We start from the raw sequence: 60,948 nt of genomic DNA, 5'->3' as shown, positions 1-60,948 counted from the left end.
AGGGTCCCTCTGGAGAGAGGGGTCAGGGATTGGGGTCCTGAGTTCCCCTCGAGGGATCAGGGGTTGGGGTCAGGGGTTGGGGTTTTGGGATTTTGAAGACCCCAGTTCCTGGAGCTCACACTCACCCTCAGCAGGAGGAGCAGTGAAGGACAGAGCTCTGGTGTGGCAGGGAATTGTCCCCACAGCAGCAGCGGCAGCAGCCCGGCCCCAAACCCAGCCCCAAACCCAGCCCTGATCCCCAAAGGGCAGCCCTGAGCCCAGCCAAGCCCCCAATCCCTGCACTGCCCTGGAAAACCCCCAGGCACTGAGATCAGCCCTGGATAAAACCCCAACAAATCCTCATCCCCATCCCAAACAAGAATAAAACCCCAACAAATCCTCATCCCCATCCCCAGCAAAATAAAACCCAACAAATCCTCATCCCCATCCCAAACAAAAAAACCCAACAAATCCTCATCCCCATTGCAAGGAAAAAAATAAAACCAAACAAATCCTCATCCCCATCCCAAGCCCAAAAAACCCCCAACAAATCCCAACCCCCATCCCAGGCAAAACAAAACCCCAACAAACCTTCATCCCCATCCCAAGCAAAAAAACCAACCCAACAAATCCTCATTCTCATTGCAAGGAAAAAATTAAAACCCAACAAATCCTCATCCCCATCCCAAACAAAAAAACCCCAACAAATCCCCATCCCAAGCAAAATAAACCCCCAACAAATCCTGATCCCCATCCCAAGACAAAAAAATACCCCAACAAATCCTCATGCTCATCCCAAGGAAAAAACACCAACCTAACAAATCCTCATCCCCATCCCAAACAAGAATAAAACCCAACAAACCCTGATCCCCACCCCAAGCTCACCTTGTGTCCCCTGAGCAGCTTCATTCCTTCTCTGAGGAGCAAAAGGGAGCAAAAGTTCCTGGGAGAAAGAAATAAAAAAAAAAGCAAAAAAAGGTAAAAAACATAACCTTGCACACCTGTGGGGGTTTGCACAGCTGGGATCTGGTTCTGGCTCCCCTGGGCATGGAGGGAAGGGCAGCACCAAAAATGAGCACAAAAAAAAGGAGAGCAAGGACTGAAGAAGCCACAGAAATGTCCTTTGATACAGGAATTAATTTGTTAATTAACTTTTGTTTTGTACCAGAAATGCAGCACCAAAGGACAGCAGCACCTCATTTAAGATTTAAAAATATTGAAGAAGCCACCCAAATGTCCTTTGATACAGGAATTAATCTATTATTTACCAGTGCTTTTGAACCATCCCTGGTGGTGTTGCCCAGCACCAGCCCCTTTTAATGCAGAATAAAATGTTTATTTTGAAATAAACCTTCCATGAAAATCCTGGCAATCTTTGGTATAAGCCCAGGTTTCCTCTGCTTTGGTGTCTGTGGGCTGTGAATTTCAAAGCCAGATCATTTTCCTGCCCTGGCTCTCACAGGGTTTTTGTCCTCTGTGGCTTTGGGGGGGGTTTGATGTCATTGTGGATTTTATCAAACCCCACAAGCGCTGATTCCATCTCTGCTTTGGCCTCAATGATCCAGGCTTGGCAGGCCAGGCTGCTGGGGAGAGGATAACACAGTTCTCAGAATGGAAATAATCACCAAATAATCATAAAATAATGTCAAATAATCACCAAATAATCACTAAATAATCACTAAATAACACCAAATAATCAACAAATAATCACTAAATAGCACCAAATAATCAACAAATAATCACCAAACAACACCAAATCATCACTAAATAACACCAAATCATCACCAAATAACATCAAATAATCACTAAATAATACCAAATAATCACTAAATAACACCAAATAATTACCAAATAATCATTAAATAACACCAAATCATCACCAAATAATAACCAAATAACTCCAAATAATAACCAAATAATCACCAAATAATACCAAATAATCACCAAACAATAACTAAATAACACCAAATAAACACTAAATAACACCAAACAATAGCCAAATAATCACCAAATAACATCAAACAATCACCAAACAATAACCAAATGATCACCAAATGAACACCAAATCATCACCAAATAATAACAAATAATCACCAAACAATAACTAAATAACACCAAATAATCACCAAATAAACCCCAAATAATCACCAAACAATCAAATCATCATCAAATAACACCAAATAGCACCAAATAGCACCAAATAATCACCAAATAACACCAAACAATAACCAAATCATCACCAAATAACACCAAATAATCACCAAAGCGCAGGCAGGACTCCATCAGGGAGCAGTGTTTGCACTGGGAAAGGGCAGATCCCTCACTGGGATTAGTGGAGCTGGTAGAAAATCAGGAATTCCCTGGATAATGTGCCAGTGGTTCATTTTAAGCTGGGTTTACCTGTCCAATGTGCCAATGGTTCATTTTAAGCTGGGTTTAACTGCCCAATGTGCCAATGGTTCATTTTAAGCTGGGTTTACCTGTCCAATGTGCCAATGGTTCATTTTAAGCCGGGATTTTTGGGATGTGGATTTACAGGAGCAGAGCTGGGAGCAGCTCCATGGCCACACTGGCTCCTGTCTGCCCAGAATTTCATTTTTTGGATACTGGGAAGGCAAAACTCAGCATTTCAGAATAAACCTGGGGTCTGGGACTTTAGTGGGGCTTTGGGGTCCCTGGGCTGGAAGGGATCCACAAGAATCCAGTGCAGGATCTGCCATGGGAAGTGCCCCAGGAATGCAGGAAAATCCCCCCATTCCATATTTTTGGGATTTTCCATCCCTGAGTCCTGTCCTGAATTCCTGAAGGGATTCCCCCAGATCCCAGCCAGGCTCATCCATCAGTGATAATTCCCAATTTTCCTTTGTTTAGACTGATGCAATCTCTGGAATGTTATAAATCAGGAGAGAGCGTTTATCTCAGTCCCCAGGCACCGCTCATGACTAATTAAATCCCTTAATTAACTGGAGCAGGCCCCTGAGGAACAGCAGGAACGCCATTCCCAGACAATGGAAGAGCATTTCCCACTGGATTTGCATCCCCAGGGCTGAGCAGGAGTAAAATAACTCTATTCTTTTACTATTTGCTCTCCAACATAAAGATTTCATATTTAAATACGATGATTAATGTTTCTAGATGAATTCTGGTTGGATAAAGATTTCATATTTAAATAGGATGTTTAATTTTTCTAGATGAATTCTGATTGGATAAAGATTTCATATTTAAACACAATGATTAATGTTTCTAGATGAATTCTGGTTGGATAAAGATTTCATATTTAAACACGATGATTAATGTTTCTAGATGAATTCTGGTTGGATAAAGATTTCATATTTAAATATGATATTTAATGTTTCTAGATGAATTCTGGTTGGTTTTCCTAAAGCACCAGAGCCAATGGATACACTCAATTTTCCCAGGGATTTTTTCCTCTCAGCAGCACCAAAACCCCTCAAATATTTTCTGAGTGAACCATGACCATTCCCTGCAGATAATCCCTCACATTGCCTCGCAAATCTTTGGAGTTTCAGCTCCTGAAATCCCTCTGCTCCGGGAGGAAAAGGCTGGGAAGGGCATTTGACCCAACCTAAGCCATGTCCATGGGGAGCAGGATGGGATTTGGGAGATTTCCCATTCATTCCTCCCCAGGCTGATGGATGCAAGGCCTGGATTTGATTTAAGCCCTGTGACAGTCGGGGTTGGGTTTTAAGGGAGCAAGGGCAGCTCCCCCTGGAAAGAAAAATGGATTTTCCAAGAGTTCCATTCATCCTGCACAGCACAAGGACACTCAGAATAAACATTTGGGAGGGATTCGAGGAGCTGAGATCCATAATTCACTGTGAGAGCTCTTGGTTCTTGCTCTGGGATGGAAAAAAAAAAAAACACTGGGAAGATTTAAATGGAACAAAATCCATAATAAAGCTGTTAAGAGAATGAACAGACACAAGAGGTGCTGGGCAGGGCAATTAATTAGGGATAATAAAGGGGCAATGACAGCATCCAATTGAAGGAGGAATTAATGGGAATCTGCACCATCCCTGCTGCTTTTCCTGGGAAAGAGATTCTGCTTGGACTGGGATTGGGGTTTGTGCCTTAAATGTTTGGGGTTTGGAACAGAGCCATTGAAAATCCATCATTGTTGCAAAAAATGTGGAATTTATGGTTGGACCAATAAATATCTCACAGCCTGAACCAGGAACAGTATCCAGGGAAATGTCTCTAAATTGGCCATGGAAGTGGAATAACAATTAAGAAATATTTACTTACAATTATATCCAATTCCCTTTTTTTATAATGCTGTGATTAATTAAACTCCCAGATTTCCTCCTAGTCTCTCAGTATATTACACATGGAAATTAATTTTCTCCAACAGCTCATTAAGGGCCCCAAGTGCTGCAGATCCCACTTGAATCAGTTATTCCTTACTTTGCATTGGAAATCCTTCCCTGCACATCCCAAAGGCATTTCCTGTGAATGGCAGGGAATTTATAGCAGAGAAAGTTCTTTTTGTGACATTGGGTTTCATTCAGTAACCAGGTAGGACTGAAGGGGGAATTTCCCAGCACGAAAACTGAGTTCTCAGGAAGCATCCAAAGCCATCTCCAGGTGTTTCCAGGGATAAATCCAGTGTTTTCCAAGTGTTTCAAAGATTTCTGCAGAAATCTTTGCACAAGTTTAGGCTCAGGACACTGACAATGCACCACCTCCAATGAAATTACCTCCAGAAAATGGATTTTTGGCAATGTTAGGGAAAGATCCCTTAAGGAATTTGTGCCTGAAGAGCATCGTAAACCCCAGTGAAGCCACCTGGATGCAGATTTGGGGTTGGAATTGTGTATAATAAAATTCCCATTGAGGAGCTGATGGAATGAGCTCTTTGGAGTTGGTGCTGGCAGCTGGGTTTATTTATATAAAATATAAACCAGAATGTAGAATATAGAATCTATAAAATAAAATATATAAAATAGAATCTATGAAATAGAAATATAAAATGAATATATAATATGTAATATATAACATATAACGTATAGCGTATAGCATATAATCTATAATCTAGAATATAGAATATATAATCTAGAATATAGAATATATAATATATATTATATATTACATATTACATATTACATATTATATAATGTATTATATATTATTTATTATGTAGTATATATAATATAATATGGAATATAGAGTATAGAAAATAGACTATATGAGATAAAATACATAAAATCAAATCTATTAAACGGATTATGTAAAGTAGAATATGGCATTGCTGTATTTCCGTGCTGCACACATCCACCCCGCCATTCCCTCTCGGTCCAGCCGCGCTGATTCCCCGCCAAACGCTCCTTGCAGGGGTCAGAGCGGCTCCGAAGCGCCCGTAAATCCGAGTTTCCCCATTGCATGGCTGCAGGCTGGGGATGACAGCGGATCCATCCCTGCGCTGGAGCCGTGCCAGCAGTTGCTGCTCTCGCTGGCTGTCACTGCTCGCTCCCGCTCTGGCTCTTCCCATTTTTTCCCCCCTCCCTCTCTTTGAGGTTTTTCTGGTGCCCAACTCCGAGGTTCGCAGCTTCTCTGTCTCCTGCTGTTCCACGGGAGGCAGCGCCGGGAGGAGCCGCGTTCCTGCCTCCTTCTCCTGGGAAACTTCACCATGCGGCTGGTAAGGGATGGGATTCCCAAAGGAACGGCCCGGGATGGAGCGGCTCCGGGATGGAGCTCCGGGATGGAGCTCCGGGATGGAGCAGCTCTCCGGGATGGAGCTCTGGGATGGAGCAGCTCCCCGGGATGGAGCTCCGACATGGAGCAGCTTCCCGGGATGGAGCTCCGACATGGAGCAGCTCCCGGGATGGAGCTCCGGGATGGAGCTCCGGGATGGAGCTCCGGGATGGAGCAGCTCCCGGGATGGAGCTCCGGGATGGAGCAGCTCCCCGGGAATAACCGAGGAGAGGATGGCAGGGTGTAGGGTGCCCAGCGGGACAGGGATGTGACACACCAGGGATGCGCAGGCACATTCCCTTAAGGAATTTGGGATCCAGAGGCACTTCTGCCTGGGGAGAAAGCGGCTGGAGCGTTCGCGATGCGATTCCTGACGTGCTGTAAGTTTATTACGGGAATTTAGGGCTGGGCTCTGTGGTCGGGAAGGAGGGAACCATCTCCGGGTGATAACAATTCCGAACAGCGCTTGGAAAACATACCCGAGGATTCTCAGGGCTCTGCCGAGCCGTGGCCGGTGCTGTGGCAGAATTTCCCCGGATTTCACAGCCCTTTTTCTCTTGGTTGTGCCATTACTGGGGCTGTGCTTCCCGGGGGAGCAGCCCGCGGCTCTGAGCCCCGGGATCCCGCAGGGATTTCAGCTCCCAGCGCTGCCAGAGCCGGCGGATCGATGCAGGGCTCCTGAGCCGGGAGTTCGGCTGTTGTTCAGCACGGAAAAGCTCCGGGCTGGGGGCTGGATCCCGGTGAGATCATCCCGGGAACGCTGCGGGACCAACCCCGCTCTGGCGCTGCGCAGAGCACTGCGATGATCCCGGTCCCGGATTGATCGTGGGGTTTTGCCGGAGCAGCTGCAGCGGGGCTGGCTGGGTTGGGCACCCAGGATCTTCCCAGCACGTTGGGGCAGAGATTCCCTCAGGAGCGGCTTCCACAGGGTGGTTCCTTCCATCCCAAACTCCATCCCTGAGTTTGGGCACAGGCAGCGCAGGAGGCTTTCCCAAACCTCATTCCCTGGGCTCAGACATCCCACGAGGCATTCCCAAACCTCACTCCAAGGCATTCCATAGGGATGTGATGGATGGGAGTGATACAAACACCAGAGGATGGAAATAAAGCAGGCAGAGACTCTGAGAGGCAAGGCAGGGAGCTGGGGATGGTTCCTCAGGAATTCCAAGGGCAGGGAGCTGGGGATGGTTCCTCAAGAATTCCAAGGGCAGGGAGCTGGGGATGGTTCCTCAGGAATTCCAAGGGCAGGGAGATGGGGATGGTTCCTCAGGAATTCCAAGGGCAGGGAGCCGACCCTCGGGTGAGGATCCATCCTGCACATCCCATTCCTCACGGCAGGAGGAGGAGGTTGGGATTGATGGATCCTCCACAGCTCTGAGCTCCAGAGTGGGTGGCTGGAAATCAGCAAATATTGAATTCTCATTTCTCCCAAACTGGAATTAATCTGAGCTTCTCTATTTTCCCAGACAACTTGTCAGACGCTGGAAACTCATTTGTTAAATTGCACAGGGAAAAAAAGGCTGCATTAGGAATATCCCGCTTACCTGGAGCTGAATTTATTTGGATTCCCTTTGCAGGTTCAAGTTTTTCAGCTTCCCAAAGGGCTGGAGAAGCTCTAGAGGAGTCTTATAAATAAAATAAACCCATAAGAGTTTCCCTGAGCTGTAGGTGCTGGGATTTTCTTCATGTTCCCAGTGCAGCACTGCCTAACCTTTGGAATTGTGTCCAATAATTTTGTCCCCTGCTTTCCCCGAGTATTCCAAGGCACAGACAGAATTGGAGTCCTTTCCCTGCTTTAAATATCTTAAAACTTGGATTTTCTGTCATAGACTCCTGCAGGTCCTTGCTGTGGCAGTTTGGGGATTCCTGGAATCCCAATAAAACCAGGGATTGTGTGTGCCCCAGGACTAAAGCCTGGCTTTGTGTGTGAAATCTTGTGCGGACCTGAAATAAAGGGAAGAGATCAAATGCCAGGGAAGGTTTGTACTTCCAGCAATCCCCTGGATGCCAAAGAAAACACAGGAATAAATGACAAACTGGTTGGGATGAGCTCTCTGAAGGGGAAATTTTCATGTTTCAGGGGCCTTCAGTGGCTCTCAGTGCCCCGATTGCAGCTGGGAAAGCACAGCAAAGCCAATATTCCGCATTTTCTGCAGCTGGAAATCCTGATTGCAGCACCCTGGCTCCAGGTGGGCAGAGGGGTGAGGCACCTGCAGGTGCTGTCCCAGATTTCTGTGCTGTCCCTCAGACCAGGGGCTGGGGCCTGAGCTCCAACTCACTCCTCTACAACAGGCCGGATGAGTAACTACAGGGTGTAAACACAGAGAGTAAATACAGAGAGTAAAATCACCCAGAGAAAACATGGACATGTCTCCTGAAACAAGGATCTTAATCCAGGTTTAGCTGGAGTTTGGGCAGCTCTGCTCACCCCAGGTTTTGAGCGGGACCTTGCTGTGGGGACATTCCCATTCAGCGAGGTCAGAGCCTTTGAAGGGTCTAAAGAGGGAGTTTGGGGAGAAACAGAGCTGGGAAAATATCCATGGGGAAAAGGAATTGTCAGCTCTCCTCCTTGTCTGAGAGCTGGAGATTGAACTGGGACAATCCCTCATTTAAAGGGAGTGGAAACAGGAGAACTGTGGGAAAGTGGGGATTTGAGAGCCCATCTGACACTGAACTGAGCCAGAGAACCCCCCTGAGTAATCCAGGCTGGGAACAAGGCAGAGGGGATCTCCCAGTCCCTTAGGAATGATGATTTCCAGGCAGTTCTGTTGGATTTAGGAACACCCTCGAGGCCTTTCCCAGCTTCAATAATTCCATCATTCCTGGGATCTGCTCTCCCAGCTGCAGGAATGCTGCCATTACTTTTGTGTGTAAATCCAATTACATCCCCCAGTGTTTTTTTGCATTTCCCTTGTTCATGATTAATTTATTTGCCCTCAATTTCACCAAAATTCAGCATTTTCTGTCAGGTTTCACTGACTCCTGGTGTCACCTGCAACTCTTCCCCCTTGCTGCTCCTCTGCTTTTCCCACATAAATAATAAAAGGGATTTTGGGGAGCCCTGGGAAGCTCTTTACAAGCTGCGCAAGTTGGGCTCATTTAATTCCTGAAGGCTGCACATCCACATCCTGATATCCAGGCAGGGAATTCATTTACATGCCATGGATGGCTCAGCCACCCCTCAACTGCTGGCATTTCGTCCCTGCTTTGGAATATGATTTACATTTATTAAAAAGCAGTTGGAGAAGGTTCAACTTGGTGCCTTTTAAAACAATGTGGAGCGGCTGCTTTCAGAAAGACTCAGAGAGGGTCCTTTATTCATTAATTTCCTGTTAATCCTTTAAATTCCTTCCATTATCAAGTATTTAATGTGGTTTTTACGTGCTAATAACTGAATGGGAAGTGCGGAAAATTCAGGGTGATTTTAGCTCATCTCCTGTCTTGGTTTCCCTCTCCACAAAACATCCCAAGCTTTTATCCCATCCTTTCCTCCTCTCCCTGAGGAATCCAACGAGGCCAGCAGTGCCTGAAGGGAATTTTCCATCCAGTGACGTGGCTGTGTGGTCATTGATTGGAATCCTGATGGAAAATGTCCTCTTGCAAAGGGAGGGATGCCAAAGGAATCTGGGGATGCTGGTGGGGTTTAGGCTCAACCTAAAAAATGGGGGAATGGGTCTGTGTAAACCCCTCTCAGAATTGTTTCAGGCCAGCATTTCAGCAGCTGATTTGTGCCAAACTCCTCATCCCAAAGTTCTGCCTACACCTAGAAATAAAGACCCAAATTGGGTATAATTAAAATTAAACCAGTGGTCAAACTGCAATGCACCCCAGGCAAAACAAACCTGAATTATCCATTTACAATCACGGCTGCTGATGGAAAATGATCCTTACAATTCAGTGTGGGCACAAAGCACAACTGATGTTAAAGTGATTGTGGCCTTGGGCAAACTCATCTTCTATGGCAAAAGGGAAAAGAGGGAATCTCTCCCTCAGTCCAGGAACCAGCAGCACATGGGGGTCGCTGGAGCAGGGAATTTCATGGATGCTGTGCAAAGGAAAAGCTCCTTTTCCTCGGGTTTAGGATCTGAAGGAAGGATCCTGAGTGTTGTAATTAAAAGTGCAGCAGAGGCCTGAGGGTGAGGGATGTGGTCGCCACTGAGCAGCCCCTGGGGTTTTTCCCTGGGAATTCACCACCAGGACAGAGCAAACACACCCACACCAGGCTGGGGGGAAGGAATTGCACTGGGAGCAGCCTGGGAATGTTCCAAGGTGGATTTTAATTGAAAATATGGCCCTGATTGTGTGGAATTTCATGGTCACTCCATGGGGGGATGGAGGTGTTCCCTGATTGGGGATGAAGTGGCCTCAGCTTTGTGGGGCCTGTCACAACCTCACAAATAATGGAATTAAGGAATAAAGGAATTGAGGAATTTGGCATCTGACATTTGCAAACACGAGTTCTGACAGTGGAAATGGGGCCAGGGAGCCCAAACTCAGAACTCAGAGAGTGGCAGAATTAATGCTCATTTAACAGGGAGAGAAGGCTGCAAACATTGGTGCAGAAATGAAGATGCATTAATTGAGGCATAAGACACAGAAATGTTCGAAGACATCGGCTTGCTCGGGGTGCTAACAGATCAAACCAGCACTTTTGGGGTTTATGGCTGTTTTCAGCACCCCAGAGGGCTGCAGACTGCAGGGTTTGGGCCCATTGTGTCTGTCCTGGTGCCAAATGGACAGAGGAATGGTCAGTGCTGGCCAGCCTCAGGGCAGTGCACGTGCCAAGGCTGGAATGGCTCCATGTGCCCCCAGACTGAGGGGAGCAGGGCAGGCTCTGGGCAGTGTGTGTGTTTTGTGGGGTTATTTTGGGATTCAGGCTCCTGCTGGGGGCTCTCTGGAAGAGGAACTGTCTGTGTTCCATGTTTGCCAGCACACTGGGTGTGTTTTGGGACAGAAAGTTGTGTTTGGTGTAACCTGGAGCCCCTGGAAAGTGAATAATCCATTTTTGGCAGGAGGGGTTGCATCCCAAGTGACCCCACACGTTTGGGATCAGTGTGTGTGCTGTGAATCCCAAAGAGGTGATTCCAGCTCTCAGCCCGGCTTCTGGGGACTGGAAATTCGGGACAAAGAGATTCACTGACCGTGGATTTGTCTCAGCCTTCCTGGAACACCCCAAAGTTGTGTTTGTCCTTGTGGCAAAACCCAATTTTGTCACCAGGAGCTCTCCTTGACCTTCTCAGTGCAGAGCAGCCACCGAGCTCCTGGATTCCACTGGGATGCTGCTGTCTGGAGCACATTCCCCTGGGAATTCCCATTCCCATGAGGAAACATTTCTGATTTCAGCTCTTGCCCATGCCAGGGTTTTCCAGAGTCACCTGCAATTCCTGGGCACTGCCCAGCCCTGGCTGTGAGGAGCTGGAAACCAAAGCCTGAGCTGTGTTGTGCTATAATTTATGCCAGGAAGCAGATTTAAATTATGCAAATTGCTGTCTGCACTGAAGCTGCCATCTGGAAAAAGTTCTGCATGCAAAAATCTGTCGGGGCAAGGCAAGGGACGCGGGATCATTGGGAAGGGAGAGCTGATGGAATAAAAACAAGCTGCTCCTGGAAAAATGATTCCCTGCTCCAGTGCAGTGGCAAAGTTGCTGTTCTGGAGGAGCCAGATTAATATAGTAGGGGTAAAATAATTGTTTAAAGCTGCTTTGGAGCTGGAAGAGTTCCTTGTTATCCAGGAGGGATAAAAAGCAGGTTAGGAGGGAAAGGAGGAGCCCAAGGGAAGGGTGGCACATCCAGAGCTGGAGGTGGGCAAGGATCAGCAGGGAAAGGGTGAAGCTGAGAGAGGAGATGTGGCCTGGAAATTCTGGGGCACAGGATAAGTCCTGGAGCCATCCAACATGGAATATTTCTGTAATAAATGGGAATTGGAGAGGTTAAAGGATGCAGGATTTGCTGCCTCTCTAGTGCTGGAAATCAGGGAAGGTTCTTGCCCCAGAGGGTGCTGGCACATTCCCAAAGCTGCCAGAGCTCCAGGAGCGTTGGACACCACTGCCAGGGATGCCCAGGCTGGGATTTTAGGGTGTCTGAGCAGGGCCAGGGGCTGGGCTGGGTGATCCTGTGGTCCCTTCCAGCCGAGGATATTCCAGGATTCTGTATTTTCCATCAGAGCAGACTTGTGTGACTCCTTTCCCAAAGCCAGAGCTCCTGTGGCAGGAGGAATGTGCACCTTGGGGTTACAGCACCTCCTGGGGTGAATTTCTGGGGCAATCCACCCCTTCATGAGCAGGAATTGCCTTTCCTTGTTCCCCCAGGATGTCCTCAGGTAAAACCCTGCAGAACCCTCTCAGAAATCAGTGGGGTCAAGGACTTGTGGAACTCCCTGGAAGGGCAGAGGTGGGTTCTCCACACCCTCACAAATGTGAAACCTCTGGGCTTTCCAAGCCCCCTCCAGGTGCCCACTCTGTGTGCCTCAGTTTGGGGAGCAGCAGTGGCACCGTGTCCTTTGTCACAGAGCAGCACGGGCAGCCTGTGGTGACACCCCCTGAAGCAGAGCAGTAATTACAGAAAGCTTTGTCAGATTTTATTCTCTGCCCCTGCACAGGATGCTGAGCACGAGGCCAGGCTGTGGAGAGACCCCTCGCTGCCTGCACTGCCATTAACTCCATAGGCACGGCGTTAATTTGGAAAAATAACAGTTGGAGGCTGTCAGGGATGCTCCATAAAAACCCTGCCAGCTCTGCTGCAATGCAGACAGAAAACAAATGGTTCCTATTTCAGCTTGGCACGCTGTAACCCCACTGAGCTGACTTCCCAGGATAAACTATTGCTGTGGAATTGTATTCCCACAAGCAGCACCAGATCCTATTTAAAAAGCATCACACAGCCCTGTGTATTCCTAATTATTCGTGTGATGAAGGAAGAAACGCCTCAGTGCTGGTTTATTCTTGCTCACCATCCTCAGAACTATGCTGGGAGTGCTTTTCCTCTTTCCATGGAGCTGCTCTGGTAGATGGGATGTTGGGAAGGATGGATTCCCAGAGCAGCTGTGGCTGCCCCTGCATCCCTGGCAGTGCCCAAGGCCAGGCTGGACAGGGCTTGGAGCACCTGGGACAGTGGGAGGTGTCTCAGGTGGAATTGGATGGGCTTTAAGGTCCCTTCCAACCCAAACCATCCTGGGATTCTCCAGCAGGAGAGGTTGGCTCCAATCAGTTCCTCAGATTGGGATGGCACAGCTCTGCAGTCCTGGTGCTTTGGTGTTTTTTGTTGGTTTCTTCTGGCCATAAAAACGGATTTTCCAACAAGGAAGTGGTCACTGAACCAGGGACCCAGATTATACTCCTGGGCTTAATCCCTAAATTTACAGCTCCTGTTTTATGGCGGATTTAATGCTTTGCATGACACGGTGTGCCCTGTGCCTCAAACTCCCCCATGGCAGCTCTGTCCTACCAGAGAGCCCAGCACAGGGATGGAGGGATGGAATTCCTTCCTGTGCCAGGAATGCCCCACACAGCCCAGCAGCCAGAGCATCCCTGCAGCATTCCCAGCTCTGAGCACGGAGCATCACCCAGCTGCCCTTTCCTGCCCAGCCAGAGCTGCTCTCCCTGGGAAGCCTCTCCTGTGGGAGCCGTGATCTGACCTTTCCCAGCTCCAGCAAGCCCTGACAGAGGCAGCAGGAGAACACCCAGCACCAGCATTTGGGTTTGTTTTGAGCCAGACTGCGACAGATCCCTCCCCTGAATGCTGCAGCTGCCAGAGGTCCAAGATCAGCATTAAAGCAGCAGCTCCAATGTAACATTTCCAGAACATTTCCTTCCAGCCTCCCCTCACCCTGCACACACAGGACCCACAGGGATGGACTCCTCGTGCCCGTTTGACCTTTTCTGCTGCTTTTCACTTGATGAAGTTCACTCCTGTGACCCCAGTGCGGCTTGGCAGGGCTTGTGTGTTGTTTCTGTGGTGTTCCTGACATTCCTGTAGCATTAAACCTGGAAAATTGGGATGTTTCACTCTCAGGCTCAGCTGGGAAAGGTCTTTAGTGTCACTGTGAACTTTGAGGATTAAAAGTGTTCTGAAAGCAGCTGGAAAAGAAGAGATTTAATCAGTGAGGGCTGCCATGGGGGAGCCCCAGGGCTCTGCCTTGCTTTGGGATGGCAGAGTTCAAAGCTCTGGTGGATTGAGTTTCTGTCCTTTCTGTCCCTTGGATAAAGGCAGGAAGGAGACATTTCAAAGGAAGGGTTTTGTCATTACTCTGTCTGACATCTGAATTCAGTTTGATCCTGGAAAGCCAAAGCAGAGGTTCCTTCCTGGCAGAGACTGCAGGGAGAGCAGGCAGTGAGGGAGGGGGGTTTGGTCACTTTTGGGGGTTCTTTTACTCTGAACAATTATGCAGCATTTTGGTTTAGTCTGGAGAAAGGTCCTGGAAGGGCAACAAAGCTGATGTAATTCCACCTCCTCCCCGTGGCCAGGCCTCCTTTCATTATCCCAGGTTTTGTTTGTGAACACTGGAATTTGATTTGGGTTTTGATCTGATCTTGTGATGTCTGGGAGCTGAGACCTTTAATTTCCTGTCCTGGTGGATGTGTCTGAAATCCTCCCAGGGATGTGTGTTTGCAGGAAACTGGGGCTGGCAAAATTCCCCTTCCCTCTGTGAAAATGCACTAAAAACCTCAGCCAGGGAGGGCAGAATTAACCCAATCAAGGCAAGATTGTTTAATTCAGTTCATTACAAGCTGAGCCCACCTGACTGAACTGAGGATGCTGCAGGTCCTGGGGTCACCTTCACATTTCCCAGCACAGAAATTCAGTGGAGCAGGACCAGCTGCTGCAGAAAACTGGGATTTGGGCTCTGGGATTGAAGAATTGAACTTCCCTGGAAAGGCTCAGCTGGGATTATTCACTCTCAGGCACCAGGAGCAGTTTTATCTCTCAGGAACTCATTAAAAAGCTAGAAATAGGTATAGTTTGGTCATAATGGGGACTCCCACAAAGCCAGGTGGAGTTTCAATCATTATTTTATTATTATTTTGTACATTTTTATATAAATGAGTGGCAGGTTTCATTTGGAGAGTATTTCAGAAAAATCAGGGTTGAGCCTGGGATTTGTGTGGCTGCCTGGTAGAAAAGCTGGGAGGAATCAAAGCTTTTCCAGCTTTTCAGGACGGAGCAGCCACTGACATTTGACAGAAGAAAAATTGGATGAGGTGTTGGACGAGCTCTCCTGGCAGCTCCTGTGAGCTGAGCAGCAGGATTAGGGAGAGATTCGGGAGGCTGAGCTCAGGTTTAGTCTGGCTCCAGCATTTGTGATTAACTTGTCCTGCCTCTGGCTCTTCAGGGCAGTGAGGCTGCAAAATCCCAACCAAGCTGTTCCTGAGACAATTCCATTCCCACTGCCCATTAAATACCAGGAAATTTCTTTGTTGCAATGAGGTTGATGGGAATGTTGGGTGTTTGTAGCTGAGCTCAGGGAGATTAATTCATGAGATCCCCATTAATGCCATGGCTGGAGTGATATCTGGAAATAAAGCCCCATCTGACTAATTTTTTTACAAAGTGCTGTGGAAAAATATCCAAAAGCTTCTCTGGAATTCCAAAATCCAGCTCTGCCCCAACACCTCAGCCCTGGAGTCACATTCCCATGGATTTTCCACAGAAGTAGCCTCAGCAATGCTGATTTGGGAGTTGTCTGGGGAGCAAACTCGGAGTGCCAGAACAAGACTAATCCCCCTCTGTGGTTCCTCTAATAAAAGGGAAGAACACTAAATAATTAACGTCAACAAATGAAAACTAATTTGCCAATTTTTAATTTTTTCCCCATTGCGTGATTCCTGTTAATGAATAATTCACCAGTCAGAGATGAAAATAAAATGAAAGGATTTCTCTGGGGTCTGCTGTGTTCTCTGAACATCCAACCCAACTGTTTAGATATCCATATATATATTTCTTTTTCTAAAGACTAAAAAATAACCCCAGAGAAAACAGCTTTCAGCAGGAACCAGGCAGGAATAAAAAGAACTGCAGCCTCCAGAGGTTTTCCCATTTCCTTCCAGACCTGAGATCATTTGTCTGAGGCTGTTTGTGAATTATTCATACCAGAGGAGCTCTTTGCTTTTCCAGACTGAATGTGACCAGTTTCCATCTCAGGGCTTCCCGTGCTGCTTTTTTTGTTTGCATTTCAGGTTTTCCTGGGATGCCCTTTACCCCAAGGCCCTGCTGGATGCTGGGGGACTCTGTCAGTCAAACACCCAGAGCTGCTCTGTGCTCAATGCCCAGCACTTCCCACAGCACACGAGGGAATGGGAATGGGATAACTGTGGAGCTGGGAAACCCTGGCAATGATTCCTGGTTCTGCTTTGGCTTTGGAGTGGGACCTCTGAGGGAAAAATGTTGGTTATTTTAGCTCTGGGCTGATTTTAAGGGTCCTGTGCATCCCAGTCCCTGTGTCAGATTAGCAGGAGCATCCCAGGCTGTGGAAGTGTGGCAGGTGATGGGATGAGATGGGGTTTAAAATCCCAGTTCAAACCCTTCTGCTTCAGCTGCCACTTGAAACCTGCTTAGGTTTGGGTGTGCTAAATAGGACTGGGGAAACAGATCCAGGATTGGGGAAACAGATCCAGGACTGGGAAAACAGATCCAGGACTGGGAAAACAGATCCAGGACCAGGATGATCATCAGTGTGTGCTCCAAGGCTTCCTTGGAGTTCCATGCCCCACCAGCCTCCAACATGAGCAGCATTTCCACATCCCATGGACACTGGAGGCAGCCTCATGCCATGGAATTCCAGACTGGTTTGGTGGGGAGGAGGAGGGAGGAGTTCCACCTGCAGCTGAGTTTCCTTGGCTTTTCCTGCTGCTGGGCACCAGAGGCACAACTTGAGGAGGAGCGTTTGTGGCTGTTGCTGTCACTGTCTCCTGGTCCTGCTCAGGTTTGGGAGGAGCCATCCCCAATGTTGCTGTGGAGCCATCCTGATGTTCCTGAAGAGCCATCCCAATATTTGTGAGGAGCCATCCTGGTGTTCCTGAGGAGCCATCCCAATGTTTGTTTGTGTGGAACCATCCTGATGTTTGTTCCTAAGGAACCATCCCAGTATTTGTGAGGAGCCGTCCCGGTGTTCCTGAGGACCATCCTGGTGTGTCTGAGAAGCCATCTCAGTGTTTGTTCCTGAGGAGCCATCCCGGTGTTCCTGAGGAGCCATCTCAGGGTTCCTGAGGAGCCATCCCAATGTTCCTGAGGAGCCATCCCGGTGTTCCTGAGGAGCCATCTCAGTGTTCCTGAGGGGCCATCCCGGTGTTTGTTCCTGAGGACCATCCCAATGTTCCTGAGGACCATCCCAGTGTTCCTGAGGAGCCATCCATTGTTCCTGAGGAGCCATTCCCGTGTTCCTGAGGACCATCCCAATGTTCCTGAGGACCATCCGGTGTTTCCCTGCTCCAGGTGAAGAGCAGCGCTGCCGCACGTGGATGCAGTTGCCGAGCAACCACCGGAATTAAAACCATCTTCGGAGCCATCAGAGGAGAGAGAGATGTCTGAGAGCAGAGATGTCACTGCTCAGCAGCTCCAGAGCCTCCTCCTCCCCTCTGTGCTCACTTGGCAGGGGATTTCTCTTTTCCAGTGCTGTGATTTGTGCACATGGCCGGAATCCCGGGATCACCAAGGCTGGAAAAGCCTCCAGGATCCAACCAGTGCCCGATCCCCCCCTGGGCACCGAGTGCCACTGCCAGGAATTCCTTGGACACCTCCAGGGATGGGAACTCCAAACCTCCCTGGGCGGTTCCAAGGCCTGAGCCCCCTTTCCATGGGGAAATTCCTGCTGATTTCCACCCTGAGCTGCCCTGGCCCAGCCTGAGGCCATTCCCTCTCCTCCTGTCCCTTTCCCTGGTGGCAGATCCCAATCCCATCCTGGCTGTCCCCTCCTGTCAGGAGCTGTGCAGAGCCACAAGGGCCCCCTGAGCCTCCTCCACCCCCCAGACTCCTCAGGTTTCCTCCTAAAACCCCAGGAAGAAAACACTGTAGAAATAATATTTTTTTATAGATGGGATTGTTACTTTTTACAGGAACTTTCTGATTCCCAAAGTAGTTCATCCCTCTTTTGTGAGGATTACAGACATTCCCCCACACTGAAAAGCTGAAAATTGGATTAATAGATTTCCTTTCAGTTTTCAAACACTCCTCTGTTGTTGTCACTAGAATTAACAGGCTCAGGAGCTATAAAAAGAGCTCCCTGCTTTTTCTGGGGAAAGCCCCTCCCCTGGGAATTCAGAAATGGATCTGTCATGTGAGATTTCCCCCTGCCTTCCCCTCCCTGCCATGCTGGAATTCACTCTGCCTGCTTTCCAACCTCCTCGTATCCCTCTCCAAAATAATCCAGACTCAAGTGTGTCGTGCAATTAAAGCAATAAAAAAATGAAAAAATATAAAATTAACAAACCCCAGGATGCTGGGTAGAATCAGGCTGAATAATAATTAATGGATAAATGGAATGAGCACATTAAGGACTAGGAAATGACACTTCGGGTTGCTCTGAGTGTGCTCCTCAAGCTTTCCTGGATATTTTCCCCTCAGTGTCTCTGTGCCCTGTCCAGGTATGCAGCTGAAGGTGGGAAAAGGAAAGCCCAGGGAGTTTCACAATATTTTTGTTTTATCCGGGCTCAGAGAGGCCCCGTAACTCATCCTGGGTTCCAGCAGAGCATGGATCCCTTCCAATGGAATTCCTGGAGCTGGGTGGCTCTGGGCAGGGTGCGGGGCTGGGGTGGCACCATCCTGGCTGTCCCTGTGTCCCCCGGTGTCCCTGCAGCATCCCGGCCCTTTCCCCGGGCTCAGCACCACGGGCAGCTCCATCAATCCCGCAGCTCCATCAATCCCTCGATACCCGCGGTTACTGATGCCCGACTGAAATTAGGATCGATTTCCTGTCTCCTCCTCTTCCCAATTATGCAAACCTGGCTGTGCCCCCTCCAGAGCTGCCTTTTATCCCAGCTTTTAGAGGCACTGCCCAGTGAGGTTTCATTCGGAATTGTCAAAAACATCACAACCAATTCTGCCTTCTGCTTTTTTTGTTCTGTGCTCAGTCTTCACCCCGGGGTTAATGGAAAATGATGTCAAACACCAGGAGTGATTTATGGAAGTCAGGCAGCTCTTGGCACCCTGAGCTATGGATAAAGTCAACTGCAAATTGTTTTCACATTCTAAATTACTGTACCCAGCTCTGGAGGAGGCTGCAAAAACTGCCAGAGGGAAAATGTGGGGGAAGGAGAGGTTGTGTGGTTATCTCTGAACTGAGCTGTGCCTCAGAAGAATTCCAGTTTTTAAGCCAAACTTCTGTGCAGAATGCCAGGGATGGATTTTTCCTGGGAATTACCACGGATGTGGGGATTCCCAGCTCCACATCTGCCACATAAAACTGCTGGAACAGGAACTGGTGCAGGCTGGAAATCTCTTCATTAAGGGCCTGAATAGGTTTTGATTGCAGAACAAAGATTCCCAGGAGCATCTCTGGAATCAAAGACATCCAAGATGGGAAAGAAAATCTCTCTCTTTTACTTTGTGTACTATTTTTGTAGCTCTGATATTTCCTTTCAAACTTGTGCTGGATTATCAACAAGATATTGGTTTCTTTGTCATTGTTACGGATTTTTGAGTTTAAAATCTTGTAGGAGGCACTTGAGGGATTGGTTTTTTTTCAGGGTTGACTCAAAACTTGGTTTGTCTTGAGACTGAGAGGGAATCTCCAAGGGCTTCTCATAAAAATAATTATTTTTTCTCTCTCTGTCCTTGCAGGAAGAACTCAGGAGGCTCCAGCACACCCTGGAACAGGTCAATGATGGCAAAGACTCACTCCAAAGGTAAATGTGCCTTTTCCAAAATATCTCACCCATGAGAAAGGGAAATGGATTTTCCAAGGTGTGAACCCTTTGCTGAGGGATCCTCTTTGTGACAGACATTGTCCCAAATTTTGCTTTTCTCCCATTAACAACCCCTATTTTTAGTTACAAGAGGACAATTTCTGACAATGATATCATTGAGTGCCCAGCTAGTCTCAAAATAACTCCCCAGGTCGGGGTCTGACTTCCCAAATTTCCCTGCTGAGAGCTGCATTCAATCCATGCTGCTGCTCCATCCAGGGCAGTGTTCCCAGATGCTGGATTTGGATATTCCAGCATTTTCACATTGCTTTCTTCGAGCCATCAGTTCCCAGCAACAGCTCCTTGGCCATCATTTATTACAAAGAATTTACTCCTCACCCCCTCCATGTGGCTTTTGCTGCTGTAACTCATTTGCTGCCAGGATTCCCATTGTTCCTTTCCATTTCCCTCTTCAGCTTTTCCAGCGTGGCCATGGGGATGGAAGTTAATTTAGCAGGAATATCTGTTAGATCTGCCAGGGTTTGTTTTTTTATTTAATTTACAGCAACTCTTTTGCTGGCTGTGCCTGTCCCTGAAGCTGTGGCAGCTGGGAGATTTGAAACAGGGATTCAGGCAGGTTCCCACTGGAAAACTGGATCCAAATTCCCATTTTTTATTGGTAGCTGGACACAGAGATCCAGATAACTTCCTCCAAAGACAGCAACACCCCCTGATCAGCAGCTCTTGTTAGTTCTTGTCCAGATTAGGGAATTCATTACAGGATTGCAGGAATGTCAGGCTGGACCACGTTAAACTCATTTCCTTTTCTTTCCTGTAGCCATCAACTCACCATGGATGAAGAAAATAATATCCAGGAATATCCTATCAACCTCCAGCCCCTGGAATCCAAAGTGAAAATGTAAGTAAGGAAAAGTGTTGGATCTGCCTTGGAATGCAGCAAGGGGTGTCCAATTCCTGAGCTGCAGGATCCACCCTGGATCCATCCTGGATTGCTGTGTAACTGGATAAAAGAGCTTCCAATTAGCAAATTGGAAAAGTTCTCTAGGTTTAAGAATGTGGAGCTGGGAAAATTTGGGCTGTTCAGCCTAGAAAAAAGAGAAGGTTCTAAAGTGACCAAATTGTGGCCTTCCAGTGCCTAAAGGAGCTCCAGAAGAGCTGGGGAGGGCCTGGGGACAAGGGACAGAGGGACAGGACACAGGGAATGGCTCCCACTGCCAGAGGGCAGGGATGGATGGGAGATTGGGAATTGGGAATTCCTGGCTGGGATGGGATTCCCAGAGCAGCTGGGGCTGCCCCTGGATCCCTGGCAGTGCCCCAGGCCAGCTTTGATGGGGCTTGGAGCAGCCTGGGACACTGGGAGGTGTCCCTGCCCTGGATGGGATTTCCATTCCTTTCCCACCCAAACCATCCTGGGCTGAATTACAGAATCACACAGATTCCCTTTGCACCAAGTTTTAAATATTACACATCAGTTCTGCACTCTTTTTGTCATTTCCTCAGCGTAACTCATGAATATTTGGGAATCTCTTGGATTTTTCCCTGTGTGCAGAGAAGCCTGAGAAGGGAAGGGCAGCACAGAGCCTTTTCCGTGGCGATTTTCCCATTTAACATCAGTTCCCCAGGAATTCTGTGTCAGGAGCAGCCCTGGAAGTGCAGAATTCTGCGCTGGGGAGGAGCAGAATTTGCTTAGGAGGAGTGGGATTTCCCAGGGAAGCCGACTCAGCCAAGCACACGCTGACACCTAGGGCAAGGCAAGGGAGGGATGAACAGCCAGAGGCTCTGGGAATGAGCTCCGAACTTCCAAACGCCACCGAATCACGGAATCCTGGAATGGTCCGGGTAGGAAGGGACCTTCAAAGAATTTTTAGTCCAGCCCTGAGCAGAGATGGCATGAATAAGGGCACATTATCAGCCTGATCTGGGGTGTTTTTAGGGGTGGGGAATCTCCCCCTTGCCACCCTAATGGGAAACAAATCCTTCCTCATATCCTAAATCAATCCTCTCTTTGAATTCTAGAATAACTTTAATTTTTGCTGTACATGATACAGAGTTTCCCCTGGGGTTAGTTATTCTAGAAGTCTTGATTTTGAATAACTCAACTTCCCCACATATATATCAGAGTCGAGGATTCCTTCTGGAGCCTCTCCCATCATGGATCCTCCAGCCCTGGCACAGGAATCGCCTCCATCCAGAAAACTGCCTCACTTACAGCCCATTCAAATATTAATGCATATTAAAATATTAAAAGGACATGAAGTTTCAAATTAAAACCCAGTGTCTTTTAAGCTTTTAGTCATGCAGATAAAAGCTGGATAAAAATAATCCATTTTCAGGGAACTATCTAAGAGGGCAATTATGACTTAAGCTCAGTTCTATTCTCTGGCTTTAAAATAGAAACACATGTAGATATAAATATGTAAATATAAATATGTAACTATAAATATGTAAATACTGCTCATCCCAGTGAATAAACCTCAATTGCTTAAAAATCCTACAAGGAGCTAATCCTGTAGAGAAGTGGATGCTGGAATTGTTCTAGGCCAGGTTGGAGGGAGTTTGGAGCAACTTGGGATAGTGGAAATTGTCCCTGCCCATGGCAGAGGATGGAATGAGAGGACATTTTCCAATCTAAACCATTCTGGAATTCCATAATTCCATGATACTGCTCTGGGTCTCAAATTCCAGTTGTGTCTGAATTATAATCTGAAATGTGTTATAAAAATAAGATGTAGAAGCTTGTTAATTACTTAAATGGACAAATGGATATTTAAATTTTGATGGTGGAATGTAGGAGAAATTCTGAGTTCTGGATGGCCTCAACTGAAATCACTTCCATGGGTTTTGGGCTTGGGTTGGACTCTGAGTAATGTGGTAAGAGTTTGGAACTGGATCATCTTTAAGGTCCTTTCCAACCCGAACCACTCCAGAATTCCCTGATTCTCCTTCAAAAATATCCTGAATTCTCCCAGTGGTGCCTTATACAAACCCCACAGTGATATTTCCACGTGATCCTTACCCAGACAGGAAAACAAAACACCGGAAACCCCAACCCCAATGTTTTGAAACCCTTTGTTCCCTCAGCATCCAGCGAGCGTGGCGTGAGCACCTGCAGCGCCAGGACCTGTCCCCATCCCCGGAGCTACGGGACAAGGGCAGCCCGTCCTCGATGTCCCCAACGTACCCAATGTCCCCAGTGTCCCCAAGGTCGCTGGCCTCGGGCAAGATGAGCAGGTCTGTCAGCATGAACACCTTCTCCGACAGCAGCACCCCCGTGAGTCCGGCTGGAATTCCTCCTTTTCCTTCCCTGGCTTCCTTTCTGGGGTTTGGGATGAGTGAAAGCTCAGTTGTGCATTCACGGGGTTGGTAATGGGTTCAAAATGGGTTTTTAAGTGTCTCAAATGAGCTCCAGGCAGAGATTCCTCTTGTGGGCTCATCAGGATGTGTGACTGTGGGTATCAGACCTGGAATTCAGCAGATTTGGGAGGTGTTCATGCTGGTTAAAAGGGGCTTCCCAGTGGTCCTGTGTCCGGTGTGTTTAGGATATTGTATTCCCAAAAAACCTCAAATTGTGGTGCTTTTCATGCAAAGAAATGTGGTTTGATATTTGGTTTTGTTTTGTTGGTTGATTTTTGAGACTAAAATATACTAAAAGAGGCTAAAAGGGACTTTGAAATTTTGATTTAGGAGATCAAAATTAAATTTGATTTTGGAATAAATATTCCACCTTAACCAGTGGCTGGAGGCTGCATTTCTCTTTTTAAGGTGACCCTAAGTAAACCCCAAATACAGATCCCATTTCTGGAATACAGACAGCTCTGTGACTGTCTCTGAATTGGGATTTTTAGGTCAATAAATAAATAAATACAGAGTCTGGAGATGCTGCCTTCAGCTTTGTGACAGAAGACAGGGTTTGAGGGAATTGCAGACTGGAGCTCATGGGATAATTCAGGAATTACAGAAGCAGAAATTGCCCTGGTGTGTGGTGCTGAAATGTCTCCCTGCTCCTGAGGAGGGAACAGCTTGGTTGGATCCTCACTGCCAGTGGCTGTTGTCACTCCCAGGACAGCATTTGGTGGCTTCTGAATCCCTACAAAAATCTGGGAATCATTGTTAGTGATGTTCTTCAAGCTGAATAAATTTAATTCTGCCTTGAGTTGCAAAGTTGGAGTGATTTTTAATCTCGTGAAGCCCAAGACACTGATCAAACAGAGCTTTTCCACACTAAAAACTCTGATCTTGGAATTTTGGAGGTAATTTGACTCTTTCCAGGGTTGATCCAAGTGTTGATCCAGGCCCAAAGCGAAGCTGTTTCCAGCAGGTTTATTTTGGTTTATTTCTGTCTGGGCGCTTAACAGATTTTAATAAAATATTCCTGAGGGCACTGCTTTATTTTCAGTTGGGAGCTGGAGAGCAGGAGGATAAAGTGGGCTGGAATATTGGGTTAGACACTGACGTTTCATGGATTCAAGGGGTTTGGTTCCTTTAATTAGAGGAATAAATGAGGATATAAATGTTTCTCTGACACTGGAATCTCCTTCCACCAGAGGTCCCTCGTACCCTGCGCAGGGACACTCCCGGCTGCTCCAGAGTTTCCCCAGCACTGATCTCGTTTGGACAATGACACTTTGGGATGTTTGGGAGCTCAGGAAGGGCAGTTGGGAGTTTTGTATTTGTGGGGACAAAGTGATGGCTCCATCTCCGAGTGTTTGCGGGGTACCACACGGGTTTCCCATGGAGAGAATTGATGGAATGGGTGCAGTGTCAGAGCTTGAGGGGTGAGATGGGAAATGGAGAGTTCTTGTTTGTCTGCTGCTCTGTAGCAAAGAAAGGTTTGTGTGTGTATTGTACAAACAGCTTTTCAACTGTTGGAAAAGATCTGCTATTGATCACTGATCATATTGTGGTATGAGGGCACACAGGCTGGAGCTGTGTTCTCTTCACTTGCTTTTGTTTTCCTTTTGCATATTAATTTTTGCTAAAAAGAAATTAGAAGACAGATGTATGACAGATTTGCAATAATGTTCTTCCCTGTAAATATTCTATTTTTTGCTACTGTGTAGAAAAGTGCCAAAACCTCCCTTCCTAGATGGGTTTCTGCTTTTTCCTCCAAAATCACGGAATGCTTTGGGTTGAAAGGGACCTTCAAGCTCATCCCATCCCACCCCAGCCATGGCAGGGACACTTTCCACTGTCCCAGACTGCTGCAAGCCCCAGTGTCCAGCCTGGCTTTGGGGCTGCCAGGGCTCCAGGGGCAGCCCCAGCTGCTCTGGGCACCCTGTGCCAGGGCCTCACCTCCCTCACAGGCAGGAATTCCTTCCCCATATCCCATCTCAGTATCCCCTCCTTCAGCTTGAAGCCATCCCCTTGTTCTGTCACTCAGGCCCCAGTGAAGTCTCTCTACATTTCCTTGTATCCCCATTCTGATCCTGGGAGCAGCTCTGAGCTCTGCACAAGTTTCCTCTTCTCCAGGCTGACAAATCCCAACTTTCCCAGCCCGTCTCCACAGGGAAAGATCTCCAGTCCCTTATCAACATCATGGCCAGTTCTGGGCTTGCTCCAGCAGCTGCACGTCCTTCTTACTGTGGGGACAGCAGATCTGGGTGCAGCATTGCAGGAAACATTCCATGTCCAGGGGATGTGCCAGCCCTGCTCCCAGGAACCATTCCGTGTCCAGGGGATGTGTCAGCCTGATTCCATGTCCAGGGGATGTGTCAGCCCCACTCCCAGGAACTATTCCGTGTCCAGGGGATGTGTCAGCCCGGTTCCATGTCCAGGGGATGTGTCAGCCCTGCTCCCAGGAACCATTCTGTGTCCAGGGGATGTGTCAGCCCCACTCCCAGGAACCATTCCGTGTCCAGGGGATGTGTCAGCCTGGTTCCATGTCCAGGGGATGTGTCAGCCCCACTCCCAGGAACCATTCTATGTCCAAGGGGATGTGTCAGCCCCACTCCCAGGAACCATTCCGTGTCCAGGGGATGTGTCAGCCCGGTTCCATGTCCAGGGGATGTGTCAGCCCCACTCCCAGGAACCATTCCGTGTCCAGGGGATGTGTCAGGCTGGTTCCATGTCCAGGGGATGTGTCAGCCCCACTCCCAGGAACTATTCCGTGTCCAGGGGATGTGTCAGCCCCACTCCCAGGAACCATTCCATGCCCAGGGGGATGTGCCAGCCCGGTTCCCGCCCCGCTCGGGCGCTCAGCACCGCGGACAGCGGCAGGCTCTCCCGCTCAGCACCGCGGACAGCGGCCGGGCTCTCCCGCTCCTCGCCCGGGACTCGGGGCTCGCTGCCCTTTAGTGCGGATCTTACCCCAGCCCTGTCACTCCTGACCTCCCGTCCTGGCAAAGCACCTCTGTTCCTCTCCTAAAAATCACTGGGATGCTCACGAGAATGGCAGGAACTGATTCCGTAAAATTCCCATTTTTTCGCTTGAGCCCAGCACTCCAATAGGCAACTTCCTACCAAGAAATGGGGTTTTTTAGAGGTGTAACCACACAAAACCTACTTTTCCAAACAAGAATGAGTATTTCCCCACCATTTCTCCCTCGGTTGATGCCACAGAAATATCCTATGGGGAAAGAGCCAGCATGGAACTCCTCTGGCCCAATCCCCAGTTTGTTTGTCCTTCCTGCCCCGTGGGTACCTTCAAAGCTGGGACTTTCCTCAGTGATTTGTTAAGGTTTAGTTCTAAAACAGAACAAAATCTCTCTGCAGCCTTTGTGTGTTCCTAGGTCTCCCAGCAGAACCCATTTTCCCACTGGTGTCTGTGACATTCCCAGGTGGGTTTTGCACCTTCAGGAGCGATGGGAAGTTGAGGGAGAGGGAAAATCAATGTATGGGAGGCAGTAAAATCCTAACAAGCAGTGGGGTGTTAATATGGGAACATTCCTTCTTTCCTGTGAGCCTGAATTCCCAAATCTGTGAGCAGCAGAAAAACCATCTGATAAATATTTACAATGTGATTTCTATATAATGTAAAAATGCAAATCCTCGCTCTTGAGCAGCGTGGATGGAAACATAATTAAAGATGAGGAGACAAATCCAACTGAGATGAAAAGGCCTTAATTAGAAATCAAATATTTGATGGGCTGGGGAGAAACATTAACGCTGATGTGGCTGTCAGATAACACTTGCAATGAAGAGAACATGGAAAAAAATGTTGTTTTCAATCCCTCCCATTGGCTTTGGATAATCTCAGTTCTAAATGTGAGCAGGGAATTCAAAGTGCTGCGGCCTAACATGGAATTTGTCTTTGAAGTGGTTTTTATGGAGAAATAGTTGTTGAGTTTGTGTTTATTTGTGTACATAATCATCCCCAGTGATTATCCAAGCTTAAATCTCTTACAAATCTTATCCCGTGGGATTTGAGCTGCTGGGATACAAAAGGATCCTCTTGATCCTTTCTGTGGTGGGAGCAGAACACCAACAATTTCTTCTTTTTCATCTTGTGTGCATTGAGGGTTGGGTATTGATGTGATTATTGATGTCAACTTGAGTCTTGTGGTTCAGCAGCAGCAAAATCAATCCAGGAATGCTCTTGGGGTTGATGATAAAACCTCTGATAAGACATTTCTGGTGATCTTTCTGGGGGAATATTCGGCTGCTCAAGACACTTGAGAGCAGTTTTCTCTGAGTTCTGGTGTGGGTTTAGCTCTGTGAAGGTTCACAGTGAGATGGCTCTGGTGGGTGTTGATGAGATGTCTCAAAAATAGTTTTATTTATGTCCCACTTCAGGAAATTTGGCTGAATCCTTTATAAATCCTTTCTAAACTAATTCTAATTGCAATATCTCATTTATTCCCACAGCAGGGAAATTACACTGCCTGCCTTTTACAAAGCCAGGCGCCCCAAAAAATAATATTAAAGAGGATTTTAGCGCTTAATTAAGCAGGGGATGCAGAGCAGATTTGCACCATCACAGAAAGTTCTTGGGGGGTTTCTCTCCAGCCCTGTGACAGCACAGTGAAAATCCAAAATTTCCTTTGTCTGAGGAACTTCCAGAGGGCAGGGATGGATTTTCAGAATTCTATTTTCATGGGACCACAAAAGAGGGGAAAATGTAAGAAATTTAAGTAATGGACAATAAAGTCATGATTAGACCAGGAGGAATTAGATGTATAAAATATATTTAATAGAAGCTTACTGGGATGGAGAGAAAATCCAATGGAAATTGCCCCATCCTGAGCCATTAAATTATTTTAGTGGCTCTATCACCACTGAAATGTGGCAGCAGCACTTTAATGGGGTCTATTACAGAACAGTGGATCTTTCCAAATATATCCGGATTATCTCCTTCCAAAGGGCAGAGTATTGATTTCTGCTCGTAAAATGAATTTTCAAAGTAAATACACCAGAAAAGTACATTTTTGTGGGAATAAATGTGATTTGAGCTATTTTACTGCTTGGAATTTAGGCAAATAATAATCATTATACTGGCTTTTGGGCGTTTCTGACTCTGTTTCAATAACTCCATTTTTTGAGGCAATTTTCCACCTGTGAAATTACTTCTTAGGGTCAGCTAAAGGTCATTAGGAAGACATAAATGGCATTTTAGGGAGGCATTTAAGGAAAAAGCTATATTTTCTTTAGGAATGTTTTCAAGGGAGTGAAAATTTCACTGGGGGTGAAAAAAGCCATTTTAATTTTAACAAAGAACCCAAAGTGAGCAGCAGGGAGGTGCCCTGGTGGTGGTGGTGGTTCATGTCCCACCTGCTCTGCCCATCCTGGAGCTGGGCCCAATCATAGGTGATGCTTTTGGGAGGAAGGTTGGGCAGCTTTGCTCCTCAACAAGCACCTCCCTAAACCCAGTTTAAATGGACATTCCCACACTGGAGTTATTCAGGATTTCAACAGAACCTGATTAAACCCTGTGTTAATGGAGATTCCCATGCTGGAGTTATTCAGGATTTCAACAGAACCTGATTAAACCCTGTGTTAATGGAGATTCCCAAGCTGGAGTTATTCAGGTCTCCAGATTTTCTCCCAAGCCCATCTCTCATACCAATAATTTTTGGCAAAGCCACCCTTCAGCAAAGTCTTTAACAGATCTAAGTCCAAAGGGGACTTTGGAGTTTATTCTGAATTGTTTATTGCTTCCATGATTTGTTTGATTGCATCACTTGGTTCTCCCTGTTTTAACTTCTCCTGCTCTTTCACCCTTTCCTTTAAAGTGTCAGCCTTTATGAACCCCAAAACTCCCAAAGTTCCTCTGTCCTACCCATGTAACAGTGAATTTTGGAGGGGTTCCCATTTCCCAGGCTCTTCTCTCCATTTAGATTTTGTTCAGCAGTGCCAGGACCACCTCAGACCCCACTTGTGTTCTCATCCTGTGCTTTAAACTTTCCTTCCCTGGTGACTCCTGAAATTTTGCCCTTATTTTGCCCTTCTTTGCTGACACTGAATTAAATATTTTCCCTCCCATTGTCCAGGGCAGGAAAATGCTGGAAGCTGAGCAGTTCCCACGTGGGAACACCAGGGCCAGAGGTGAACTGTGGAATATTCCTGTGGTTTATTTTATTGGACATTTCCCCGCTGTTCTGATAACACATTCCCACACTGTGTGTACGCCAGTCCTTCATTATTTGAAAATTTAGCAGCTCTTGTTTTTCCAACTAAGCCCTTGTTTCCAGCAGCTAATTAAGGCACTGTTTAATTGCATTAATTCCTCTCACTCCGAGCCTGAACATGGAGCTCCAATCGCGTCAGCAGCCAGGCTTTGGCTTTTCCAAGGTGTTTAAAATTCCATCACTGTTCCAATAAACCTCAGCCAGTGGATTATTTCTCATGGACAGACAGTCCATCCTTCTCCTGGGGGTTTTATGGACAGAGTGTGTAAAATGATAACACAATGAATGGGCCACTTGCCATCCTCTATCAGCTGCTTAAATCAGCTGCTCCAGACAGGAATTCAATACAGGAGAAGCTGTTCCAAATGGATTTTTCAGGTACAAGGCACAACAAGGAATTTCAGGAGTATTCTTGATCCATTGGCACTGAGATAGCTTTAAAGACATTTATGGGCCTTCAATAAAGATGCTTTCAAACCATCTTCAGAATAATAAAATCACTTTGGTGCTCTGAGGAGCTCAGAAGAAAATCAAATTATTGTTAGATTTGATTATGTCAGTGTCCAGAAATCCCAGATATTGGATAAAATCCACTGGGAAGCAAAAAGAAAATCTCATTCAGGGAGGGAAAGGAAGAGATGGTTTTGCATGCAGGAATTTAATATTCCCCTGTAATTTTATTTTTATGTAAATTATGTAAATTAGATGAAGATGTCATAATATTTCCCATGCTGAATTCATGCTATTTATGAACACTGCAGTGCCTGTTTCCCCCTCTCCTGTAAAAACCTGCTGTGCTTCCCAGAATGCCAGGGATTTATCTCGTCTCCTGTGTTCAATTTTGCAAAATTGGGATGCAAACTTAAATATGAAATCTTGAAGCCAAATTTCAGGATCAGATTTCTTACCTCGAAGGAAATGGAAAGGAAATATGCAGATTCCGTGGAGAGTCCAGTATTTTTAGTCCAGAGCTGTGTTTTTTGGGATATAGAGAAATGAAAATAGGCTGCCCAGGCAAGTGGTGGATTCATGGATTCACCATCCCTGGAAGGGTTCCAAAAATGTGTGGAGGTGGCACTTGAGAACATTATTTAGTGGTGAATAAGGGTTGATCTTGTGAATCTTTTCCAACCTTAAGGACTCTGTGATTCCATGAAATTCTGGCCTTGATGTCCCTCCCAAGACTGGGAATCCTGCTGTGGCTTCCTGCCCACTTGGGGCCCATTTTGATGTTTCTCTTCCTGGCCAAATATTTCCTGGATTTTCTTCCAAAATCATTCTAAATTCACTTCTTGGGGGGCAGTTCCATGGGTGGCCGTAGGGCAGGGCTGGATTTTTGTCTGTCCCTTTCCATTTCTGGGGGAAGAAAAGCCCCAAACCATTGACTGAGCCCTGAATCTCCTCTAGGACAACCCTGAGGCTCAGAAGAGTTTGGAATCTGCATGACCAAACCCCAGTCTGGCTTTTCCATGTCCCAGTTCCCCTTCCATGCCTTTAATCCTGATACACTTCTTTGTTAAGGCCATCTGCAGGAACTCCTTCATTCCCTTTGAATGAACAGATCCTTTGCTGCTCTTTGTCCCAAAAGAAAGGGAATTGGACAACTTTGTGCCTGGACTGTGACCTTTCCCTGAGGATTCTTGCTCTTTCTTGGAGAAATCTTTGGGAGGGCACTGATTCAGGCAAACCTGAGCCTGACTCATCACACCATCAGAAATCCCCAAACCCTCGATGCTGTAAAAATATCCCAGAGTTCCTTAACTCGTTTTCCAGAAGGAGTTTAATGATCCAGAAAATTAAGAATATTCACATTTTTTTTCCCAGCGAGGAGATATTTTAATTCTAAATGTTCCCACTTAATTTCCCTCAGAGCATAAACTCAGACCTTCCGTGGCAATGTCCTTTCAGCTGTCCTTGTTTGGGGGATTTATCTTCTCCATGCTTTCATTTTAAACCCTGCTCTTTGACACAAGAAAAGAATTATTTCATTTATTAAAGGCTGTGCCCACCATGAGATAATCATGGCAAAGAAATGAGAGGCTGTCACTGGCTCCTCTCTCCATGGAAAAGGAATTGCAGAGCTCCTGGCTGTCAATGGATGCATTTTCCAGCAGCACTGAAGGGCTTTATTTGCCTTTTTACAGCACCACTGTCCTTTGTTTGCAGCCTTTGCCACACAGTGGAACTTTGTCTGCTGGAAGGGTTGATGTCAGTGGTAGAAAAGGTCCTAAAAACTCCTGGAATTTCTTTTGGGATACATGAGCCTCAGTAAATGTTTTATTGCAGCAATAGGAGCATAAAGAGAGGGAAGGTTGGAGAAGGGTTTTGCTTAGAGTGTGACAGAACAAATCAGGTTGGGGCAGGTTTAATTCAGGTAAATCTGGGTTTACTCCCAAACTGGGGCACTTCCAAGAGGGATTTTTTTAAAAAAAATGTGTAAGTATAAACTTTATTAAAGAGATTTTTTGAAAAGTTGAATTAAAAGTCATTTTTAGCATAACCTGATATTGGGGTTTTCCCACTTAATTAGGGCTGAGCAGAAACTTGAGTATGAGGTTGGTTGATGGTGTGCTTTCCCTTAAGAGTTAATTTTAGTGCCCTCTCCATGGAGCAGCCAAACCAGAGGGAATGAGCTGTGTTTTTAATTCCACCACTGCTTTGGCTGCAGGGCTGGACATCCTGGATTGATCCGTGTCAGAAACTTGGATGTCTAAAAGTGAACTCCCAGTGCTTGGAGATTTTGCTCCTCCTGTGTTTTACTGGAATTCCAGAATGATTTGGGTGGGAAGGGACCTTAAACCCATCCCACCCCATGCCCTGGGCAGGGACACCTCCCTCTGTCCCAGGGTGCTCCCAGCCCTGCCCAGCCTGGCCTTGGGCACTGCCAGGGATGGGGAAGGTGTCCCAAAATGTTGTTTATTTCTTTGGTTAAATCAGTGCTGGAGATCAACTGAATTCCTGTGGAATTCCATTTAAAACACAGAAATTACCTGAGGTTTGGGAAATTCACCTGGATGTAAATGGGAAACGTAGCTGCATCCTAATATAAATATTTCCATATATGAAGTAATTTATAATTGCATGATCCAGATGTTTTCCTGTTCTATAACACCTGGATGGACAAGTGCAAAACACAAATATCCAGAATCCATCTGGTATCCATCTGCATCCCAGCTCCTGGATCCCTTGGCACAGGGTGCTGTGGCATCAGTCCCTAAATGAGTCTCTCCCTGCCTCCAGAATTTGGGGATTTATCAGAGCAGTCTGACTTTTCCCACTGATAACTCACCTTCCTCCCCTCAGCACCTCCATTAAAGGTGGGAAAGCTTTGCTTGGTCATTAGGACAAAAAATCCAGGATTGGAAATCATTGCTTATTAAATATTCCAAAAGAAAAAAGCTGGATTTTAAAATGAGGCTGGTTTGGGAGATCAGCAGATGGAGAAGGAGCAGAGAACCTCTCCTGATCACAGCCTGGAAAAATGTTTCCACAGTGACACTAAAATCTTAATAACCTGTCAAAGGCTCTGCTCAGGAGAGGTTTGGGATGAAAAACTGCTCCAAGATTTCCAGTTGAACAATGCTGGCTTCATTAAGCATCCATCAAAACACAAAGTGAAAGTTAATTTACCTCAAGTCTTGCTCCTGGGCAAAGCCAGGGCCTACTTTTTAATTTTCCAGGAGAAAATTGGGCATTTCAGCCACGGCTTTCTGAGAGCCCAGATTTGTGAGGAGCAAAATCCCAGTGGGGAAAGATTGGGAGTGATCAAATGCTTGAAGGTGCTGCTAAATCTCAAATAATTGTTACCTCAACACAAGATCTGGGAAAAAATTAAAGAAGCAAAACCAGAGCCTAATTGACCTGACAGATTAATTACACCCTCGGGGAAATTTGGACAATTGGATCAGGAAAAACTGAATTGGTTTGGAACAATCTGATCAAGAGAAATTGAAATTTCCTGGTGCTCAGGAGAGCCTGGACACCCAAAATGTTCAATTTTGGGTGGCCTTCAAACAACCAGACAGATAGGAGCTGCCCAAGGCATTTTCACCCAAAACATGAAAATTTTCTTCTCACAGATGCTATCCCAAACTTTGCATTTTCCCCACCACTGCGGGTTGCTGTTGCTTTGTTTTGGGGGAGCTGACATGGTTACAGAAATAGTTTTGGGTTTTTAAAGAGGTTTTTTTTGTTAGCTTTGTCTAAAACGGGGTGGAAGGAAAGGGGAATGCGAGTTCTGCCTTCCACACAATCCGTGCTACCTTTAAGGGCAGAACTGTTATGGAGACAGGCAGGACAATATTTCCTCCTGCTTTAAAGGCCTGTGAGCTATGCAGAGTTTTCTGGGGAGCCATGTCAGCATAAGGAATGTGGGGACACCCTTTAAGGAGTTTACTGGAGCTGTTATGCATTTAAATTGTCCCATTAGGGGGCCATGCTCCCCTGGCTGCCAATACAGATCAGCCTCAGGAGAGCTATGCGGGCTCTTCCAGGAATTATTCCTGCTATTTCCCACTGTAATGGGTTGCTTATTTTAGGAAAACAATGATTTTCCCCAAATGAGGCAGCCTGAAGTTTAACCTTTGTGGGCATAGGTTTATTTGCTGTGATGTTCTTATCTCTTATCACAGATTTATTCAATAAATGAGTTTGTAATAATCTAATCAGGCCCTGCATGGACCCAGATTCCGGCATTCCTCCTCAATTTCTCCATTCCCTGCTCCTTCCAAACCAACAGGAATCCCAAAGAGACTAAAGTTAAAAACCAGAGGTGGGGACAGAACAATTCCCTGCAGTGGCTTTTGTCCATAATGAATCATAAAAGCTAAAATAGAAATCTTAATGAATGCCTGTAATACTCAGTTGTGCTTCACTCCTAAAGGAATGAGAGAATTTAAATAGAAAATTGAATATTTAAAATAACCTTAAAAATATTAATACTTGGATCAACTTTTTTTTTTAAATACAAACAAAAATGGGTTGATAAATCTATTTTAACCTATTTATTTTTAAAATAAACCTACAAAAAAAAAAGAGGGGAGAAAGAGTGAAAATATTTATATGAAGGGTTAAGACATTTCCATTGACATTTACCTTAATTTCCAGATTCATTTTCTTCCCAGGGTTGTGATTTCACTGGCATGGAAGTTGGGTGTTAAATCAGGATCCTCCTTTCAATCCTTCCCCCTCCAATTATCCAGCAGTTGTCTGCCAGGGAGCTGATGGAATTAATGAGGGATTATTACAATTTTCTACATTTGAGACATCAGACAACAGCCCCACCCTCTGCCCCCAGGAGCTCTGACTTTTATTAACAATTCCTAGAAAAGATTGGCACTGGGAAGCTGCAAATCCAGCTGCAAATCCTCTTCCCAGGAACAGCATCAAGGAAAAAGTGTGGAACTCAAAGAAATTTATCTTCCCACCAATCTGCCAGATCTCATTTGAAAAGTTTCTGTGCCTCTCACTATTTTGGCTGACAGGAGTTGCAGAAATGGAAACCAGCAAAGAAAATTGGCAGTTTTCCCCTCTCCAGTGATAAAAAGCTGCTCTAAAAGCTGCTCAGCAATGCTGCTCTAAAAAGTTCTTTATTCTTCATTAAATTCTCTGCTGCTGCCACCTCCTAGTTTGGGATGCAGGAGATCCTGGCCAGAGTTTGTGCTGCCATTGGATTTTTTACTGTTTCCTGGGAGGGGAATTTACCATGGTGCTGCTGTTCCTGGGATGAGAGGAGCCTTGAAATCCTTGATTTTTATTGATCCCAACCCAGCTGTGTCCAGATGTGGGATTGGAGCATGGATAGATTTGTTCCTGTGACCAGCAGTTAGCAATGTTTTTGTGGTGGAAAATAAAACAGAGTTTTAAAAAAAGTTAAAAATTAAAAAGAAAATTCAAAACAATTAATTTTTTACAAATTTAAATAAATCTTTTAAAAACTAAAATTTAAAAAAAATTAAAATAAAAAGAAATAGGAATTTCAAAAGTGTCATCCCAGTTAAGAACTTTTGGGACCAATTTGCAGTTTTAATGCTGAGGGTTGGCCTCAGATCAAAGCTGGGGGGTCTTTTTGGTTCTGGTCTCCACCAATTTCACTCAGCCCTTCAATTCCCTGACCTGAAATGCAGCAAATGACACAAAGGAATTATTGGTGCTAAATTCCTCATTTTCAAAGCCAGGAATTGCTTCTTCCCAGCTGGATTTGTCCTTAGGGAGCAGAATTTGGGACCCGAGGTGCCCCTGTGGCACAGAGCAAAGGGAATTTGGGGTGCAGCTGTGAGACCCTGCAGGAAATCCTGCAGGGATGTGCTTTGGAGATGGGTTCTGAGGGGTGATTTATTTTCCACCCCAATTCCTGCTTTGGGAAAGGCTCCACAGCACCTGTGGTCCCTGAGCAATTCCCAGTGTTGGTTTTCCTCCTGCCCCCGGGAAAATCCCGGCCGGGGTGGATCCCAAACCTTCCCTTTGCTCCGGGGTTCGGCTCCATCATTCCCATCCCGCTCATCCATAAAACCGCCCTCCAGGAGTGAAGAGTTCTCCCAAATCCATGAATAAATCCCTAATTTTGCTGTGTCACCGCTGTCGAGTGATGTCACCGCAAAAATGCAAATTAACTCCTGCAATTAAAGCTGACTCCGCTTTTCTGAGCTCACCTGAGCCCCCCCAGCCCAAATTTATCCCTTTGCCGGAGCCCAAAATCCCAAAATCCCATTGTTTTCCCAGCCAGAATTTGCATTTCCAGGAGGGATTTCTTTTGTCTCCCAGCGCTGATTTTATTGTCCTCGCTGATAATCTCTTGATTAGCCTCCCATCAGCACTAATCACTTGTTTCCCCCTGATCAGGGAGCCTGAGAAATAAATACGGGACGGGGAATAAATTAGGAGCAGGAGTTTGGGAATAGCTCACGTTCATTCCAGAGGCACCAGGAAAGCACAGCCCTGTGGCTCCAGGAATAAATTGATTATTGAGAGCTGATTTCAACCACCTCATGGATTTAAGTGGAGATAAAATCCCATTTTTGGTGTCAAATTGGGATTGAAACGTGTGCTGAAAGGTTGGAATTACAGGAGAGGGAAAGAAGCAACTGTGCTGGGCTCTCCTCATTCCCTGTGCTCCCACACCTCCAAAACAGGGAGAGCCTGGAGCCCTTCCTAACCCATCACTCCAGGATATCCCAGAGTGAGGAACCTGGAGCAGGAGGGTGGGAATGCCCAGTGCTCATTCCAGAGACACCAGAGAGGAACATCCTGTGCCTGCAGGAGTGAATTAATTACTGAGGGCAGATTTCTTACACTTCATGGAGATCAATGGATATAAAATCCCATTTTTAATGTGAAATAGGGACTGAAATGTGTCCTGAAACACTGGGATTGCAGGGCAGGGATTGCTGGGCTCTCCTCATTCCCTCCTCTCCTTTCTGAGCCACTCATCCCCATCCTTCTCTCCCTCCCTCCTCTCCTTTCTGAGCCACTCATCCCCATCCTTCTCTCCCTCCCTCCCTCCCTGGAACATTAGGAAAGTAAAGAAAGCTGAATAAATGAAAAGCCCTGTGAATTATTTATCCCTCTGGAGCAGCTCTTCCCAGCTTTTCCAGAGCCCTCCCTCCCCCTCTGCAGCTCAGCTCTGCTTTAGGTTTATTTTAAATCAACCAAGGTTTCGTTCCAATTTGAATTCTCCCCTGCTAATTAATAATTAATGGCCTCACTTGCTCTGGAATCTCTTTTTTTTCCAAGCAGGGATTCAGGGAAAGGGAACCAGGCTGATCCTGCCCTGCTCAGGCTCCACCACTGCCCAAGTGGGAAATAAATTCAGATTTTAACTGAAAGTTGTAATTTTTAAACTTCTTGGAGTATTTTTTCCCTTTTGGCTGTATTTTCTCAACTTTTTGGTGCATATTTCCCCTTTTTGCTGTATTTTTCCTGTCACTGTGCTCTTATGTGGACCTTTCCTGTGCTTTTTTTCCTGTCTGCTCTATTTCCCTTTAATCTCATTTTTTTGGGGGGGCTTTTTCCCCCAATTTTTGCCTTCTGTGCCACTATCCCCACTGATTTTATGTTTTTTTTTTTCCTTTTTTAATAATTTTCACCCCATTTTTTGCCCTTTCCTCCATTCTCTCTGGGTGTTTTTCACTCCAGCTTTGCTCAGGAGGCTTTCCCCCAATCTGCCCCTGCTGGAGGTATTTTACAGCCAAAATATCTTGATGATCTTTCCATATTTCCAACAGCAGATGGACCTAGAATGCCAAATTCTGGGATTTATTCCCTTTTTTATCTGGGATTTGTTTTCCTTGGTTTTGTTTAAAATGGGCATAATTTAATCCTTGAAAATGAAAAATTCTCTCTTGAACATTCCTCACCTTTTTTTCTTTAAACCTTGAATGAATTTTTTGCCTTGTGGCTCTTCCTAGGAGGAATCCCCTGAGGATTAACACATCCCCGAGGACATGCAATGGGAAAAATAGATGGAAAAGAAATATATTTTAATTAAAATTTTTTTTTTTCCTGGGGGAAACTTGCAGGGAGTACTTTGTGTCGATTTTCCAGCTGTGCTGATCCGTGAAAAAAATTTACCTAAAGAAAGTCTCCAGGAGGGCACTGAGGACACCTCTCCTGGGCTTCTCCTGCTCCAAGTGTCAGCCTGCATTTCCTGTCAGGATGCAGAACATCCCAACAGCTGCTGCTGGAACCTTCACAGCTCCTTTTAGTCTGTTAAGAAAAGGAAGTTTAAAAGTCAGGTCAGGTTATTTAAGGGAATAACCTCTGATGGGGGTGAGGTTTCCAAGATTTATTGTGGAAAAGTGAATTATGACAAGTCGGAATTTAAAAGGCAGAATGGAATTAAGGCTTGGAAGGGTTGGAATTTTGGTTTGGGGTTGCTTTATTTGTGGTTTGACATGGAAAAAAGGGGAATTTTTCTGCCTTTTTCCACCATCCATAGAGCCTGTGGAAAGGAGAAGTTCACAGACAGATTTCAAGGGTTGGTGCTTGGAAATGAATCCCCATTTTTGAGTTTCCTGCAATTTTCTTGCTGCTAGAAACATTCCCATTTTTTTCTTGGATGACCTATAAATTTCTGTGACAATGAAATGTAAAACTCTCCCACTGTCCCAGGGTGCTCCAGCCTGGCCTTGGACACTCCCAGCTATGGGCCATCTTTGGAAAATCCATTCCAGCCTCCCAGGAGAAATTCCTTCCCAATGTCCCATCCATCCCTCTGTCCTTGTGAAGGGAGGAATTCCTTCCCAATGTCCCATCCATCCCTCTGTCCTTGTGAAGCCATTCCCCTTTCCCTGTCCTTTTCCAAGGCATGTGTTCACGGCGTGGGAATGGCAATGGAACCAGGGATGTGTTTGTGCTCCAATCTCATAAGGAATTAGCAGAAACCCATTAGGGAAAACCCTAATCCCGTATTGGAAAGGGAGGATTAAGGGACCCAGGGAACAGTCCATGCCTGGAGTTGTAGCACATCATTAACAGTTCATTAATCAATTAATTCTGAGGGAGGTGGGGACAAACTGGTCCTGGCTAAAGGGGGGAAGGTCTGAGAGAAGAGAAGCAGATTTGTATGGACAGAACACAAGGTCGCACTCCCACAGCCCCCTTTAATCCCCTTGTGAGAAGCCAATTTCCTTTTATTTTCCGGTTTTGTCCCTTTCACCCCGAGCCCAGCCCGTGTTTTATCCCTTTTGCCCTGGCCCGTGTTTTGTCCCTTTTACCCCGGGCCCAGCCCGTGCTTTGTCCCTTGTGCCCTGGCCCAGGCCCTGGCCCGTTTTGTCCTTTTTGCCTCAGGCCCAGCCCGTGTTTTATCCCTTTTGTCCTTGCCTGTGTTTTGTCCCTTTTACCCTGGCCCCGGCCCGTGTTTTGTCCTTTTTGCCCGGCCTGCGTTTCAGCTCTCCGCCCCTCATGGCCGCCCCGGCCGCCCCGCTCTCCCTCACGGCTGTCCCGTCTCTCCCTCATTTCTGTCCTCCCTCCCCGTGTCCCTCTTGCTTCTTTCCTGCTCCCTGCCCGTCCCCGATCCAGAGCACTGCCCACACCCTGTGCTGGCTCTGTCCCTCCTGTGTCCCTCGAGTGTCCCCTCACCTGTGTCCGCCGCCTCAGGAGCCATGCCGGGGGACGTGGCCGGCACCCCTCGAGCGCCGCTGCTATCGCCCTCTTTTCTCTCTGTCTCCTGTTTCTATCTCCCTCCCATCTTTCTCCCCCTTGCTCTGCCTTTTCTACCCCTTTTTAGTAAGGTAACTCCTTTTTATTTTGGTTTTTTCACACCTTGTTTCCCCTCTGTCTCCTCTTTCCCTCTCACTCCCACCTTCCTCCCCCTCGCTCTGCCTTTCCTACCCCTCTTTAGGAGGGTAACTCCTTTTTATTTTGGTTTTATTTCGTTACCAATAAACGGTTCTCTGACGCGATGTTTGCCTCCTTCAGGTTAATTTCGGTGCTATTTTTAAAAGAGTTCCTCGCAGTTCCCATGTTCCACTGCAGCACCCTCCAGGTGGATCAGGAGGCAGCTCCCAGCAATGCTGGATTTAGAGATTTCTATTTTTTTCCCCAGGTGGAATCAGGGATTTTCGAATCCCACTAAATTCTGAGAGCTCCCAATCCCAGAGCTGACTCCTGCTCCAGCCAAGGACAGCCCATCCCAAAGTGCAGCTTCATGTTCTCATCCATAGGGGAAATATTTCCAATATTCCCTTCTTTCCAAAATCCGTGAAAAGGGGGATTTTGTTGAAATCTGTCTGTTCCCATTTTGGATAAACTAGAGCTGCAGGAGCCTGGGAATTCCATGCTGGGATGTCTTGGGACACCCTTCACCCTTCCCCTCTCAGACACAGCCCAGGGTAGCAATGAACCCATCTTAAATATGAAAAATAATCCAGGGGATAACAAACGCAATGAAATGAGGCTGGGAATTCATTGGCTGGAGTTCCCTGCTTGCTGCTGGAATGTCATTTATTCAGCTAACAGGGCAGGAATTCCAACTTTTTCTGCCCTTCCAAGGGGAAGTGTTAGTGACGAGCTAATTGCTCATCCCACTTCCAATGGAAAGGGGTTTTCCATGGGAATGAGTGGATTTTGGGGTTTGGCCACGGTGGAGCAGCTTAATTTCCATTCCGACTGGAATCTGGATTCCATGAGGAAGGAAAAAGGATCCTCTGGACACTTTAATCCATTTCCAGACCTTGGAGCAGGTCTGGGATTGCCACAAAGAGTGAAATTCCAGGTGGGAGGCACAGGGACGCAGCCAGCAGAAACCACGGGGAGCAGAGCCCGGCCTGGCCACCACCTCAACACCAGCATTCCTTAAAAAGGATAATCCCACGGTTTTCCCTGGAATTCCCAGCACGGATTTTCCTTGCTCCGGGTTTTTCCTTGCATTGCTGGATGCCTCCCCTGCATTCCATGGCCAGGCAGGCTGGGAAGCGCTGCCAGGAGCAGGAGCTCCGGCTGCATCCAGCCCTGCTATCCCTGTTCCCGGAGCTGCTCCTGGGCTCATTCCCACCGGGAAGGGCGAGCCGGGGGCTGCAAACGCCGAATCCACCTGGGAAATCCCAGGAATGCTCTGAACACCTCCAGGATGGCGTGAGCTTGGAAGCAGGGGGGGAAACAACCCCAAAAGGATAAAAAGTCATGGCATATTAATGCTGGGAATTGTCTGCTGGAGCAGCACGGGAAGAGGATGAATAATTCAGGGCAGACAGGATTTCCCTGGCAAGGTCGAGCCTTGTGAAGGGGAGGATTTTTGGGGAGAGCAGCATCCCGTTTTCCTCGGGAAGGGATCTCCCTCCATCCCGGGGTCACGGCGGCCCCAGGAGCCGTGGGGATTTTGGGAGATCCTTTGGGAAGCGGCGGGACGCGGAGCTCAGCTGGATGCCGGAGGAATTCAAAGTGGATTTTTCAACTCCGCGGGCGAATCCCAGAGGAATGGGCAGCGGGAAGGGGAACGGGGGAGCGCGGCCGTAGCGGGGATCCCGACATCCCAACCCCCGGGATCGCCCCAAAATGCCCTGAAAGGAGCCGGAGTGGAAGATGAATGTGAGTACCCTGAAATCGCTGCTCTGCGGCTCGATTGCACCTCTGTCCCCTCTGAGAGGCACAGACTGGGCACAGATCCTTCAAATAATTCCCAAAAAACCCTCCTGGGCCTCGCTGGAAGGAGGAGGAATTTATAGGCACCGGGAAGGAGCTGAAGGATAGGGGAGAACTCCAGGGTTTCTGGTTCCAGAGCCCAGCTCAGCCTGGACCCCCTCAGCAGCTCACAAATACATTGCTTATTAAAGCATTTATTTATTTGGTCATTCATTTGTTTTTAAAGACATTTGTTTATTTATTAAAATGCTTATTTGTTTGTTTAGATATTTAATTGGACACTTATTTACTTGGGCTTTATTTATTTATTTACTTATTTACTTATTTATTTATTTAAGACATTTATTGTTATTTAGGGACACTCAGCACTTAGTAATAGTAATAATAATAATAATAATAATAATAATAATAATAATAATACTACAAAATGTCTTGGCTCATTCTCCACATCCCCAAAATGCACCCCAGGCTCCATTCCGAGCTCAGCAGCCAAAAATATCCATGGATTTTATTCTTCTGCAGGAGCAACAACTCCACTAGCAAATCTTGGATCCTTGGGAGGGATCTTAATGGATCTTAGGTCATTATTTTTAACCTTAATTGATTGATTTGATGAATTTTACATTTTTATTTCTCATAAAGGGCATCAAGGACAGGGGACAAATTTCTTGGAGTGACCTAAAGGGAGTTTGTGAGGCTGGGGATTTTATAGGGAATTATTCTAGGAGGGTTTTTAACTGTGAGACTCTGCCAGCCGAGCTGTGGATTTCCTGGAATTTGGGATGTTGGGCTGTGGATTTCCTGAGAATTTGGGATGTTGGGCTGTGGATTTCCTGGGAATTTGGGATGTTGGGCTGTGGATTTCCTGAGAATTTGGGATGTTGGGCTGTGGATTTCCTGGGAATTTGGGATTGTGACTCAGCATCTTCAGGGATGGATGTGCTGGGGGCAGGGAGGGACAGGCAGGAGTTGTGTCCTGGAATTCTGGGATCCGCTGGGATGTGCAGCCCCTCTGCAGCACCCCTGGGTCCCTTGGGATCCCTCCCTGGATCCCTTGGGATGATCCCTGGTGCCAGGGGCTGCTCCAGCCCTGGATTCCCACCCTGGGAGGGAGGAAAGGAAGGGAAGGAGCTGCTCCATGGATGTGCTGCCCCTCACAGCCGCAATCCATCCATAGGGATGGGAATTGGGGATACAGAACCTGGGAAAGGGGTGTCCACCCCATAAACCCCCCAGTCCTCTGGGTATGTCTGGGGTCTGTTCCTCAAAGCTTTGGACAAGGTGTGTTTGGATAATTTCCTGGAATTCCCTGGGTTTCAGACTCCTCTTGGCTGGAGTTAAAATCCCTGTCTAGGCTGGGTTTTGTGGAGGGATTTGGTTTGGGAGCAGAGCAAAGTTAAACTCCAGCACCCTCCCAGGGGAAAAGCAACACCTTGGATATCCCCAGGTCTTCTGGCTCCAGGGAAAAGCAGCTTTGGGATTTCAGGGGTGCCCCAGGCCTGGGAGGTGTCTGGGAATTTGTTCTGAGCACTGGGGTGGCTCCATCCTCCGTCCCTGATCCAGTGCTGTTCCCCAGGAATTCCTTCTCCCCTCCCTGGCAGCTACTTGGGGCCATCTCCTTTCCCCCAGCTCTAACATCCCCCATTTTCCCTCATTCCCATAATTAATAACGAACCCTCTGGTGTTAATTGGAGCCTGGCACAGCCGCCCCAGCCCTGCTAAGAGGATTTTCCATTTTCTGTTCTCCAGCTTCCCATTGCAGGGGGAAATCCGGCAGCACGAGGCCATTCCCAAAGCCCTGGCTGCAATATGAGCTGTAAATCAGAGTCGTGGGAAGAACCGTGGAATGGTTGGGGCTGGAAGTGACTTTACATCTCATATAATATATTTATAATGTGGTCTGCATTGGTTTGGGGAGTTGGCTTTGGGTTTTTCCTTCCATATAATGTGGGATCAGGGGTGGCACTGTGTGACGGTGTTCACAGGAGTTCTTGGATGAGGGAAGAGATGAAGATCTGACTCCATGTTTTAGAAGCTTGATTTATTATTTTGTGATATATATTACATTAAAACTATACTAAAAGAATAGAAGAAAGAATTTCATCAGAAGGCTGGCTAAGGATAGAATAGAAAAAGAAAGAATGATAACAAAGGCTTCTGTCTCGGCTCTCTGTCCGAGCCAGCTGGGCTGAGATTGGTCATTAATTACAAACATCCAACATGAGACCAATCCCAGATGCACCTGTTGCATTCCACAGCAGCAGATAACCATTGTTTACATTTTGTTCCTGAGGCCTCCCAGCTTCTCAGGAGGAAAAATCCTAATGGAAAGGATTTTTCATAAAAGATGTCTGCGACACCAACTGGATGGGATTTCAGGTGCCTCCAACCCAAACCATTCCTGGATTCTCTGAAGTTGCAGCACAAGCTCCATGTCCTGACACAATTCCCATGTCCCACAGCCATTCCCATCCCCAGCTCCCACCCTGCAGGCACGGCACCCACTCCAGCTGCTCCCTCCCTGTTCCAAGGGGTGCTGCAGGCCCTGAGGGCTCTGCCCATGCCTGGGGCTGGGATGGACCATCCCTGCTGGCAGGAATTGATAACCATGGACAAAGGAACATCTGAACTCCACCAGGCCTGCAGCGAAGTTGGGATCTGGGGCTGGAAAAGCCCAAACTGGAGCTGTTTGTGTGAGGCTGAAAAGAGCAGTGAGGGATGGAACAGAGCAAGACAAAGCCTGAGCAGTTGCTTTCAGCCTAAAATGTAGATTTATGCAGAAAACAAATATCAAGAGCTGCATCTGTTGTGGGTGAAGCACAATTCCTCATCAGGGAGCAGAGCTCCTTCCTCGCTGCTCCATTTGCTGCAGTCACAGATTTTATTTTCCCTGGATCTGCGTGTCATAAAGGGGTTTGGGGTTTTTCTGAAGTTGTATTTCTTTTTTTGAATAGAAATGAGTATAAAAATACTTCCCTGAGCCGGGTGGCCACGTTCCTGATGAGGCACATGAGGAATCTCTGGCCATTTGTGTATTTGGGAAAACCGAGCAGGGAAAAGGCAGGAAAGAGCCTTTGGATGGTGCAGAGTGTTTGGGGTGATAAAGGGATGGCTTTCCAGCCTTTCCCTGTTTTCAGGCTGCATCCCAAGGGAGGGGGGAGGGAAAGCTCCCCACAGCAATTCCCCCTGCCAGGTGGCTGCTCCACACTCAGCTATTTTGGAGAGCAGCTCTGCAGTGCCTGACAGGAATCTGTGCCCGTGCAGCTGCACTTCTGCCTCCCTGCGCTGCCTCTCTGCTCCTGGGCTGCTCCTCTGGCTTCCTCAGACAGCAAATCCTGGGGGGAGCAGCTGGGATGGAAATCAGCCTGGAGAAAAGGGGGATCGGGGGGGACCTTGTGGCTCTGCACAGCTCCTGACAGGAGGGGACAGCCGGGGGGGATTTGGGATCTTACCCCAGGGAACAGGGACAGGAGCAGAGGGAACGGCCTCAGGCTGGGCCAGGGGAGGACATCAGCAGGAATTTCTCCATGGAAAGGTTGTTAAACACTGGCAGGGGCTGCCCAGGGAGGTTTGGAGTGCCCACCCCTGGAGGTGTCCAAGGAATTCCTGGATGTGGCACTCAGAGCTCTGGGCTGGGGACAAGGTGGGGGATCAGACTCAGGTTGGATGATCATGGAGATCTTTTCTAACCTGTATAATTCCATGATTCTGTGACTTTGGGGCTGCCCCATGGACGCAGCACCCCAGGTTTGGGGGATAACTGCAGGGAAATGCTCAAGGGGGACACCAGAAATGGGTCAGGGGTCTCAGTGGTACCTTCCCAAAACCAGCTCTTGGAATCCCAGAATCATTAACAAAAAAGGAATCCCTGAATAATTAACCAAAAGGAATCCCAGAATCATTAACCAAAAGGAATCCCAGAATCATTAATAAAGAGCAATCCCAGAAGAATTTAGGTTGGAAAAGCCCTCCCAGCCCATCAAATCCAACCTTTTCATCCCCCAAAGCAGGAGGGGAGCCAAGGAAGCACACACACACATCCAGGGAATGCTGTGAGCATCCCAGGGACCGTCCCACACACCTGCACCACCTCTGGCAAAGAAAGGAGAGGAAAACCGGGGAGGAGAAGGCAGCACAGGGAGTTTGGGCCTGGCCCTGGGATTTAGAATAAACCCCAAAAGTTAAACCCAGCACAGTTTGCTCTGAGCCTGGTTATTGAGCTGTGCTGGTCCGGTGGCTCCTTGGAAGGGCTGATTGAGGATCTCAGGAGTCTCCAGGGAAAAGCAAAGCTGAAGCACACCCCGATGGGAGCGGGGTCTGCAGGGCAGAAACAGCCAAGGAGAATTGTCCAGTTGTCCCTGGCTGGAACGGAGATTCGGCAGCAGCTGTTGGCTCAAAATCCCCTGGAAATGGAGCAGATTTCGGGATTTGATCCCCCCTTTGAAGCAGGAATTCCTTTTGCAGCCGGAATTGCACCTTCCCCTCTCCCGGTTTGCTGCAGGCTTTGGCTGCTTTAGGCTGGGATTAATTATCTGTAACCTGACTCAATTAATTATCTGTAACCTGACTCAACCCTGAGCCGGGCTCAGACGGTGCTGGCAGCGAGGGGCGTCCTGGTGGCAGGAATAGCCAAAATTTATCCTTCCAAAGCATTTTCTGTGCCTCTCCTTCAGCTGACTTGGACAAAAATGATTCACTGTAAAATTTCTGCAGTCCCAGAAAATGTACAATTGTCAGCCCCAAGTCAGGCAGCGAGCTGGATTGTCCAGGATGCAACAAAAACTTGGGAGAAATTCCTGAATTTTGGCTTTTGCTGCAAACATTCCCAGATTTGGGCAGGTGAGATGAATCCTCCCGCATTCTCCTCTCGCTCCTCCCGGCTCCTGTTGGACTCCAGCCCCTCCCAGTGACAACCGGAGGCCCCCAAGGTGATTAACGCACTCCTTAATTAAGCTGAGACTTCCTTCAGGGGCTGATTCCTCTCTGCCCAAAGGATCAGGAGGAATTTTGGGGGAGAAATGCTGCAAATCTTCTGTGCACACGCTGGGATTCGGGAGTTAATGCATTTAGAGGAGGCAACATAAATATTAAGATTCAGCAGGGCTCTGTGGATTCATGCATTTGAAATATTCCAGCTATTTCCCTGCTCGCATTCCTTACCCACGTGCCTTCCACAGCACTTTATTAAAGGGCAATTCTTTTTTTTTCCCCCTGGCCTTGATGATTGCAAGGCATTCCAGAGGCTGTTGGACAGATAAGGAGATTCCTTTTGTTTACTCCAAGGATTTTCCTGGCACTCCTGAGCTTCCGGGCTGGGGCAGGCACAGGGGAAGCAAAACCATCCCTGGGATTGTTTCAGCACAGGGGAAGAAAATCCATCCTTGGGATTGTTTCAGCACAGGGGAAGAAAATCCATCCCTGGGATTGTTTCAGTGTAGGGGAAGAAAATCCATCCTTGGGATTGTTTCAGTGTAGGGGAAGCAAATCCATCCCTGGGATTGTTTCAGTGTAGGAGAAGCAAAACCATCCCTGGGATTGTTTCAGTGTAGGGGAAGCAGCTCCATCCCTGGAGTTGTTTCAGCACAGCTTGGACAGGGCTGGGATCACTCTGGGATAGGGGAAAGTGTCCCTGCCCATGGATAGGGAATGGGATGAGCTTTAAGGTCCTTTCCAACCCATTCCATGATTTCAGGATTCACCCCAGGGCAGATAATTTAGAGGAAAACCAGTCTGGGCAGGAGCAGCTCCTTCATCCTCCAGTTTTTCCAAAGGAAAAGAGACCACGAGGACTTTGGGGGTGGTTTAGGATTTGGGGGAATATTCTGGGAGCGAGGGAAGCCCTGGCATGGGTGGAGCCATCCCAGCAAGCATCAAATCCCAGTTTGGAGAACAGGATCTGCCACAGCCCAAATGCTGAGCCTGGCCTAAAGGGATTATTTTGGGATGCTGTCCTTGTCCCCTCCTGTGCCACCAGAAGGGCTTTGGTGGCAGTGCCACCGCTGAGTCCTGCTGTGATTTCCCTCCCCCTCTAAATTAAGCAAAGGATTAATTGGCTAAATTTAATTTGCTAAATTTAAAGAGTTAAACCTGCAAATCCCAGCAGTAGGAGAACAATGCCCCAAGGGCAGGAATGCTGTGCCATGGCACCCCCGTGCCCTGCAGCTTCCTGAGGGAGGATGCAGCATTCCAGAGGGGAATGCAGCCCCATGGATCCCGTCCCTGCCCCACAAGGAGCTGCAGGTGAGTCCCCACCATGCCTAGTTTTAAATTAATTTCCATTAATTTGGTGTTTCAGGGGTGGGGTTTGGTTTGGTGCTGGAATCTCAGGGATGCACGGAGCTGGAAAACCTGGGGCAGGGCAGAATCCCAGTGCAATCCATGACCCCAAAGGCAGGGATTGGGCATCCCAGTGCAATCCATGGCCCCAAAGGCAGGGATTGGGCATCCCAGTGTAATCCATGACCCCAAAGGCAGGGATTGGGCATCCCAGTGCTCCTGATCCCAAAGGCAGGGATTGGGATTATGGGAGTGCACAGGGCCTGCAGGATGTTACTGGGATTTCTGAAGAGGAGACAACTTTTCTGTTTGGATAAGCTGTAGAATATTCCACTCTGCCAGAATATTGATCCCAGAATTATCAAATCAAATCCCAGAATGGTTTGGGTTGGAAAGGACCTTAAAGCTCATCCAGCTCCAGTCCCTTGGGTGGGAGCACCTTCCCCTATCCCAGCTGAACTCTGGCAGCTTTTCCTGCCCATGGAATGAACAAACCCCAGGAATGCTCACCGAGGGCTTGCAGCAGGAAAAGGGAACGTGCCCTGCTCTCAGTGCAGTCCTTCTCCTTTCAGGAAAGGGAAATTCTTTGTGGTCACAGGAAACTTCCCTTCCCTGCTTTATCCCAGGGATGTTTTGATCCCAGCATCATTTCCCTGTCAAATCCCAAATCCCACCTGGGCAGGGACAGCTCTCAGCTCTGTGTGGGACTCACTTCAAGGAAAAAAACCCAAACCCACTTTTAAAGGTGAAAACACAATTTGGGAGCTCTGGGTGGATATGAGGGTGTTGGGATAAAGACCCAGCTGGCAGAAATGTTCCCATATTTAGGGGTTTATGGTGTTTTAAGGGTGATTGAGACTTCCCTGCTTCCCTTCTTCTCTGACCCAAAAACTTCTGCAATTTAGCAGGAGAGAACACAAGAAACCCATTTTAGAATGGGGTTACAGCATTGCCAAAATAGAAAAATCGAATCAATTTAAAGCTTGTGATAATCAGCAAACTGCCTTTGAAACCAACACCGGGAAAAGAATAAAAATCTGATTTTTGTGATGTATTTCTGCCTCGGAATCAACCCTACAAGCCTTATTTGCATTAAACCTCCTTTGCACTGGATAAAAGAGCTGTGAACCAGATTCTTTCATCTCCAAGGGTTTGTGTTCACACCCTTGAAAATTCCCACAAATCCCAAGTTTTCCATGGTGTTGGAAAAGGGTTTGTGGAAGAGAGAAATGCCATTTGTGTTTGGAATAGCAAGAGCTGCCTCCTTCCTGTGCAGGTCGAGCAGAAATATGTTCCCTGGGTATAATTAGAAGTGGGGAGGGTTTACTATGAGGTTAAAAATTATTGGATCTGTCTGCAGTGGGGAAAAAGAAAAAGGAAACTTGGAAAAATCACATGTGTGATGTGTTAAACCTGGTAAGGAAACAAATGTGTCTGAGGACAGGGCAGCAGGGAGGGATGTGCAAGGACTGGCACCTTAAAGCATGAACTGAATGAAGGCTGAAGCAGCTTTATCCCACTAAAATGGGAAAATTGGGACTGGGAAGTGCCCGCCACTCGTTTCATGCCATTCCAGCTGCCACACTGGGAAATTCAGGGAGAGGGAAGCGCTCTTGTCCTCCACAGAACATCATCAGTGCACTCAGGGTGATGAAGGGAAGAAACTCCCCCAGTGAAGATCCCATAAATGAAACTGTCCCCAGCCTGGGAGCAGCGAGGCAGCTCCTCCTTTGCTCAGCAAAAACTCCCCTGTGAGGCTGGTGGTGACGTGAAACCGGCCCCAAATAAAGAACTGCACCACACAAACTGTGTCAAATGCCACCCCCTCCCAGCCCTGTGGTGGAACCTCTTCCCCGTGTAATTCATCTCCAGGATTTTGCTCCTTCCTGCCATTTGCTGGGATTATTTTTAAACCTGCACTTTGCAGTTGCTGGTTTTGTGGAGTCTCAGGCACCAGGCAGCCTGGGAGGGAAGCAGGGATCAGCTGGGAGCAGGGAGGGATTCAGCTGCTCCTGGGGGTCAGGAGGGAAAATTGGGATAATCCGGGCTGAGCACCTGGAGGAGACACCTCAAGGGAAAGGTTAATCCCAAATAAACCCTGTGATATTCCCTGTGTATCCCGGCCCCTTTATCCTCCAAAGCCCTGCCTGGGGGTTGGAGTCTCCTACAGAAAAACTGTAGGATTTGAAAGTCTCCTACAAAAAAAGAGAGGGATTTTAACCAGGGCAGAGCAGGGGGGAATGGCTTCCCACTGCCACAGGGATTTGGGAAGGAATTCCTCCCTTTGGGGAGGGCTGGGATGGAGCTCCCAGAGCAGCTGTGGCTGCCCTGGAATCCTGGCAGTGCCCAGGGCCAGGCTGGACAGGGCTGGGAGCACCTGGGACAGGGACGAGATGAGTTTGGAGCTCCTGTCCGTGAGTCTGTGACTCCCACCCTGCAGGGAGAGGAGGGGATGGCCCCAGGACGCTGAAAGCTCTCAGCCCCAGCCCTGCCCTGCTCCCGGTGTTTGTTCCATCTGATGTTGGTGGGGTTTGGTACTCCCAGGACTGCCGGGATGCCCCTACCCGCTCGCTGCTGCTGCCCAGGAGGGGATGAGGAGCCAGACCTGGCACAGGAGACCCCTCCCGTTCCTCCCTTTCCCTTCTTTTCTCTCCCCTCACCTCCCCCTGCCCAGCCAGGTCCCCCCCGAGGAGCAGCTCAGCAGTGCCAGGAGTTCAGGGCTGCAGATGTTCCCTTCTTCCTCTCACCCCTTTGGAACTGGAATTTGAATTCCAATTGAACAATTCAGGCTGTGGGGACCCTCGAAGGGGGATTCCCCCTGAGCTGTGCCCACTCCCCAGTGTCTGTGCCATGCCCACCTCTGGCATCACCTCCCACCCTGCACAATCTTTCATTTTAACTCCTCGTGGTGCTCTTGGGGTAGAGTTAATTTTCTCCCTGTGCAGGGACAGGCTGGAATTAATTTTGGATTTGTGTTGGAGGCAGAGTGGATAACTCAGAGATGTTTTGATTCTCGTGGGTGACCTCAAGGGTATTTCTCACACAAAATCCTGCCCCAAATCAGCTCCTAATGCAATGCAATGTTTCAATATTCCAATGAAGAGTTGCTGTTCTCCCCTGGCCCTCCATACCCAGAGGTTTGGGACTGCAGGGACAGAGGGCAGCTGGCTGCTGCCACATCTCCCAAGCCCTGTGTGGGTGTTCCTGATCCATGGGATTGGTGCTCCCCATTTCAGCCACAGTGCCATAAAAGGTCTCCTTGCTGTGGAGTTGGGAATGGGAACATTTGCGTGTTAAACTTGGCTTCGGTGACCCAGAATGCAGAAACTAGATTAGTTTTTTTTAGCAGAGTTATTTATAGGAGACTCTTAACGAGTTACTTTAAATTACTTTTAAAGAAGGAAAGCAAGGGAGAGGGTGGCAGCAGGGGTTGGTGGCAGGTCCCTGTGGTCCCTGGGGGCATGGGAGGGAGGGAGGATGTCACTCTTTGTCACTGCTGTGACTCCCTGCAGTCACCCACAGCCCCACAGAGAGACAATGCCACCTCCTCCCAAACCCCGTCACAAAATCATGGAATGCTTTGGGTTGGAAAGGACCTTAAATTCCACCCAGTGCCACCCCAGCCACGGCAGGGACACCTCCCAGTTCCCCAGGTGCTCCAGCCCCAGGGTCCAGCCTGGCCTTGGGCGCTGCCAGGGATGCAGGGGCAGCCCCAGCTGCTCTGGGAATCCCATCCCAGTCAGGAATTCCCAATTCCCAATCTCCCACCCATCCCTGCCCTGTGGCAGTGGGAGCCATTCCCTGTGTCCTGTCCCTCCATCCCTGTCCCCAGTCCCTCCCCAGCTCTCCTGGAGCCCCTGCAGGCCCTGCCAGGGCTCTGAGCTCTCCCTGGAGCTGCTCCTGTCCAGGTGAGCCCCCCCAGGTGTCCCAGCCTGGCTCCAGAGGGGCTCCAGCCCTGCAGCAGCTCCCTGCTCCCCTCTGGCCTCTCTCCAGCAGCTCCATATCCCGCTGGAGCCCCCAGATCTGGGGACAGCTCTGCAGGTGGGGTCTCACCTGAGCGGGGCAGAGGGGCAGAATCCCCCATCCCGTGCTGCCCACACTGGGATCAGCCCAGCACAGGGGGGGTTTGGGGCTGTGCCTGTGCCCGGGTCAGGCTGAGCTTCTCTTCCACCCCCATCCCCAAACCCCTTCCCTCCGGGCTGCTCTGATCCATTCTCTTACCAGCCTGGATTTATGCTTGGGATTGTCCCGACCCAACAACCGCGGGAACAAAGAGTAACATTTAAATAGAAATCCTTTTTTTGTGTAACAAAACCCCAGTTACAATAGCTACTACGACAACATTAGCTAATATCCTGGTTATAATTTAAAAAAAAAAAGAAAGCCAAACCAAGAACAATTGACCAGAACCGCAAGAGCGGGGGGTTTCTGCCCGTCGGAGCGGCGTTTCCCCGCCGCCAGCCGGCGTTTCCCGCAGCTCCCGAGCGGCGGAGCCGGAGCCCGGCCCCGCTCCGCCCCCGCCCGCTCCGCCCGGGGCCGCCCCGCGCCGGCGGCGGCTCCGGAGCGCGGGGGCGGCCCCGGGCCGGCGTTTCCCGTGCCCGGCGGGCAGCAGCGCTCCGGGCATCCCTGACGCGGCCGCGCTCCGCTTCTCTCCGGCAGGATTCCCGGGAGGATGGCATGGATTTAGGCAGCGACGCCGGCAGCAGCCGCTCCGGCTCGGAATCCAACTCCAGCAAAGCCACGCCGTGCTCGGAGGGCAAGTCCTCGCCGTCCCCCAGCAGCCTGGACCTGGCGGCGCTGGAGGACTCGGAGGAGGAGGAGGAAGAGGACGCGGGCTCGCCGCCGTCCCCGCCGCGCTGCCCGGCCGCCCATGGGCGCCGCTGCGGCCCCGCGGCCGCCGCTGCCCGGCGCTGCTGCCCCCGCCCGCGGCCCCCGCCCCGCTCGGACCCCGCGCAGCGGCGGCGCGGAGCGGCCGCGGGGCCCGGCGGGCGGCGGAGCGCGGGGCCGCGGCCCCCCCGGCACCCGCAGTGCCCCCGGGACCCGCAGCCCCCGGCCATGGACTGGGCAGCCCTGGAACGGCACCTGGCCGGGCTGCAGTGCCGGGAGCAGGAGCGCAAGGCGCGGGCCGGCCCCGCCTCGGTGAGTGCGGAGCGCTCGGGGCGCGGATGGAGGGTGGGGAGGGAATGTTGGGGATCCCGCCCGGAGGGATGCGCCGCGGCTGGGGGATCCTGCCGGAGGATGTGGAGCTGCTGCAGAGAGGCCGGAGGAGGCCATGGAGATGCTCCAGGGCTGGAGCCCCTCTGCTCTGGAGCCAGGCTGGCAGAGCTGGGAATGTTCACCTGGAGAGCTCAGAGCCCCTGGCAGGGCCTGAAGGGGCTGCAGGAGAGCTGGAGAGGGACTGGGGACAAGGCATGGAGGGACAGGACACAGGGAATGGCTTTAAGCTGCAGGATGGTGGATTTAGATTGGATTTGGGGAAGGAATCGTTCCCTATGAAGGTAGGGAGGCCCTGGCACAGGTTCCCAGAGCAGCTGGGGCTGACCCTGGATCCCTGGAAGTGCCCAAGGCCAGGTTGGACAGGGCTTGGATCCACCTGGGACAGTGGAAAGTGTTCATGTCCATAGCAGGGAATGGGATGAGCTTTAAGGTCCCTTCCATCCCAAACCATTCCACGATTCTCCAACTTTCCCAGAGCATCCTTGGGCACTGGTGGGTCTGGTTCCCTGCAGCTCCAGGCATGTGGCAGGGGCTGGTGTCCCCGGCAGGAGCCTGGTGCCACCACCAGGCTGTCTCAGAGCCGGGTCCCTTGGAGAGGCCGAGGAATATCAGCTTTTCCCAGCTGGGAGCGGTGCCAGGCTGGCGCTGGGTGCTCTCCTTTCCCGAGGGAAGGAGCTTCCCAAGGCCCTGCTGCCAACCACGATGAACCCCCGGGGCTGTTTCACAGAAACCCCACTAAATCAGGGCCCGATCCCGTCATTCAGGGTGCTTTGGGAATTGCACAGAACTTCTGAGCTGCAGGGATGTGAGAGCACTGCAGGCACCGGTGACACGGCAGGGCTGAGGCTCTTCCATAATGGATGAATTCCAAAGGAATCCACGGAACCTCTCTGGAAGCTCGGCAGGAACTGTGGATGCCTGAGGAGCTGTGTGCCTCCCCAGCCAGCCTGCCCCGTGGCCTTGCCTCTGGCACACACTGATTTTTTTCCATGATTTTTTTGTTATTTAAAAGGCGTTCCATGCCCTAACTTCCTGTGAAGTCACCTCGCTCGGGGAGGTGGGGATTTCCCCCTGAATCCTTGAATTACAACTAATTGGTGACAGATCTGGGTGGGTGCTGGGCAGGATGAGTAAGCTGAGGGATGAGTGGGACTGCTGCCATGCAGGAATGCTTTTCTCCAAAGCCTGAACACCGGAGCCTCAGTGCCTTGAGGAACTGACAGGTAACAGCTTTAATTACAGTCATTTGTGCAGCAACTCAGCCTGGAAAAAAGGAAAAAAAAAAATCACCAGAAAGGAAAAAACCCACCTCATTTTTGTGGTTTGGGAGCTGATTTCTCCAGCGTTATCTGGTCAGGTCTGCTGGCGCTGCTGGAAACTCTTTGCCTCCAGGCATGAGCTTAACCAGGTGAGCTGTCACCTAAGGAATTCTGCCCCTGTCAGGGTTTTCCTCCTCCATCCTCCCGTTCCCTCCTGCAGGCACAGAGGCCCTGGAAGGAATTCAGGCTGCCTCGCGCCCTGACATGTCCCGTGCAGAGCTGGAGCTCTGCTGTGCACATCCAGGGCTGGAACAGCCTGCATGGACACCCAGAGGAGCCCAGAGCATCTCCCAGGGCTGGGACTGAGCTCCAGGTCTCTTCCCCGCCAGGAGCTGGAGTTTGCCACCCTGCAGATGTGACTTTCCCAGCGTTTGTGGCCCTGCAGAGACTTTGCTCAGCTCCCCAGCTGTCCTGGAGGCACCTTTGCTCCAGGATTCCCCTTCCCTCGGCTCCCCGGGCTGAGGAGGAGGAGGAGGAGTTCCAGCTCTGCTCCTTCCCACTGGGATCAAAGGGAAGGGCTGGCCGGGAAGGGACATTTCCCCTCCTGGCTGGCTGGGAAGGGCTCTTTGACGTCCCCATGGCACCTCCTGTCCCTCCCTGGCCGTGCCCGTGAGCACCCAGCGTGTCCCACGAGCTGCATGTCCCCAGAGCCTCGCAGGCTGAGCCAGACCAAAGTGAAAATCCCTCTTTTATTTTTGTTTTCCCTGCCCTTGACATTTCCCTGCGGTTCAGTGTTTATAACAAAGCCTTGCCTTGCCCTGCTGGAAGCCGCAGTGTTTGTAAACAGGGGAATGGTGGAGAGGAGGCAGCCAGGGAGCAAACCCGGGGAAATGTGGGGATTGCTCCGAGTGCCTGCTGGAAACCCCAGGAAAGGGAATTTCAGTGGGAATTGGGGTGGCTGTGAAAGCAGCTTGGACTGGAAGTGTCTCCTAGGCTGGCTGCTCCCAGGAATCCAGAGAGATGTTTGATTGGGATGATTTTATTGAGATGATTTATTAAGATGATTAAAATTGAGGTTTTCCTGCTGTCAGGACCTGGTTTTGTTGGGTGGAGGCAGGGCAGGGTCACCTGGGGGACAGGGGTGACCCTTGAGGGGCAGGTGCTGCTCCCTGGGGCTCTGCTGGGCCCTTGCAAAGCCACATTGACAGGGCAAAAAAATCCAAAATAAAATAAATAAATAAATAAATATTTCATTAAATATACATTTTATTAAATATATTTGATTAAATTTAGAATATAAATATTTATAAATTTATTCCTTAAATATACAAATTTAATAATTCCAAAATAAATATATAAATAAAGCCTATAGAAATAGAAAACTATATTAATATATAAAGTTAAATAAATTAAATAGAATAACTTCCAAAATTAATTATATAAATAAAATTAAATATATAAATATCTATTTATTAACTTTATAAATATAATAAGTTTAAAAATAAATATAGAAATAAAACCAATATGAATATAAAACTATATAAATATATATAAATAATAAAACTAAGATTATAAATGTGTAGTTTAAATAGAAGTATATAATACTACATAGTAGAAAACTGAAAGTTTCAAGTTTTAAAATATAGTAATATATATAAAAAGATAAAAATTTTAAGACAGAAACTAGCCTTTCTTAACCCCTTCCTTAAAGGGGCAGAAGAAACTGCCCCTTTCTTCACCTTCTTCTTCATAGGTTCAATTAATATTATGTAATTAAATAACAAATCCACATTCCAAAACACTATTAAGTCAAAGATAAAAATAATTTAAACATCATTTCTTCATTAACCAATTTATCCTTAAAAAACCTTATAAAAAGAAATACATCACCATCTTTTTGTGTTGTTAAAAGAGAATACTGTAAAACTCACAACTTATAAGGCTGTAACATAAATTAAAGCTAATAAACGTCTAAGTCCAAACAAAAAATGCCATCTCACAATGTCAGCCTGGCTGTGCTGAGGGACAGGGACCAGGCTGGGCTGGCAGGAGAAGGAAATTCCCACCCTGAGGAAGCCCCACCGTGGATTTGGGAGTTTCCCAGGCACGAGGGTCTGGGCTGGGGTGCAGGGAGGGCTGGGATGCTGCAGCTGCGCTCAGGGAAGGATGAAGGGACGAGGGACCTGGGGTCACCTCCCTGGCTGCAGAGATGTGCCCTGGGTGCTGGACAGGCTGGGAAGGGAATATCAGTGATATCCACGCCATGGGCAGGGCTGTGCTTCAGCTTCCAGCTGGGGTGAGAGGCCAGGGCTGCTCCCTCGGGCTGAGGGTGCCTGAAAGCTCCTGCCAGGGATTTGGGAAGGGTTTGGCAGCTTCTGCTTGGCGTGGCAGCCCCTCTGCTGAGAGGAGCAGAGGCCCAGGGGGTGGGATGGCCATGCATGGCTCCATCCTGGATATCCCACATCCATGGGCAGGCTGTTCTTGGGGTGGGCTGACTGCAATGCTCCCATGGGCCAGGTGGGCAGGTGCTGTCTAGAACTGGAGAATATTCTGTTTTTTCTCTCCAAAAAAGGATTAAATGGCTGGTTTTGGAGCTGGATTGAGTGGATGAGGTCCCTCCAAGCCTGAGTGGCTCTGGAGTTTTCTGCACTCCACCTAAGAGCAGAAACCCCTTTCCTGAAGGCCCTTGGAGCTCAGAAGGTTCACTATGGAGATGCTTGGCTCAATCTCCTCACTCAGCTGCAGGAAGCCACCCCCTCCCATTTTTTTCCATTTTTCCTCCTTTCCTGCACTCCTGGCTGCATCCAAAGTGGTACCAAGCGTGCCCTGGGATGATTTATGGCCCTGAGGAGCCGTGGAGGTGCTGGGGAAGTGGCGAGGCTCCGCTCGCTGTGTCTCTAATGGCTCGAATCAAATCCAAATCAGCCTTAATGGCTTTAATATTCCTCCCATTGCCTCTGCCAGGATAATTACAATCAATAGGAGGGATTGGCTGGGGAGAATATCTGCAAATTCTGCAGTCAATTAGAGAAATACTGCCAGGAGGGGAGGTGGCTCGGGCAGACCCAGCCGTGACAGGCTGGGCAGGGAGGGAGGGATGGAATTGCCCAAGGAATTGTGCTGCCCACAGGGCTTGGTGCAGGCAGTGCTGCTAAAAGCTCATCCCTGCAGCTTCCAGGACTTCTGTAGGAGCTTTCAGGATGGGGAAGGATGTGTTGGATTTTATATTTTCATTCCTGGAACATTCCTGCCTGTGCTGAGATCCATGGTGGTTATCCTGTGGTGGGGAATCCAAGGAATCCCACATCTGTCCAGACACTTGGACTCCTGCATCTCCAGTGCTTCAGGAAGTCACATTTGTGTCCTTCCGTGGGCTGCCCGTCCTCCAGGCTGTGCTGAGCCTCTGCAGGTGGCCATGGTGCTCCTGCTTCAGTGCCCAGCTGCCCACGGAGCGACCCTGAAGGCAGCAGAGAGCACCCAGAGCCCTGAGCTCGCCCTGGGGAGGGTGGAAAAGCCTCAGCTCTGTGTCTGAAAGCAGCTGGGAACCTCCTGGAAGTGTTCAAAACCTGTGGAAGTGGCACTTGAGGACATAGTTTAACAGTGAAGACGATGGTGGTGGATTCATTTTGGATTTGATGGTCTCAGAGGGCTTTTCCAATCTTAATGATTCCATGGAAAGACTTCGGGGTTAACCCAGGATATTCCAGAAGCTGCAGGATGGGATTTAGCATGGACCATGTGAATACCTCCTTCTTGCCTGTGTCCCTCTGAAAATGTGAAACTAAATCAAAGCATGGACTAAAATCTTGAAATAATTTCATAATTGGCCATGGGCAGAAATCTGATTTTCATGGATCAGGGCAGCCAGAATGGAAGGAGAAATGTATGGACCAGCTTGGCACGAGGGAGGAGAGAAATGGAACCTACAGGGGCTTGTTCAAGCCACGTGGAAGGATTGGTGGAGCAGGATTTTCGGGAATGGGGCTGGGATCCAGCCCAGGCCTTTGGTGTAAAGCCCTGATCCACCTTGGAGCGCTGGCCCAGACACTCAGGGAGCAAATGCTGGCCTGGAGGTTGGCAGTGGGGTGGTTGTCACTTCAAATGAGCCTTCACTGCTTGACTGAAGTGTGAGTTTTCCCTCCCCAGGGATGTGATGCTGTCTGGGATGGGAGCAGGGATTAATGCCTGGAAGGAATTTCTCCAGCCAGGAGCTGTCAGTGTGGGAATTTCTGCCTGCAGGAAATTGCATTTCTGTCATTGCTCAGCCAGACCTTCCCTGTCCTCCTGGCAGCTCCTGTCCCTGCTGGATCCGACACCAAACTCCTCCCCAGGCACCTGGAAAAGGGAACTCCATCATCAGGGAGCTTCTCCAGGGTAATTAATTTGCTGTGAGGCTTTGACATGGAAAACAAACCCTCTGAGTGTGGACAGAGCTGTAATTGTGAGTTGTTCCAGTGCCCTGGGGTGGGATGAGCTGCAGGAATGCTCCATCCCTGCTGCTGGTGGCTCAGGAGAGCCCTGGACTTTGGCACTTGGCACCCAGCTCAAAGGTTGGCTGCGAGAGCCCAAGGGAGCAGTGCCATTCCCTGGGAAAATATCCTGAGGTCTTTTCCAGGTGGGAATTCCATAGATTGGAGGGATGAGCCTTTGCTGCTTCCCAAACCGGGCCAGGCAAAACTCCCAGGATTAAAAATCCTGAGGAAAAACTCGATTCCCATCAGTGCTGCTGAGCCTTTCCTCAAAGGAGGAGCCAAGCACAGGAGGGAACAGCCTGTGGATCCTGCCTGGATGGATGATTCTCCTTTGTCCCGGTGCTGCCATAATGTGAATTCCTCCAGGTGATGCAGCCCAGTCGGTTGGTGAGTGAGTGTTTCCTGTGGGATGTGGAAAAGCTGGAAAAGTTGGATTTTTCTGGCACTAGTTGTGGTGCAGGCAGCAGTAAATCTCCCTTTAACGTGATGCTAAGGGATCATTGTTGTGGCTACTGGCTCTGTAAAACCAGTAAATTTATTGTAAATGAGTATTTTTGGTGTTTGGGAATCACAAGTAGGGAATCCAAAAGATTTCCAAGGAGAGGAGTGAGCATTTAAGCCAAGCAAAATTTGGAATATCTCAGAACAGTGGTTTTTTAAAAAGAAGTAGAGAGATTCTGGAGCCTGGCACCCCTCCCCTAATCCTTCCAATTCCCACTTGAACCCAAGTGTCTCAGGTTGGAATAGCAGCAGGCAGCAGGAATTTTGATTTCCCAGGATAATAATTATGTACTTAGGCAAATATTCTTTGCTTATTAAGTGGGATAAATGCGAGGCAGGGGGGTTTGATTCTCACAACTGCCCTGTGCTATGCAAAAGCTGCTATTTTCCCTGTGGATGGAGAGGATGGATGTGGGATGGGGTGTCTGGAACACCTGGAATTGGGGAAAATCCAGGTGTATGTGGAGGGAGAAATTGTAGGCAGAGGGTATTTAAAAACCAGAGGAAAATGGGTTTATTCAGTGCAACCCCAACCATGCTGAAGATCTGCTGAGGAGCACTGGAAAACCAGGATTGCCCTGACCCCAAAATGCCAGGGACCTCAGGGATGTTCTAATTACTCTAAATAATTTAAATATTGCTTAAGTATTTAAAGATTTGTTTAAATATTCTAAATAATGCTCCAAATGTCCCCCACGCCCTCACAGAGTTTGTTTGTGTGAGCAGCAGGATTGCTTCAGTAGTGATAAGAGCTGCAGGAATTGCGATTTATTTCCTTCTTCCTCTCTGCCTGGATTTAAGGTGGTTTGGATTTACCTGGTTGGAAAAGCAGGTGCTGCACTTGATTATTTTATAAAGTTTGTGTAGAAACGGTGAAGAAATTGCTCAGAGCACCATTATTCCTACTCCTAACAGCAAAGAACCAGGAAAATCAATATCAGTGACATAAATTTGTGTCCCCATCTCCCCAGGATGTGCTGCTGCCCAAAGGAGCTTTAAGGGAGCATCAGATTTGGTGGGGAAAATGGATTTTTTGGAGGAGAAAACCTTTTGTAAGGATATATAAAATCCCAGTGTAATTCACCAAAGTTGGGTGTAATCCCCACTGGGGGGAAATGTGATTTCCCAGCTTCTCCCAATGTCTCACTGTAGGTATTAATTTAATTTTATAAAAAGGAAGCTGTTTGAGATAATCCCATCATCTGCTCAGTTCAATGTTTTCCAAGGGTGACCCAGGAATTCCTGTGGGATTCTGGGCACAGCAGCACCGCTGAGGGGGCTGAGGGGAAGCAGAATTTGGTGTGTTCAGGCTCCTCAATCCCAAATAATTCCTCTTTTGTGTAGGAATTTCTTCAGTTAGAACTAAAAAGATTTAAAAATCTCTCTTCCAGCTCTGGCTCTGAAATCAATCCTGCTCCAGCAGAGCACCCATGGACTCAGTGGAAAATTATTTTCCCTCTTCCAATTATCCTTTCACACGAGGTGCTCCCTAATCCCTATTTCCCTGGAGGTTTTCCAGCTTTTCCAAGGCCTCGGATCATTTTGGGGCACCTCTTCTTTCCCTGGGGAGCCGTTTGCGTCACCAGAGTGGGAGATTTTATTTATAGCCCCCATCTGGGAGTGCAGCTCAGTGATCTATAGATCTCCTTTAATGAGAAAATCACACCCAGGGCCCTTTATTCCTGCTGCTGCTCTGGAAATCCGAGAGGAAATAGGATTTCCAAGGAAAGAGAAGTGCCAGGCTGAGATTTAATCCCCTCTATGGTGAGGCAATGTTAAAAAATAAAAGAGAGCTCTATTAAAGTGCTGGATTCTTTATGCACACAAAAGCTGCTGGTGTGTGTGGCCCCAGGGGAATCCAAATGCTTTTAGTGAGTTATTAAAAATTGAATCCAAACTTTTTATTCCGTGTAATTCCTATATTGGATTTATTAAAGAGGGATTTGGGGAAATAGCAGCATTCTGCAGCAGGGTCATCCTCTGCTCTGGCTGCTTGGCCTGGCAGGTGTTTGATCATCAGCTGCTCTTAGCAGCT

General features: G+C 48.3%; 1 protein-coding gene across 1 annotated transcript; it reads left to right on the top strand.

Annotated features, from left to right (window-relative positions):
• The first annotated feature begins 6,052 nt into the window (after positions 1 to 6,052).
• On the top strand, positions 6,053 to 54,359 carry IQCJ (IQ motif containing J). Its single transcript, XM_054282304.1, has 8 exons — positions 6,053 to 6,071; positions 18,267 to 18,280; positions 19,462 to 19,526; positions 20,365 to 20,445; positions 22,629 to 22,685; positions 22,752 to 22,818; positions 52,124 to 52,603; positions 54,330 to 54,359. Exons 1-8 carry the CDS (start codon positions 6,053 to 6,055, stop codon positions 54,357 to 54,359), a joined length of 813 nt encoding a protein of 270 aa, XP_054138279.1.
• Positions 54,360 to 60,948: the final 6,589 nt, after the last annotated feature.

Source organism: Melozone crissalis, unplaced genomic scaffold, assembly GCF_028551555.1.
Source record: "Melozone crissalis strain CALT ecotype California unplaced genomic scaffold, PUWL_Pcris_2 ptg000034l_1, whole genome shotgun sequence".
Classification (NCBI taxonomy): domain Eukaryota; kingdom Metazoa; phylum Chordata; class Aves; order Passeriformes; family Passerellidae; genus Melozone; species Melozone crissalis.
The sequence above is the reverse complement of the archived record's forward strand: the minus strand, read 5'-3'. Positions and strand labels throughout refer to the sequence as shown.

Coding starts and splice junctions, on each gene's coding strand:
- IQCJ (XM_054282304.1), top strand. Junction 20,446..22,628: donor CTGGAATCCAAAGTGAAAAT/GTAAGTAAGGAA, acceptor TTGTTCCCTCAG/CATCCAGCGAGCGTGGCGTG. Junction 22,686..22,751: donor GACCTGTCCCCATCCCCGGA/GCTACGGGACAA, acceptor AGTGTCCCCAAG/GTCGCTGGCCTCGGGCAAGA.